Raw genomic sequence first — 70,310 nt, forward strand, 5'->3', positions numbered from 1 at the left:
CACAATCACTGCTCCTCCTAGAATACTCCAGAAGCTGCCCCTTACCTCCAGAGGAAGACCCAATCTTTCCACTGCAAGTCTGGTCCTACTCCACACCCGCCCCCAATATCTCTCAGTTTTCCTACCTCTCCCCGCCTTGCTGACACTGATGCGGCCGCCCTGGGGTGGGCTGGCTGGTCCCCCTGTGGCTAGGACTCTTCCCCAGATGGCCCCCTCCCTCACTGCCTTCAAGTTGTGAAAGAGGAAAACAGGCCTTGTCCTCTAGGAGCTGGCCTGGCACTCACCGCTGGGCCTTGGTGTTCTCTTATGGAACAGTTTCACAGCACATCGACATCAGAAAAAGCCCCGCTCTGTCGATGATGAACACAAACAGGACCACTCTGTAACCAGGTCTGAACACAGACAAAACATGAACATAGCCCAGACCACAAAAAGGACCACCATCTTTATGATGGGTTGACTTGTGGTCCCAAAAGGTGTGTCCACCCAGAACCTCAGAATGTGACCTTCTTCAGAAAAAGAGTCTTTGCCATGTAATTAAAGATGAGGTAGGGATCTTGAAATGAGATCACCTGGATTAGAATGGGCATTGAATCCAATGACAAATGTCCTTCTAAGGAACAGAAGGGAGGAGAGACACACAGAGGGGGAGGCACGCAAGGATGGTACAGAGATTGGTATGACGTGTCTACAAGCAAGGAATACCAGGGATTGCCAGCAGCCCCAGAAGCCAGGCGCGAGGCATGGGACAGGTTTTCCCCCAGAGCCTCCAGAAGAAACCAACCCTGCCAATACCTTGATATGCCCTTCCAGCCTCCGGTCTCCAGGCCTGGGAACGGCCACATTAGTGCCACCATAAGCCATCCAGCGTGTGTGATTTGTTACAGCAAACCCTGGAAAGGAATGCACTCTCCTATGCCGGCTCCTAGGAGAGGGTGTTGCTTCTTACCAAAGACAGCTGTGGCCTTGGCCGGGTTTCCCGTCCTTCTAGATAGAGTTTATTAGGATCCCCAGGAGTGGAATTGGCCTGGTTTCCTGAAAGCATCCAATCTAGAGTCAAGCCCTGCTTCCATCAGCGCCCCCAAATCCCCTACCCCAAGCTCAAATCCTACAGCAATGCCTTCCTAACCCTCCCTCACCGAGTCACCTGTAATCCCTGTGGAACCTGCAGTCCCTTGCTCCCGAGTCATAAATCCAACTTGCTAACTGTCCTGTGTTCCCAGCCTTCTGTGGCTGGAGGGCACTGACAAAGTCTTCACCCAAATGCCGGCCCACCTCCCTCTCTCCTACCCCCTCCCCTTCTCCGTTTCCCCCTGCCTCTCCCCACCTTGTCCCACACTAGGTCACCTTAGTGACTTTCTCTGTGCTGTTTGTGGTCTGTCTCCCCCAACTCGCCAACTGAATGTGAACTCCACCACGGGGCAGGGATTGTTTGTCCGTTTTGTTCCTGGACCTATTCAAAATGGCGAGAACCCAGCCCTCCCCGGGCTCTCGGGGTAAGACTTGTTGAGTGAGGGAATGGGAGCCGGGCCAGGAGCAAGCCCAGGGAGCTGCTAACCAGTCTGGCCATCGAGAAAGCTTCCCTGGAAAGGCCCGGAGGGGCTGGGACTGGATGAGTAAACAGACATGATCCAGGCACGAGAGTGGGCTTTATGAGAATGTTCTGGCACGTGTGAGAAGCCTGGGGAGGCGAGGGGTTACTTCAAGATTGGAGGAGAATGAGCACTTCAAGGTGGCTGAAGAGGAGATTCTGGAAAAATCAAGCTAAGAGACGAGGCTGAGAGCTGTCAGGGGCCGGGATGTGAGAGGCCAGGTCATGGGGCAGCGGACTGTGCTGGGAGCAAGTGAGCTTGGGAAGGCCAAGGGCGTGCCTGCTGGAGGGTGAAATGCCCTTAGCTAGGTCACTGGCAGCTGGAGAGAAGCGGCAGGGTCTGGGGAGAAGGGAGAAAGCCCAGGGTGAATCCTGGGTGTCTGGTTTGGGCATCTGGGGGTACGGAGGTCCCATTCACCACAGAGGAGAACACACGTCTGGAGTTCAAGGTTGGACTGGAGACCAGGCTTGGCAGATGACAATGGAGGCACAGAGGGGGATTCCGAAGACTTCTACCAGAGAAGCCATAGCGGGAAGGGCTTCTGGGAAGGGCGGAGGGAGGCCTACTTCTCTCCTCCTTTCTGTCTGGGGCTTGGGGTCACTTGCTGGGACAGAGGGCTCCTGTCTCTGCTAATGAGTAATTTGCTGCTTCAAGCTTCTTTCTGCTTCTTTCAAAAGTGGGGGTGGAGTGGGGGGATGGGAGGGGGATAGTAGGGGTGGGAGTTTCTGCGATGCACCAGCCCAGACAGAGGCAGCAGTGGCCACTCTGGAACCAAAGCCCCACCTGGAGGTGGAGAGAGTGCTCTGGCCCTGGGACTCGGGCCCTGTTGTTCTGGGAAAGCACATTATCGGGGCTGAAGTGGGCAGTCACCAGAGGAAGTCCAGCCACCATCGGCAGTCCACAGGCAGCAGGGCTGGGGGCGAGCCTGGCACAGGCTGGCATGGTCCCTCCTCGTCCCGATGGCCCCAGCCCCCAGCTCCCCCGCAACCCCCACCTGAGCTGGAGGCAGCCCTACCCAGGTGGGAAAGGGCGGGTGCGCTAACCCAGAGCCCATGGGCTCCATCTCCCGCCACCATGCTGCCTCCTAAACGCCTTTCTGGTCTGCCTCCTGCCCCCTCGCCTGCCAGGCCTGGTGGGTCCTTCCCCCCGCCCTCTGAGCCCAGCAACAGCCTCCTCAGAGCTGTCCCTGCTTTCCACGCCCTCTTGCTCACCTCCACCAGAATCTTGCTAAAGTGCAATTCACCTCATTCAGTGAATCAGAGACTCATTCCCAAAACCTTTGGGTTAAAGGCCAAACTCCTTTCTGGAGCTTTGCAGGGCCTGTTCCTACCAAAAACTTCTTTTCAGTTCCTCAGTGTGTATCCTTCCTGCTGCCCTCCCCCTTGATCTCTCACTCAGTCTCCACCTCCCATCACTTCCTCTGGGCAGCCTTCTCTGGTCCCAGGGTGCGGAAGGGTCTGCTTGTGTAACCCACACCAGCTGGGTTTTCCCCCACCTGGGAGCCCAGAGGACAGAGACTAGAAGCCCTGTTCACCACGATTTCCCAGCAAACTCACAGGGGGCCAGAAATAGAGATGGTTATGGAGCTCTTCCAACCCCCTTTCTTTCCTGGATCCTTGGATCCTGCCCCACCGGGAAAGTAGGTTCTTCCCAGCTAGAAGAAACAGGCTGAGTTGTGATGCTGTGTCCTTTCGCTTGTGACCCCAGAAGGCATCAGCCCTGAGTCCAGTGGACCTCCCACTGGTGCTGGGAGGAGAGAGACATCACCAATCTGAAGTCACATTTCCGCAAGACTCCCAAACTCTTGAGGAAGTAAGGTTGATGAGGGAGCAGGAGGCTTGCTGAAAACAAAGCAAAAGCTGGCGCCTTGCACCCCCTCTCCACCCGCTCCCCGGTAATATGTGTCACATTCCTCAGGCACCCCTGACTGCCATAAATGAGAAACAAATAGTTAACTTGCAGAGATCACAATCTGCAAGACAGAGTCTCCCTTGGTTTACAAATGTCCTTGAGATTTACAACAAAGAAGTTACCTTATCAATAGCTCAATTTCCAGAGGCACATAACTCAGTTCCTCAGCCCTAATGTCACCCTCCCCTCCATAAAAACTGAAGGAGGCTGAGGTAGAAGGAGAAGTAAATAAAGTTAAATTTCTTTTAAACCTAAATCTCACTAACAAGGACGCTTGATAGCAGGAATGTAACATTCCACCAGGAGACTCCCAATTGTCTTTATGTTAGTGCCTCATTAGAGGGAAAGCCGCCTTGGCTTGATAGTAACCAGGCCTTCAATATCCTGACAGTCTTCTTTACCCCAATAGCCCTTCTGAACACCCCTTTGCCTTCACCTACCCAACTCCTGTGTATATAACCAGCCACTCCTCACATGCCCGGCGCAGCATCTCCGTCTGCCCACGGGTCCTGTCCCCGTGCTCTAATAAACCACCTTTTTGCACCAAAGATGTCTTAAGAATTCTTTCTTAGCCGTTGGCTCCGAACCTCACCCCACTGAACCTCACCTAGGTTCAAGAACTTCATCAAGGGGATAAGGAGGCAGGGCACAGGTTCCTGTGGAGACGCACAAGAGAGGATGAGGAAGGGACGTTTCCCTTCTCCGAGCCGCACAGAGGGGTGGTTTGAACCTGGGATCCTGGCTCAGTCCCTTCCTGCCTGCAGGACTTGGGACATACCGCTTTATCTTTCTAGGTGGCAGTTTTCCCATCTGTAAAATGGAAAGAAGATCATTTACCCCTCGGGCTATTTGCAGGCTTCATGAAACAATGCACAGAAAGCCACTGGCACAGTGCCTGGGCTTGGTGAGCCAAGTTCCCCTTCCTGGGCCTTCTCAAGGCCTCATGTATATGCAAATTCAAGTTTGTGCATTGCCTGGCAGGGGATGGATGGGGCAGACCCAGTGGAGCAGGAAGAGGACCACAAGGCAGAGTGCTGGGGGCCATCTCTGTGCTGTGCGACAGGTTCCTAGGGCTGAGGAAGACGGAGAAATCCTAATGAGAGGGAGAGGGGTCTCTGACCTTCTTCAGTCCCCTTTCCTTACAGCTGGGGAAACTGAGGCTAAGAGTGAGCAGCAGCTGTTGTTGCCCGAGTATCACTCAGAGCCAGGTTTGGTACCGCAGCTTTCCTGAACTTACTGCAATGAATGCAAGTTTTGCCCCTCTCTGGAAGCCAGGCCAAGAGAATCATGGTGGTGAGGCCACACGCTTTAGACTCAGGCAATTCCTTGGCTCAAGGTCACAAGGAAGAGGCTGTTGTGTGACAAGCCAAGAATCCAGGGCTCCAGACTCCCTGGAACCCTTTCTTCTGCCCCAGAAAGTGTCATCCTCCCAGGATCTGGAGGAAGGCATGGGGGCTGGGGGAATGAGGGCTGATCCCATCCCAGAATCCTCCCATTATCTGTTCAAGGAATGCTGGGAAATAGGCAAAGAAGAGACACGCCCAGCTCTCATGGAGAAAATCTGCCAGAACAGAATGTGTCTCTGTGGCAAGAGGATTAGTTTAGGCTGATTTTTATGTTTTTTTTTCTTTTTTTTTTTTTGATTTTTTTTTTTTTTTTTTCAGATTTTATTTATTTTTTTGACAGAGAGAGAGAGAGAGAGAGATCACAAGCAGGCAGAGAGAGAGGGGGAAGCAAGCTCCCCGCTGAGCAGAGAGCCGGTGCAGGGCTTGATACCAGGACCCTGAGATCATGACCTGAGCCAAAGGTAGAAGCTTAACCCACTAAGCCACCCAGGTGCCCCTAGGCTAATTATTTTTATGAAACAGAAAACTCAAGAAGTTTTTCTTCTTGCCTCTCCCCCAACTCTTTAAAAGGATTTTGATGGAAGACCTGTTCCAGGAAGGGAGCTATCACCAAGGATAACTACAATATAATATAAACCTGGTGTGGTAGACAGGGAGGAGCCTAGGAAAGTCTGCTTGTGAAAATTCCTCTCTAGGCCCCATTGTTTCTGTAGGCACCCCCACCCCCAAACCTTTGTTTACCAAACATTTACTCTTTCTCACCTTCCTGTGAATTGTCTTCCTTCTCTTTGAAGTTCCAGACTACTAAACCCTTCTTTTTAGCTCCTGATGGCCCATAGACCTTAACTGCCTGACTGGGTCTCATATTCTTATGGCGTTGCCATAGATAACAAGATTACATTTGATTTTCTGTTGATCTGTCTCCTGTCAATTTAATTCTTAGACTATCCAGAAAATCTTGAATGGTAGAGGAGAATTTTTTCCTTCCCAGCACAGCCTGCCAGGGAAAAGATGCTAAGAAAAGAAATCACAAGTAAAGGTCACATTGTAACCATGAGGAGGGCTGTGGAGAAGGGGTTCCTGGTACTGTACTGGGTGATCTAAGGGACCATGCCATGTCTGTGGGAGGGTCAGGAAGCCTTCTTGAAGATGTGATGCTTAGGCTGAGACCCAGGATGGAAAGGTTACTAGGAAATCTGTATCTTGGTCTCTATATCCTGTCCCTGACAGAGGGCTCTTAAGCCCTTATAAATTCCTAAGTGGAAGCACCTGGCTGGCTCAGTCAGTGGATCATGAGACTCTTGATCTCAGGGTTGTGTGTTCAAGCCCCAGGCTGGGCCTAGAGATTACTTTAAAAAATTCCTTAGTGAGAAGAGCACTAGGAGCATCTTTGTTCTATGGAGGGGAATCTGGGTGGGCTCCTGGATGACTCCTGGAGGGTGGCTGGTCACCAGAGGGGCCAAACCATGACTAGAAGCTTAGAATTTTCAGCTTCTGTGGCCCCCCACCTTTCCAAGGAAAGGAGAGGGGCTGGAAACAGACTTACTACCCGATCAGGCCTATGGGAAGCCTCCATAAAATCCCAATAGTACAGGAAGGTGTGAACACATCCACACCAGGAAAGTGTTATACCCCAACTCTTTAGGGATAGAAGTTCCTGCACTTGGGACCTTCCCACACCTTGTCCTTTATATCTCTTCAACTGAGTGTTCATCTGGATCCATTATCACATCCTTTAATAAACTAATAAGTGTAAGCAAGTGTTTCCCTGAGTTCTGTGAGCCACTCTAACAGATTAATCAAACCTAAGGAGAGGGTCGTTTTCCAATCCATGGCCAGTTGGTCAGAAGCACAAGTGATGACCTGGGCTTGCAACTGACATATGAAGTGAAGGAGGGGGTCAGTTCCGTGGGACTGAACCCTTACCCTGAAGCTCTCTCTGGGTAGATAGTGTTAGAATTGAGTTGAATGGTAGGATACCCATCTGGTGTCACAGGGAATTAGTTGAGTTGGAGGAAATGTCCTGGGAAGATTTTCCTTACACAGTTACCTTACACAGTTACCCAGGCAAGAAGGTCATGTATATCCTAGGCAGAGGGAATGTCATATGCAAAGGTCCTGTGGTGGGAAGAAGTACAATACAATCTAGCAAAATGCTCCAGGTTTACCTTTTCAAGAATGCGAAGTAGAGACATCTTATTTCCCTTTTCTTTTCCAAAATCACTCCCTACCCATATACACACACTTACAGGATGAGAAGAACAAGAAACAGAAACTACCTTCTAGGAAGATACTTCTAGGAAGTTACCTCAAACTATATTATTGTAGAAAAGCATCAAATGCTCTGTATTCCAGTATTGTTGAATAATGGAATTATTAAATAATTGTGTTTTTTTTTTCTAGTTCTAAGACTTGGCCTCCTTAGGTCAATGAAATTCCAATGTCTGGCTGTAAGAATGAAAATCTTCCTAATGAACAAGAACTGTGAAAACAAGCCTCAGAAAGATGAGAAGGTACCTGTCCTTTGTGTCCTGAAGCTGTAGAAACAGAAATATTTATTATACTCCATCATAAAAATGAGCTTAAGGATCAGATACGATAGGGGTCAAAACAAGAACTTTCATAAAAGTATCCATCTTAAAAAAAAAAGTATTCATCTTGTTTTCATGTCCAATACAGGAATTTGATTTTGTTCATTAAAAACGTGTTAGTTTGGGGCGCCTGGGTGGCTCAGTGGGTTAAGCCGCTGCCTTCGGCTCGGGTCCTGGTCTCAGGGTCCTGGGATCGAGCCCCGCATCGGGCTCTCTGCTCAGCGGGGAGCCTGCTTCCTCCTCTCTCTCTGCCTGCCTCTCTGCCTGCTTGTGATCTCTCTCTGTCAAATAAATAAATAAAAATCTTTAAAAAAAAAAAAGTGTTAGTTTTATTAATATAAATTTGTCCTTGCACAAGAGAGTCTTTTTTTTTTTTTTTAATTTACTTATTTATTTATGAAGAAAGAAGAGAGAGCACAAGCAGTGGGGAGAGGCAAACAGGAGGCACAGCACCCAACTGGGGGTGGGTAGGAACTCGATCCCAGGCCTTGGAGATCATGACCCGAGCTGAAATCAAGAGTCAGCTGCTTGGGGCACCTGAGTGGCTCAGTCAGTTGGGCATCTGCCTTTGGCTAGGGTAGTGGCCCCGCAGGGGACTTCCTGCTCAGTAGGCCGTCTGCCTCTCTGCCCCTCCCCCCACTCATGCATGTGCACTCTCTCTCTCTGAAATAAATAAATAAAATCTTAAAAAAAAAAAAAGTGTTGGCTGCTTACCTGACTGAGCCACCCAAGTGCCGCTGCACAAGAGAATCTTGAAAGATGACCATTTCACATTGTACAACACTCTGTGGATGTAACTTTATAACTTTTTTTTTTTTAAGATGTTATTTATTTATTTGAGAGAGAGACAGTGAGAGAGAGCATGAGCAAGGAGAAGGTCAGAGGGAGAAGCAGACTCCCCTTGGAGCTGGGAGCCCGATGTGGGACTCGATCCCGGAACTCCAGGATCATGACCTGAGCCGAAGGCAGTCGTCCAACCAACTGAGCCACCCAGGCGTCCCTGTGGATGTAACTTTAAATCCAAAAATAAGCCTGAAGCTTTGCACAGTGGCAGGATCATGGGCGATGAGGTTTATTAGAGGCGTGATTACTGCTAATTGAAAACAAAAATAAGGGCGGCTGGGTGGCTCAGTCAGTTAAGTGGCTGCCTTTGGCTCAGGTCATGATCTCAGAGTCCTGGAATCGGGCCCCACACCAGGCTCTCTGCTCAGCAGGGAGCCTGCTTCCCCCTCTCCCTCTGCCTGCTGCTCTGCCTACTTATGATCTCTCTCTCTCTCTCTTTGTGTCCAATAAATAAAACCTTAAAAAAATTTAAAACAAAAAAAGAAAACAAAAGTAAGCCTGTGATGGTAACTGGCTATCTTCATTGATAACTTGGTCTATGATAATTATGTTACAAATGTTATCTCTTAGTTACTTCTAAGCCTTTTTCTTTGGAGGGGTGGGTCAAAGCAGAAGACAATCCTTGGCAACTCCCTCTTTCTCACATGATATGTAATACTCATGAAGACCAGAATGAATAAAAAATGCAATTTTTTTTTTTTTTAGATTTTATTTTTATGTAATCTCTATACACCCAATGTGGGGCTTAAACTCACAACCCTGAGTTCCAGACTTATACCCTCCACTGACCAAGTCAGCCAGGCACCCCTCAAAAATACAATTTTAAAGAAGTTCTTGTAAATTAAAAATATAAAAGCAGAAACTATTAGAAGTAGAAGAATGTTTAGAAGATGAAGTCTGAAATTTCCTAAAAATTTCCTAGAATATAGAACAAGAGGGCAGGAGATAAAGAAGTGGCCCAGAAGATACAACATAAATTTAAAGGAGCTCCTGAAAGAAAAAACAAAAAACCAGAAAACAAACAAACAGAAAAGCAAGGAAGTTTCTAGAACTGAGGGGTGTGAGTTACCAGATTAAAAATATCCATAGGTGCCCAGAAGCAAGAACGGAAGACCCACAGATGGCTGAATGTGTGAAATGAGCCTCAGGGACTGAGAGAAGACTCCCAGCCTTCATACTCAAGGGATCTAGGATAAGAATGACCTTGGAATTCCCAACAGCAAACATGTTACTACAAGACCATGGAGCCATGCTTCCACATTTGGGGGGAACAGTGCTTACAACCTGTACCTCAATACCAGCCAGATCACTGTTGAAGAATAAATGATGCTAGGGGTGCCTGGGTGGCTCAGTGGGTTAAAGCCTCTGCCTTTGGCTCAGGTCATGATTCCAGGCTCTTGGGATTGAGCTCAGCAGGAAGCCTGCTTCTCTTACTCTCTCTCTGCCTGCCTCTCTGCCTAATTAGGATCTCTGTCTTTCAAATAAATAAATACAATCTTTAAAAAAAAGACTTATTTTTTAAAAAAAGACTTATAAGAATAAACGATGCTATCCATTGGATTTAGGTTTAGAAACAGAGATGATTTTTTTTAAGATTGTGATAAAATGCACATAACATAAAATTCGCCATCTTAACCATCTAAGAAATTTTATCTATCTATCTGTCTATCTATATTCATTTAGAGCATGTGTGTGTGGTGGGAAGGGACAGAGGGAGAAGGAGAAGGGGGAATCTTAAGCAGGCTCCACTGTGGAGCCCGATGCCAGGCTCCATCTCATGACCCTGAGATCATGACCTGAGCCGAAATCAAGAGTCAGATGCTTAAGCTACTGGGCCACCCAGGCATCCCTAAAAAAATTTTTTTTAAGTAATCTCTACACCCAACATAGGGCTTGAACTCACAGCCCCAAGATCAAGCGACATATGCTCTTCCAACTGAGCCAGCCACATACTGCCCATCTCAACCATTTTTCTTCCTGAAGATTTTATTTATTTGTTTACTTGAGAGAGAGCAGGAGAGGAGCTGAGGGAGAGGGACAAGCTGCCTCTGCACTGAGCGTGGAGCCCCACGTGGGGCTCAGTCTCAGGACCCAGAGATTAGGACCTGAGCCAAAAATCAAGAATCTGACGCTGAACCTCCCCCCTCCCCCACCCCCGCCCCCACCAGTCATTTTTAAGTACGGACTTAGTGATGTTAAGTACGTTCACACTGTGATACAACTAATCTCCAGAACTTTTTCATCTTGCAAAACTGAAACTCAATCTCGTTAAACAACAACTCCTTATTTTCCCTCCCTGTAGCTCCCTGCAGCCCCATTTTACCTTCTTTATGAAGTTGGCTGCTCTAGGTATCTCCTAGACTGGCTTATTTCACCGAGCATAATATCCTCAAGGTTCATGCTTGTTGAAGCACGTGTCAGGATTTCATCCTTTTTTATGGCTGAAGAATATTCCACTATACGTGTGTCCATTCATCTGTGGATGGACACTTGGATTTCTTCCACCTCCTGGTTATTATGAATAACGCCACCATGAGCATCGTTGTGCGAATAGCTATTTGAGTCCCTGTTTTCAATTCTTTTGGGCATATACACACCAGAAGTGGGGTTGCTGGATCATACAGTAACTCTATTTTTAATATTTTGATAAAGATACCACTTTTCATTTAACTTCTGCTGAAAGGAGACAGCAGACCCAGGCTTCTCTCCTCTAGCCCAGAAAGCCTGATCCCTGCCCCAGAAGGGAGCCCCGGTCCTTCCCTCTGCTCACCAGCGAAGCAGGTGCTGTGGTCCCTTTGCAGAGAGGAGCAGGTGGTCTGGCCTCCATCAGGTCCCAGTTAGGAAGTACAGGGCCAGAAAGCTCTCTGGGCTCAAACCCACTTCCCCAGGCTGGAGGTTGATGGTTTCACTTTTGGTCTGTTCCTTCCTGGGCTCTCCCCCAATTTGAGACCTAGTCAGTTCCCTGGCCCGAGGAGCTCCTGCCCAACCGTCCCCAGCAGCTGCTTTCCCTCCCTTCTTCCCCTCTTCCTCTCTCCTCCAGTCTCCTCCCCTCCCCATCCTCCCCCTCTCTACCTCTCAATCCTCTGTCTCCTCCCTTCTCCCTTCCCCTCTCATATTTCCTCCCCTCCCCTCTCCTTTCTCTCTTCCCCTCACCTTCTCTGTCCCCTTCTTTCTCTCCTCTCCTTCCCCCTCCTTTTTTCTCTGCTCCTCATCCTTCTTCCCTCTCTCATGCCCTGCCCCTCCTCCTCTTTCCCCCCAACACTGGGGGCTGTGAAAACTCCTTCCCCTACCCCTGCTTCACAAGGTCTAGAAGGTAAGGTTTGAAGGACTTTCTCATCACACAGAGCCTGACAGCCCTTCAAAGCTTCACAACCAGTCATGTGAAGTCTTCACTGAGGACATATGGAGGGTGAGCATTTCTTTCCAGAAGTCAGTACCCCCATCCTTGTGGAAATCTGCAATGGCGGCGACGATTGGGGCAGGGTGGGGGGGCTCCCTCCAGGATGGCCTGTGCCATGGTCTCAGGGAATCCTTGCCAAGGAGCTGCTTATATTACCCTTACAAACCATGTTCTAGAAAATCTAGAAAACAGGGAAAAGACAACAGATGGCTCTTCAAGTCCCCGGGGCTCCCAGGGCGGTGAGCAGTCCTGGTTTCATCCGTGAGTTCTGGGAACTTGTCTCTGCTGACCTGGACGGTGACAGGCCCTGGGGCTGAACCTATGAGCATGTGTGTAATTGTGCGGGCAGGCATCCCCGAACCCCACAAGAGCCTTGGAACTTGGGAAGGGGCCACCTCTGGGCAGCCAGCGGGGCCTGTGCCAAGAGGCAGAAGCCCACAGCACCAGAAGCCTCCTGACTGCTACAGTGTTTTCTGCCGGCCCCCCTGGCTAGCGGGCCACACTGGTGGACATAAGGGGACAACAGGTTGCTGTTAACAAACCCCCGACAGATGCTGCATTGCCCTCCTGGAGAGGACCCTGCCCTTGGAAGGGCCAAGTACCAAGTGCAAGAGTGTTTGGTGCCAACAAATCAGGCAGGGACCCAACCCCTACCCCCCCACCCCCAGTCACCCTGAATCACCCTACTACTGTGACCACAGGAAGCCTGGAGCCACTCATCCTCCCATGCTGAAAACTGTGAGACTTAAAGAAATGAGGAACTCCAGTTCTGGGCTGTGGCAGGCCTCTCCTCAGGCTGCCTTCCCCACTTCCCCCTGCCTGCCCGCCCCTCCTCCCCCCACTTCTCCCCCAGGCCCCCTGCCCCGACCTCTCCACACCCCACTCAACTCCTGAGGAGCTCCCAGGCTGGGAAAAGTGCCAAGGTCTGGGGCCAAGGCTACCGCAGGCCAGGCCCGGCTTCCAATCCCATTTCCTCCATTTGCATGCTGTGTAACAGCAAGGAGGAGAGTTTTCCACTCGGAATCTCATTTTCCTAAACTAGAAGGCAGGGAATTAAGAGAAGTAAATGAGATGAGGTTCCTGAGAAAATTCAGAGGCACAGGAGGCCCTCCGAAAACAATCATAAGAACAGATATTGAGCACTGGGCACATGCCCTAGGCCCATCACACTACCATTTCCACCAAGCCCCTGCTCCCACCAGTGCCCACTGGACAGAGGGGACCGAGGCTCAGAGAGGTTAAGGAACTTGCCCAAGATCACACAGCTAAGAAGTGGTGGAGCCAGGCTTTGAGCCCATCTCTATTTTCAAAGCTCGTCTTTTTATTCTTCATCCTCTGCTGCAATTCTAGGCCAACCCAAACCGAGCAGAAATCTGTCAGACTTCCTTGGTCCACTGAAACCTCTGGGGAAGAGATGAGTAATTGTCACTGTTTCCTCCAGCCTGCCTCAGAAGCCCTCGGCTCCTCGGGGCACCTGGCCGGCTTGGTGGTAGAGCACATAGCTCTTGGTCTTGGGGTTGTGAGTTTGAGCACCACACTGGGTATAGAGATCACTTAAATGAATAAATAAAAACTTAAAAAGAAAGTTCCTAGCTTCCTCCACTTTCTTGTCACATGATCTCAGGCAATACTTTTCTGAGCCTCTTCTGAGCCTCAGTTTTCTCACCTGTGAAATGGGAATGATAATGTCTGTCTGTCTTGCTTGTGGGGAGGCATAAGTGAACATATGTTTGTACTGAGTCTGTTCAGAGGAGGTGCCCACAGAATCACACCTGCCAGTGTTTCTGGAAACATAGAAATGGCCCCTCTGCTTCACATATCCTCCTCCCTGGCCTGTGGCCCCATGGTCCCTGGCATACCTGTGTACCTCTCCTCTCAGCTCTTGCAAGAGTCCTTCCTTTTCTTATTGGGTCCATTGGAGGCTCAACAACCTTTCAACATGACAAATATGCCCACAGAAGTTACAAACACCAGCATACCATTTGACCCAGAAATTCCACTTTGGGGATCTATCTCAAGGAAACATTTTCCACGCATTCATTCAGTGAGTCATTAACAACAGTAATTTATTGAGCATCTACTGTTTGCCAGGCCCTGTGATATGCTGGGACTATACTGGGGAGCAAAGCAGACTGCTACTCCAACCTCTGACCACCAGAAGACAATGGTCTTTTCTTTTAAGTTCTGGATTAAAAAAAAAAATTTTTTTTCTATTTTATTTTAAGTAGGCCCCACACCCAATGTGGGGCTCGAACTCGTGACTCTGATTAACAGTCGCATGCTGTACCCACTGAGCCATCCAGGCTCCTCCAGAGGCTAACTGACTAATTGTTGAGGAGACATTAAATAAACAATTACACATATAAATATAAGACTGCAAAATTGTAATGGCAAGGAAATGTTTCAATGTGTTGTATTGTAGCAGGCTTTTGCCTGCTAATCTGGTAGGTCCACTTCTGTGCCCAGGAATCTGGGAAAAGATAAAGGCAAAGGAAAGGGAGGATTTTTTTTTTTTAATTTAATTTAATTTTTTTTTTAAAGATTTTATTTATTTATTTGACAGACAGATCACAAGTGGACAGAGAGGCGGGCAGAGAGAGAGAGGGAAGCAGGCTCCCTGCTGAGCAGAGAGCCCGATGCGGGACTCGATCCCAGGACCCCGAGATCATGACCTGAGCCGAAGGCAGCGGCTTAACCCACTGAGCCACCCAGGTGCCCGGATTTTTTTTTTTTTTTAAGATTTTATTCATTTAGGGGCACCTGGGTGGGCTCAGTGGGTTAAAGCCTCTGCCTTTGGCTCAGGTCATGATCCCAGGGTCCTGGGATCGAGCCCCATATCGGGCTCTCTGCTCAGCGGGGAGCCTGCTTCCCCCTCTCTCTCTGCCTGCCTCTCTGCCTACTTGTGATCTGTGTCTGTCAATTAAATAAATAAAATCTTTAAAAAAATTTTAAAAAAGATTTTATTCATTTATTTGACAGAGAGATCACAAGGAAGCAGAGAGGCAGGCAGAGAGAGAGAGAGAAGAAGCAGGCTCCCTCGATCGCAGGACCCCAAGACCATGACCTGAACTGAAGGCAGAGGTTTAACCCACTGAGCCACCCAGGTGCCCCAGGAAAGGGAGGATTTTAAAGTTTTCTGTTGAGTGTTATCACTCAGGAACCTCTCTTTGAAGGTCAAGGCGGGACCTGATGTCAGCTGGGTCATGGGGTGGGCAGCGCGTCTGTAATGTTTATGCAAAGAAAGAAAAAGACAAAACTAAGAGGCAACCCCGTGGCATGGTGTACTCTGCGACAGATTGTGGGTTCCAAATGCCATTCTCCAATAAAAGGAACCAGGCTTCTGGGAGAAATGGTTGCATGCAGGGCTGGGGCAGAAAGAAGACCAGATGAGCCTGAAGCATCTTGTGGCATCAGACAGTAAGGAAGGGCTGAGAATGCAGAACGAGGAGGGCATGGCCAAGTGACCCAGGTGCCAACCCAAAGGAACTCCCCAGGCTGGAACGATTTGAGCAACAACAGCAATAAGTCAAGGTGTAAAGTAAATACCCATGACTCCATACTGATGTAAATAAATAACAGAATAAATAGATAAATGGGGGAGAAGAGACACATCTTTCTTACAGAGGACTCCCAATAATTTATTTGGATGTTACTCACTCTGGGAAGTGGGGCTTAGCTTTCCCTAACGGTGGGCTGCACTTAGCGACTTCTTTCCAAAGACTGGAGTATGAATGGTGGAAATAGCAAGTTTCCAGTGGAGAAACCCGGAAACACCGCCTTAACTAAGCCATCACGGTTAACGTCACAGTGAAAAGTCCTGTGCCCATGTCATGTGCCCCCTAGGAGAGGCAGTGATGAGAAGGGCATATCACCTTGGTAGTATCCCCCCGGAAAAACCAAAGCCCCAGTCTAATCATGAGGACGGCATCAGAAAAAATCCCATTTGAGGGGCATTCTGCAAAATGCCTGACCTGTTCTCCTCAAGACTGTCAAGCTTAGAAGAAGAACTGGGAAAGGTTGAGAACGGGTCACACATAGGAGACATGAAGATTAAATGCAATACGGACTCCTGGGTGAGATTCTGGAACAGAAAAAGTACATCAGAGAAAAAGCAGATAAAATCCGAATAAAGTCTATAATTTAGTTAACATTAATGTAGCAATGTTGGTTTCTTAGTTTTGACAAATGTGCCCAGGTAATGTGAGATGATAGCATTAGGGGAATTTAAAACTAGCTGAGGGATGTATGGGAAATCTATTTTTGCAACTCTAGTGTAAATTTTAAAAAGTTTAAAATCTGCACACAAACAGAATAAAGGGTTGAAAGAAACACAGCCAAGTGTTTGTAGTAAGTATATTTGGATAGTGGTAAGGAATGTCCTCTTTTTTCAGTGTCTTTTTTTTTTTTGTCATTTTTTTTGTCAGTGTCTTTAATTAGGGTTAATTAGGGTTTATTCCTTTTTTGGTCAGTGTCTTTAATTAGGGTTAATTAGGGTTTATTCCTTTTATTTTAAACATTTATTATTACTTTAAAAAAAAAGATTTAGGGGCGCCTGGGTGGCTCAGTGGGTTAAGCCGCTGCCTTCGGCTCAGGTCATGATCTCGGAGTCCTGGGATCGAGCCCCGCATCGGGCTCTCTGCTCTCTAGGGGAGCCTGCTTCCTCCTCTCTCTCTCTGCCTGCCTCTCTGCCTGCTTGTGATCTCTCTGTCAAATAAGTAAAATAAAATCTTTAAAAAAAAAAAAAAAAAAAAAAAGATTTATTTTAGAGTGAGAGAGAGAGCAGGGGGGAGAAGCTGAGGGAGAGAGAGCATCTCAGGTAAGCCTCTCCCCCTCTCTTCCGGCTGGGCTCAGATCTCTCTTCACCGGGAGATCATGACTTCAGCCCAAACCAAGAACTGGAGGCTCAATCGACTGCGCCACTGGGGCGCCCCAAACCTTTTATTATTTCTGATTAGAAGTCTATTACTTTTCTGGTAACAGAAAGTGAAATAATTTTGCGCAATACCTAAATGATCTCATTTAATCCTCACAACCAGCTAGGAAAATATTCTTTGCCCTATTTTACAGATGAGGAAACTGAAACTGAGAAGTCGGTGATTTGTTTAAAGTTAGATACCAAGCAAGAGGGCTCTCGCCTAAGCAGATTTCTTTCTAGCCCAAGGAAGAAATTTTAACTACAAATGTCCAGCAGGTATGAGCATCCTGGAAAGGGGGTGAGCTCCCCGTCCGTAGAGGACTGCGAGTGTCCGGGAGAGGGAATCAGGAGACCTGACACTGCATCTTTCTCCGCGGATGCAGAGTGCAGGGCACAGGTCTTCTGTGAGACCCAGAACTACAGCAGGCCGGCCGCGTTTCCTCCTTCTAACTGGGAAGACGACAGGGGCAGGTGGGGAGCAGCTGGGACTTCTTCATCTCCATCAGCGCCCCCTCCTCCACCACGGGATACATCACAGACCATTGGGGACGAGGGGACATTTAGTCAGAGCCTCTGGGCGTCAGGCCCTGATCTAGACTTTTGACGTCGCGCCGCCAAGGTGAGAGGTAGGCACTGCTTCCCATTTTAGGGTTGAGGAAACCGATGCGGTCAGATGGCACCCGCAAGGTCCCCTCGCCCGGAGATGGAGAGGCCCCGCCCATTTCGGCGGGGCGGGGCGGGGCGGGGCTGCGGGCTCCGAGCGCGGGCAGCGGCCACTCAGTCTAAGTCCAACGAACCGCGAGGACCATGGAGCCGGTGTCGTTGCACGACTTCGTTTGCGCCTTGGACCTCGCCTCCCTCCCGCGTGTGCTGCGGGTCTGCTCGGGGGTCTACTTCCAGGGTGAGTGAGGGGTCGCGACCCCCCGCCCCCGCCGCGGCCTGGCTCTCGCTGGGTGGTGGGGCAGGGGCGCTGCCCAGGCGACGGAAACCGGGGAAACCCAGCTACGCTGCCACTGCCCAAGCCCAGGTGTGACTTGGGGCCACACTCAACCTCTCTGGGCCTCGGCTTTTGCTTTCGTGGAATGGGAGAGCGCTGATTGCCCGTAGGGTAGTGGTAAGTCAATGAGCTTAGACACTCAGGTGGGTGGAACCGAGCCAAGCGGGGGTGAAACCGCGGTGCGCACCCCGGGAGGTCTGACCGTGGGAAAGCGGAACATAGGGGCTCGTGCCAGGTCAGCCCCCTCCTCCGCCTGCCGTCCCACTCCGCCCCCTTGACGCCTGTCTACGCGCCTTCATTCAGTCCTTCCAGCCCACCTTCGCCCTCAGCTTTGCGACCTGATCTCTCAGCTCGGTTCTCAGCGTGCGCCTCTGTTCCCCGCAGCAGCTTTCCCCGCTCTCTGCTCCTTGCGCACCTGCACATCTGCCTCCTGGTTCTCAGGAATGGGTGCAGAGCAGGGGCTCAACGGCTCCTGCTGCCTGAAGGGCGAGACGGACAGGCGGTGGAGGGGTGGGGAAGCCGCTCAGAGGGTGATGTGAGGGAGTGGGGACGTCGGAGGTAGAGGGAACTTGGGAGACTGGGTGGAGGGGGAGAGGCTCCTTCCTGAGAAAGCGAACTAGGGCAGGGGTACCCTTGCACATCTGTTCCCTCTTTCTCTTCCCTTGCTTTGCCACAGCAGGCTCCAGGGGAAGTGTTCTGAGGCTCCAAGGGGGGGAGCCCAGACCAATGGGGCGACATATGGAAAGCCACACAGGGGACAGGACCTGCCACCGCACACTGGGTTTGGCCAGGAACTCTTGGGAATCTGGCAGATGTGGGTTCAAAGGCTGACTTTCCTTTGGGGGCTCCCTGCAGGCGCTTCTCGTGTTTGTGCTCCTGCTGACATCATCCCCTGACCACCGAGTGTCACAATGGCTGCTTCCTCATTCTGCCTGACCTGGGGTGTGGGAAGTGGTGGATGTTTGGTGAGAGAAGAACCTGGGAGGAGGCCAGGTGGTGGGAGTCCTGGGGCAGAGGAAGGGGCCCCACTCTCCGAAGCAGTTAGCTGCGTCATGAGGGCTTCCAGCTGTAGAGACAAGCGCCCGGGGCTGGAGCACCTATTCTGCTCCCTTGGACCACCCAGCCTCACCCAGGCGCAGCTCATTATTTTTAGGGTGGGGAGCAGGTCCTCCCTCAGAGGATAGTCATAGGTCTTCAATGCAAAGCATATCGGCAGTCCAGTGCCCAATGCCCAGTGCCCCAGCTGCTGTTCACACCAGCCCTGCGGGGCCGCCCCATGAAACTGCAGATTATGAGCCCATGTGCATTTTTCCAGTATGCAGGTGGGATTATCATCAGCTTCTGAAAGCCCTGATGGGGATACCTTGGAAGGGCTGGGGTCAGCTGGCCTCAAGGCTGACCTCTGTGCGCTGTTGGGTCCCAAGTCCACAGACGGAGTCTGTCCAGCCCGTGGGTGGGGGGAGAGGGGAGATCTTTATCGAGCACCTTTTATGTTCCGGACACTGCTTTAGACACTTTAGAATCATTAAGTGGGACTACTGGCTTGATGGTGGCAGCCCAGACACCTGCCTCCTGTGCCCACCCTGTCGGTGGCCCTCCGCTTCCTCCCGTGCTTCCTTTAAACACAGCTCACGTGAAAAGGAAAGCACTGGTGCTGGTGTCAGTCTGTGTGTGTGACCTCCAGGCTGTCTCTGCCCTTCTCTGGGCCCGAGGCCCTAGCTGTACGGAGGCAGCTGGGACTTTAGGCGTTGCTTACTTGCCAAGACTTCAGCCCAGGCTTGGCGGCGAGGCCTGGGTCAGGGCCGGTGATGCTGGGGTGGACCAGCCCTGCCCTGCCTGTGAGCTCTGTTCAGGAGGCATGGGGTTGTGGAGAAGGCCAGAGAAGTGTCTCACAGAGGGTCCATCCAGCGCTGAAGGAAGACATAGGCAGGGTTCCTGTGGCCTGAGTGTGGCTGAGCCAAAGGCCATTGGGTAGGGAAGGACAGGGGAGGCCGCTCCAGGCTGCAGGAACCAGTGCAGAGCAGAGGCAGAGCGCAGCCTGTCGGGGAACAGGGCGCGGGCCGGCTAGCACTTGGCTCCTCTGACACACAGAAACCGAATCTGTCTCTTGGCAGGCTCCATCTACGAGATCTCTGGGAATGAGTGCTGCCTCTCCACAGGGGACCTGATCAAGGTCACCCAGGTTCGCCTCCAGAAGGTGGTCTGCGAGAACCCAGGAACAGGCCAGACCATAGAAATCCCCCCCAACTTCTGTGGTAAGGCAGACAGCTCTGTGTCCTGTCCACCAACAACCCCCCCACCCCCACCCCGCCAACCCCGAGTGCACCGGCCCCCTCCAGCCCCAGCATGCACTACCAACCCTCAAGTTTGGCCCCTGTGCTCTCACATCCCCCACTGCTGTGCCCCAAGGCCCCGATGTCCTCTGAGGGGTCTGACGATGCCCTTAACCTGGAGTGGCCGCACCCTCTCCATATTCATCTCTCTGGTCACATCTGCCTCTTGGCTGGGACTCTCTTTGTTCCGGATCTTTGTCCATGTGCCTGTCTCTGTGTTTGCTCACACATTTCCCCGCCACACATTTACTGACACCTGTTGTGTGCTCGGAGCTGGGGGTGTGGAGCTCAGGATGACCTGGGGGGGTGACAGCGAGAGGAGGGCAAGAGTCGACACAGAGTTTAGAGAGGGTTCCTGGCAGGAGGAGAACACCTCAGGGGTCTGGGCAGGCTTCCTGGAGGGGGTGGCACCTGAGCAGGAAGGAGGACTTCCAGAGGGAGTAACACAGGGAGTAGCATGGGCATATCTGGTGCTCCAGAAATGACGGAGCTCGGTTCCTGCAGGACACGTGTCGTGAGCTGGGCGGGCGGGGGTGGGGGGTGGCTGGGACGCTGAAGCCTGGTTGGGAAGCCCCACTCTGCCGGCTGTGTGCCATGGCCTAGAGTCTAGACTAGTACCTTTGCAGAAAGTCCTTGTCACACAGACAGGAGGGGGCCTTGAGGTAACTTGGGGTAACTTGGGATAACTTGCAGAGGGGACCAGAAGCAATGTCTGGATGTGGGCTATTTTAGGCCAGTACAGTGGCGGGAGAAGCATGACTGGGGACAGGGGAAGAAGTTGGATGGGGGAAGAACAGTCGGGCCACCAGAACTGGCAGACAGGATGTGGGGTGAAGGGTGGTGGTCACAGGTCATTTGGCTAGGAGCTCCTGGGTGTCTAGTTTGTGAGAGAGGGGGACAGTGGCGCTGCCCCAGCATGGGGTGATCGGTGTTGGGTATATGGGATTGGAGTGGTGGTGAGGAACCTGGAAGCAAAGTTGGCAGAATTGGAGGTAGTTACGGTTCAGGAGGTAGGCACAGGTGGCCGTTGTCAGTGTCTTTGGGAAAACACATCCCTGTTCTGTCTCTGATGACAGTCCCTCTAAGTTCTTGCTTCTCTGCGTAAGGAGGAACTGTCCCCATTTCTACTTGTCACTGTCCCTTTACACATGATCACTGGCTGCTGCTTGTCCCTCAACCCTGCGGCCTGGATGTCCATATGCTTGGGACTTGTCTTCGGGGGATTCTGACTGGGTTCTCTGTGGCCCACCAGGGCCTGGTATGTGTGTCCCTGGACCCACAAGGGCCCGTCCCACCTTGACACCCTCTGCTGTGCCCCACAGGCCACTTCAGCCCCCTCACCGGCCCTCAGAGCTATGAAACCCTGGAGGAGCTGCTCTCTGCTGCAACCCAGCACTCCAGGAAGCTGCCCATTGGCTTCATGTCGACACACAAAATCACCACAAAGGCCAGGGTGGTGCCCAGGGACCAGCCCCTCCTGCTCAAGGATGTGGAGGAGTATCATAGGACCTACCATGCCCGCTGTGTGCTGGACACCAAAACCCAGCACTTCACTCTGTACCTGCCCCTGTCCCAGAGGGGCCCCTTCTGGGAATGGGAGCCTGGTGCCCCTCGGCCCCTCCTCCAGGCCCTGAAGGATCCAGCCCTGAGCGACCGCCTCTTCACCTGCCCCACACTCCCTTGGGAGTCCCTGCTCCTGAGGCCCCAGTATGAGATCCAAGCCATCATGCACAGTGAGTTGCTGGGGCGGATTGTGGGGGGGAGGGTTGACGGGGTGAGAGAGGGGCTCCTGGGAAGCTGCTCAGTTGGAAGGTACCCCAAGTACCAGGTCGCTTACCCAGTACATACAATATAACAGAATGAAGAGTCCCAGATAGTGGGGCATTACTAAAAGGAGACAGGAAAATGAGGGAACTTAAGAGTGAGGTCCCACTCTTTATAAAATTAGGCAAAAGTTGGATTATGAGCTCGCTAGCAACTAGGACAAAGCAACAGCTACACAGTAAAACCTTGACTGTTTGCTCAGGAGAAACAGATTTTCCTGCCTCTGGGGAGGAAGAGATTGTTCCTCAAGGGCCCCCGCGTCTGTGTGACAAGGACACTGGGTGAATCCCTAGCTGTCTCTTCGGCTGTCTGAGGGCAGGCTGGGGGCAGCGTGCTGAGCAGGGCTGGTGAAACAGGTAGAAGCCGGCCACTATGGCCGCTGGGAGGCCGAGCTGGAGCAGAGGCGGAATGGGTGCCCTGGGGCCTCTTCCCTGGAGGACAGAGTTTGAGGACCTCCTGGACCCCGTCACCCGACATCACAGTTACAGGACCTATCTGTCCTGTTTCGTCTCTCCCCACCCTGCCTGATTATTTCAAAACAAACCCCACGTATCCCATCATTTCTCATATAAATACTTCAGTGTGTCTTTAAAAACAATGATTTATTAAAGATTTTATTTATTTATTTGATATAGAGAGAGAGATCACAAGTAGGCAGAGAGGCAGGCAGAGAGAAAGGGGGAAGCAGGCCTCCTGGCTGAGCAGAGAGCCCAATGCGGGGCTCGATCCCAGGACCCTGAGATCATGATCTGAGCCGAAGGCAGAGGCTTAACCCACTGAGCCACCCATGTGCTCCTAAAAATAATTTTTTTAAACAGGCACACAATACCCTCATCACACCAAAAAAATTAACAATAACTCCTTATACCACTATTTGGTGTTTGTACTTCCTCTCCTGTCTCCTAAATTGTCCTACAGTATGTTCACAGCAGGATCCAGACAAGACCCACAAGATTGCTGTTGATTTCAGGCCTTTTAAATCTGTTACTCTACAGGGTCACCTTTCTTATTTTTCTTATAATTTATCTGTTGAAGGGACTCGGCTCTTTGTCCTGCAGGCTGTCTCGCATTTGGATTTTGGTGACAGCATCCTTGCGATGGAGCCAGTGGGCGTCTGTCCCCTGTACTGGCCTCATGGGACTTGACATCTGGTTGTACTCGCAGCCGTGATTTATTGCAGCAAAAGGACACAAGAGTTGCCTCCTGGTGCAGTCACACAGGACACACGGAGTCCCTCTAGCACTGAACTGTGGCAACACGTGTGAGCTGTTATTTGTCAGGGAACCTCATAGACTCAGTGCCCGAGGTCTTTACTGGGGGCTGGTCACGTAGGTCCCCTCTGCTTAGCACGCACCCCAATTCTAGACCTCAGTCAGAGAGCACGTGTTCGGCATCCCTGACTGTACAGGCTAAGGACGGGAACCACCCCCGGCAGTGAGAGGATGGTGGGAACACATGCTAAACCACGTCCCCAGACACCAGCGGAGGACCAGCCTTGTAGGCAGGCTTTTCTAGGGATAAAAGCCTCAGGCCAGCTGTTGGCTCTTTGCCACACATCTGTAGAGGTTTGACCAGACCCAGGAGGCGGTTCTCATGGCTGCAGGAGGTGTGGGGCAAAGAGTCCACCCCCCCACCCCCACCCTGTGTCTGTCCCCAGCCTAACATGCAGCACCAGCCTTGGTGTCGATCAGATGCAAAGCCCTGGGCCGGCTTCTGTGATGTGAGTGGCTGTTGCAATAGTGATTTGAGTCCTAGGGCTCCTTCTTCATCTGGTAGTCAGGAACTGACTATAAAAAGCAACTCCCTGCCCCCACCACTCCAGCATGAGGAAAGCGGGACATTGTGTTTATGTAAGTCAGGGTCCCCGGATACCATTCTCCCTCTGCTCTGGCGGACCTGGCCAGGTTCTGCCTGGCTCTCGAGCCCTGCTCTGCTCGCTGCCTCCAGCCTATAGGGAGGAACGTCCTAAGAGATGTATACTTTGTTTACTAGTTTGTTTTGGTTTTGTTTTGTTTTTTAAAGATTTATTTGAGAGAGAGTGTGCTTGTTGGGGAGGGGTGGAAGGGGAGGGAGAAACTCTCAAGCAGGCTCCTTGCTGAGTGCAGAGCCTCGCAGAGCCTTACTCGGGGCTCAATCTCACATCCCTGGGATCATGGCCTGGGCTGAAACCGAAAATTGGATGCTAAACTGACAGAGCCACCCAGGGGCCCGTTTCCTAGTTGTTGTTGTTGTTGTTTTTAAGATTTTATTTATTTATTTGACAGACAGAGATCACAAGTAGGCAGAGAGAGAGGGGGAAGCAGGTTCCCCACTGAGCAGAGAGCCTGACTCGGGGCTCGATCCCAGGACCCTGGGATCATGACCTGAGCCGAAGGCAGAGGCTTTAACCCACTGAGCCACCCAGGAGCACCCCCCACCCCCACCGTTTCCTAGTTTTTTAAAATGAGTTGTCTCCCTAGCATTCTTCAAGGATGATTATTTAGGGTGGTTTGTTTTTTTTTAAATCATCATTATGAACTCACAGATTTTCAGTGTTTTCAATATTCAGTGAACTCGATATTTTCAGTGTTCTAATCCACTGGCATCATTATTGGTGCTCACCTTATCTCAGCCTTGGCCTCAGGGGAGCCTTTTGACACACCTGCAATGGTCTTGAATACATTTTTCTTGCTTTCTGGTTTAAGTGGTTCCAGACTGTGGCACGTTTCTGCTCCAGGAAGTTATCTCTTTCCCAGGGAGCCCTGGCGTCTTGTGGGAAATAGCACTCAGAGAGCACGGCCTGGGGGACCAGGGCTTTGAATGGTGGGTCCGGCGTCTGCCCTGGGTGATGAGGCAGTTCTGGGAATTCATAAAGTCCTTTGAAGAAGAAAACCAGAACCGTAGAATGAACCCCCTGTGGCTACCTCCCAGCTTCAACCAGACGTTGGCTCGCCCTGCACAGAGCAAAAATCCCAGCACTGTGGCCTGAGGGTTGTCCCCACCCGGGCCTCAGTTTCTCCGTGAGGGGGGAGGTTGCTCCTCGCTTGTCTCCCATATGGCTCACACATAAGGGACATTCGCTTACAGAGCCGCCCCTCGCATTTATAAACCTGGTACTCGCTGATGTCCAGAGAGGAAACAAGTTGCCAAGGTCATTAGCCAGTGTTTTTTATTTTTATTTTTATTCAAGATTCAGGGGCACCTGGGTGGCTCAGTGTATTGAGCATCTGCCTTTGGCTCAGGTCATGATCTCAGGGTCCTGGGATCGAGCCCCACATTGGGCTCTCTGCTCGGAAGGGAGCCTGCTTCCCCCTCTCTCTCTCCCTGCCTCTCTGCCTACTTGTGATCTCTCTCTGTCAAATAAATAAATAAAATATTTAAAAAAATAAAATAAAGATTCATTCACTTATTTTAGAGAGAGAGAGAGAGCCCGCACAAGTGGGAGGGGCAGAGGGAGAGAGAATCCCAAGCAGACTCGCCTCTGAGTGAGGAGCCAGACTTGGGGCTTGATCACATGACCCTGAGATCACCACCTGAGTGGAAACCAAGAGTCGGAAGCTCAGCCAAATGAGCCACCCAGGAGCCCCAACCAGTGTTTTTCTTAATTTTAATTTTAAATTTTTTTTTTTTTTTTTTTTAGGGAGAGAGAGAGTGTGCATGAGTGGGGTGGGGCATTGGAGGTGGGTAGAGAATCTTAAGCAGGCGCCACACACCGCCCGGAGCTGGACTCGGGGCATAATCTCATAACCCTGAGATCATGACCTGAGCCGAAATCAACAGTTGGACATTTAACTGACTGAGCCACCCAGGCGCCCCTCTTAATGTGGTTTTTTCTCTTTATTTAAAATGTAGAAAGGAGGAACTCCTGGGTGGCTCAGTTGGTTAAATGTCTGCCTTCAGCTCAGGTTGTGATCCCAGTGTCCTGGGATCAAGTGCTGCACAAGGAGCCTCCTTCTGCCTGCTACTCCCCCTGCTTTTGTGTGCATTTGCGCGTGCTCTCTCTCTCTCTCTCTCTCTCTGACAAATAAATAAATAAATAAATAAAACCTTAAAACACACACACACACACACACACAAACGCAGGAAGGATTTGGCAAGGTAGCTTATAAAATTACATTCAAGGGGCGCCTGGGTGGCTCAGTGGGTTAAAGCCTCTGCCTTCGGCTCAGGTCATGATCCCAGGGTCCTGGGATCGAGCCCCGCATCAGGCTCTCTGCTCAGCAGGGAGCCTGCTTCTTCCTCTCTCTCTGCCTACTTGTGATCTCTGTCTGTCAAATAAATAAATTTTAAAAATAAAATAAAAATTACATTCAAAATTCAATTAAAGTTTAAAAAGTGGTTGGACAAATTAGTTAGTGTTATTGATGAATTATCAAATAATTATTATCTAGATGTAGTAATGGCATTATGGTTATGTTTTTAACTTCATCTCTTCTCTGAGAGATACACGCTGAAAGGTCAAGATGACACGTGATTATTTTGATTCAAAATGACCCCGTGGAGGGGAACAGACAGGATATGAATGAAAGAGGGTGGGCCGTGAATTAAATATTGAAGCTAGCTGATAGGGGGTTCACTATACTCTTGTACTTTTGTAAATGTTTAAAAATTCCTATAATAGGGTCACCTGGGTGGCTCAGTGGATTGGGCCTCTGCCTTCGGCTCATGGCCTTGATCCCAAGGTCCTGGGATCGAGCCCCGCATCGGGCTCTCTGCTCAGCGGGGAGCCTGCTTCTTCCTCTCTCCCTGCTTGTTGGTCCGCCTGCTTGTGATCTCTCTCTCTGTCAAATAAATAAATAAAATAAAATAAAAATTCCTATAATAGCTCTCGAAAAGAGGTTAAGGAAAAGAGTGAACAAGGAATCTGATGCCATAGGGAAAGGTTGGCAGCACAGACAGGGAGGAGGTCAGCTGGGACCTCTTTGCTGCGAGTACAGGGACACCCCTGGGCTGGTGTGCGGGGCGCCCCCTGAGCTGACCTCCCCTCCCCACAGTGCGCAGGACCGTCGTCAAGATCCCCTCCACCCTGGAGGTCGACGTGGAAGACGTCACCGCCTCTTCTCAGCACATCCACTTTATCCAGCCTCTGCTGCTGAGTGAGGCCCTGGCCCGGGGAGGCCCCTTCCCTCTGTCCGCGGAGATCCTGGAGGTTCCGGAGGGGCCCCCCATCTTCCTCAGCCCGTGGGCAGGCTCCTTGCAAAAGGGCCAGCGGCTCTGCATCCATGGCCTGGCCTCACCGCCCTGGCGGATCCTGGTCTCGACCAAGGGCCGGAAGGTGCCCAGACACTTCATGGTCTCCGGGGCTTATCAGGGCAAGCTGCGGCGGCGGCCGAGAGAGTTCCTCACGGCCTGTGACCTCCTGGGTGCCCTCCAGCCAGGCCAACCGCTCCGGGTTGTGGCCACAAAGGACTGTGAGGTCGAAGGGTTAGAGACCCTTAGGCTCACGTCCCTGGCTGTGGGTGACAGGCTGGAGGTGCTGAGGCCCGGCCAGGCCCACGGGGCTGGAGGCCAGGACATAGATGTCTTGGTATGTCAGCGGCTGAGTGACCAGGCCGAGGAGGACGAAGAGGAGGAGGAAGATTATGAAGAGATAGAAAGTGAAAACCAGATCCTGCTGCCCCTCTACATCTCCAGTAGTTTCGTGGAGGAGATGAGTGATAATCGGCGCTACAGCCTGGGAGCACTGACTGCCCAGTTTTCGCTGCCCTGTGAAGTCAAGGTGGTGGCCAAGGACGGCAGCCAGCCTGCTGATCCTCTGCCCTCCTTCCCAGGTCTGCGGCTGGAGGAGAAGATCGTGGAACCCTTCTTGGTGGTCAGCTTCGACTCTAAACCTGACATGTGCTTTGAGCTCCCTCCCCGGTGGCTGGACCTGACTGTCGTGGAGACCGAGCAGCAGCCGGGCCAGCCGGCTGGGCCTCCCCCGGTCGCCACTGTGGAGGAGCTGACGGAAGCCTTCTACTATACGCTCCGGCAGTTACCGGCCTTCAAGAATCAGCCCCCCCCACCGCGGCCCCCCAAAGGTCAAGGCCTCAGTGGGCAGAAGAAACAAAGCGGCAAGAACAAAAGTGGCCAGGTACCAACATACCAAAGCGGGTAGGGAGGGGAACCCGCTGGGGTCACTGCGGGTCCTACCGGTTCCTTGTCCTGAGTCACAGCTCTGTTGTACAGAGCTTACAGTTTCTACGCTCACACACTGTGCGCCCACCATTCTTACTCGGTGCTGACCATCTGCTGCTGGTACGAGGATTCATATTTTATGGGTGACACCATGAGGACTCGGAGACCCTGAGACTTGCCCAGAGTCCCAGTTCAGACGTGGGGGGCCTGAGCGGGAGCGTGAGGCTTCTCCGTGCTCTACCTGCTGTCATCCCCTCATTCCGGTTCATCAGCTGTCACCTAAACTGTGTCAGCAGCCTCCAACCCCCCTTCCCACACCAACCGCTGTCAGAATGGCCTCCCAAGCCCTTCCCTGGTCACCGATGGGCCTCGGCCCTGTCCTCTGAGCCTTCTGAACCTTCAGTGGCTCCCCACGGCCAGGGTGTAATGTTGACCCCTTAGCATGCCATCTGGGGAGGGTCGTTTATAAGCTGACTTCAATCTCCCCACGCCAGACCCCTCTTCCACCACCCACTCTGGTCCGCACTCAGCCGCTGAGAAGCTCCCACAGCTACTCAGTGTGCCGTGATCCCTGCCTCAGCACTTTAACACGTGCTGGGCCTTTTGCCAGAATGTGCTTCCTCCTTTCAGTGGGGAAGGCTCTGCTCAGGCTTCCTGTGTGGAGGTGACAGCCCTCCCCCTTCTGTGTTCACCCTGCCCTGTGGTACGTGGCCTGGTGCGGGTAGGGGTGGTGCGGGCGGGACAACACCTAGTTTCCAGTGTGCCGTGAGGGGTCTGAGGACAGGGACCCCACCTGCTCGCAGTGGGCAGACAGCATTGGTGAGGGCTGAACTGACCCAAACCGAGTCCCAGGGATGGAGAAAGAAGCAGGGAAAGAAGCAGAAAGACCTGCTTATGGCCCAGTTCACTCGCTCTGTGGCCTCTGCTCTCCCATTTTCTCGCAGTGACCCCGGGGATAAGGTCAGTGCTGGCTTCTTAGCCGCGGCCTGCTGGGTGTCTTCTCCGTGGCGGACACTGCCCGCGCCTCACCCCGCACGGCTCTCCTGATGTCCCTGCAAGGTGGGCTCTTTCTACAGTGAGCAAACAAGAGGCACAGAGAGGGAGATGAGCCGCCCTGAGATCACACAGCTAGCAAATGGGCGACCTGGGGTTTGACGCTGGGTCCGACCACCCAGCCCGGGCACCTCACCACATCCAAAGCACGTTGTAAAGTGTAGCAAGGAAATTGCTGTGGGGGGCTTTGGGGAAACTTGCATTTTGTACTGCAAGGGGAGGCAAGAGGGGCTTGCATCCGTGGAGGTGGGAGGGCAGTTAGTTGCTGACAGAGAACACAGGCCTGACAGTACGGGAGAGAACGAACACAGCACAGAAAATTGAGACCTCGGGCCTCGCCTTTGCTCCTGTTGGAAGTGACTTGGGGCCCAGTGCCTGCTCACTGCCCTTGATCCTGCAACTTTTCTTCTCTGGGCATCCGTATTCCCCCCCGCTGAGCAGGGGCGCTCTCCGAAGCATAGTGTGCTAGAAAAAGCGTGAACTTTTGAGGTCACAGACGTGGTTCTGCATCTGAACCTCGGCCCAGCTTGCGGTCCTGTGAGGTATGACATGGCACGCTCTCTCTGAGCCTGTTTCCTCATGGGTACACTGGGAGCTCAAACAGCCCCTCAGAGGGTCCCCTGAGGAGAAACGAACAGGTGTGCTTGTGGCCTGAGTGGGAGTTCAACAAAAGTCTTCCTCCTTCTGGGACCCCTCTCAGCTCGGGCACTCTGTCTTGAGATTTTGTGACTGCTTGTCGCCCCTTTAGCAGCAGAGGTGAAGGACGCTGATTGAACCGCCCCCCCGTGGAGAAACTTGGGGCACCCCCGTCTCTAGCCCCCAGCCCTTCTGTCGCTCATCCTGGCCTGTCTCCCCGGCCGAAGACCATTTCATGCGCTAGAAACAAAAACACTTGGGGTCCCAGGAAGCCCTACCCTGGACAGGAAGTCAAGAGGGGAGCAGAGGAAGTGACCTTGGAAGGAAATTATATTTCATGGACTCTGCTGCCCCATTTCTTGGGACCCTGCTGACTTCTGCTTTTTCTCCCACTCAGTCTTATCAAGTCTCAGAATGGCAGCAAACTCCTCTGCTCCCCAAAGCCAAGATGAAGACACTGCCGCAGGGCGCCAAGGACAGCGCAAGAATGTACAGCAAGGTTGCTGCCCACAGGAAGGGCCTCAGGCACACTAAACCCATCACGGATCCAGGTGGGACCCTTTTAACCCCCGCTTACCCTTGTCCTTGCTTTTCCTCTCCTTGCTCTGTTCCTGCTCGTGCCTCTGGCAGTGCTGGCCATCCCTTGGCAAGGCCCTGCCCTTGAGCAGAACCTTCTGCAGTCCTAGTTGGACAGAGAGGCTTTTAAGTTAAAGGATGGGCTTAGGGGTGCCTGGGTGGCTCAGTCGGTTAAGAGTCTGCCTTCAGCTCAGGTTATGTTTCCAGGGTGCTGGGATGGAGCCCCGTGTCAGGCTCCCTGCTCAGCAGGGAGTTTACTTCTCCCTCTCCCTCCACCCCTCCACCCACTTGTGCTCCCTTCCTCCCTCTCCCTCTCTCAGATAAATAAATCTTTAAAAAAAGAGAGAGAGAAGGGGTCCCCATTGTTCCTTCCCCAGGGGCTCTGGAGTCCTGGCAAGGAACATGAGTTCATCTCCAACATACTACCCGCCCCCCCGAGGCAGGCAAGGGGAGTATTTATACAGTGTTCAGACAGAAAATTTGTAGTTATGGTCAGCAAGGACCTCAGGAGCCTGCTTAAGGCCAAAGATCATCATTGACTTGAACTCTTTTGTAGATGATGACGAACATGATTATGAAGAGATAGTTGAGAAATTTCAGAATACTCTTTAGATACTGGAGCAGCCCTGCTTCTTACCTGCTGTGTCTCAGGGAATCAGAGGCCGTCAACTATTACAAGCCTTTACAAGACCTCACACAAGAGCTCACTGAACTCAGACTGTGGACAGGAAATGGCTTCATGGAGACCAACGTGAAAAGGGGTGGACATTGTTCCAGTGTTTTCCTCATGTTCCAGGTTCCTGCCGCCGAGGGCTGGCTTGTTTGGGGCCAGCACCTCGCCCTCGCCTCTCTCAGCTCAGAGCTTTGGTGTCTAGAGGAGGCAGCTGGGTTCGGTTCAGTTCTGAGTCCCCAACGCTCGTGTCTCATGAGTTGGTACAGAAAGGAATCTGAGATCACCAACCTTGATGGTGGTGGCACCGTGTCTCCTGCCTCTCGGAAAAGGGGACTCAACCCGGAACACCCCGCACTGAGAGCCTTTTCTTCTGTTTGCCACCCCCTCGCCCTCTTCCTCCGCCACTGAACCCTAAGCCCCTGAGAGAGCAGGACTAGGTTGCCTATGAAGGAACATGATAGTTGCACGTGACGATCCAAGATTTTTTTGCTCAAAAACCATAGAATAAAAATGACACGTGGGTGTCTGGAAAAATGGGAACAGATATCATGTAGTAAGGTCTGTGCCAGACCCTTTTTAAACATTATCTAAATCCTCAACTCTCTGGATAGACAACGCACTGATTTTAAAGGTCAGAAAACTAGCCTGAGTGGTCGGGTACTTCAGGAAGGCTGACTAGTTGTGGGCCTGGGTTAGCATCTGGCCTCACCACCATCTGGGCTGTGGCTGTGAGCAAGTTCTTTTAACCTAATCTTCAGTTCCTTCATTTGTAAAATACAACTAACGGTTATCTACCTCACAGAATCGTTCTAAGGATCAAATGCGATAATCTAGGTGTAATATCTAGTGCAGTGCCTGGCACATAATAAACACTCAATAAAAATGTTAGCATCGTTCCCATTGACCCAGATAGCGCAGCTCTGTGTCTGAGGCCTATGTTCTTTCCCCACCTCCACACTGTCTCCCAATCACGGAATCCTTCTGTGTCTGGAATATACTGAGCTCGTAGACTGTGGAGACATGTGTGGACTGGTTGGAAGGCCTCCCCACCCAGCGTGACGGAGATAAACCTGGGTCTATGCAGACACTAACCCAGCTTCCAAGGTCAGTCCAGGCCTGTTCCTTGCGGTGAGACCACAGGCCTCACTTCCTAGAAGTGGCAGGGTTTTGGTTCCTAGATGGAGGCAGTCACAGAACCAAGCACACCGCACACTATCTCTTGTCCTCAGCAGAGGACAAGAAATAGATAAAAAGGGAACCAGAGTTTCTGGCTGACGTGGGAATGGAAAGACTGTCTGGAGCTCCCGGATTTGAGGGAGTGCACCTGAGTGTGTCCTTCCTAGGCCTCCTGCTCCCACACCCCAGCACTCCAGGTGAGCCCCAAGCAGCTAGTTCAAGCTGCGGGCCAGTCCCCAGGCCTGCCTCCAGAGACCAGCTCAGCTGCACGGGGGCACCCTGAGGAAGAGCGTGTTCTGGGACAAGCAGTAAGTATGGAAAAAAGTTCCTCCTGGGCACAGGACCCCAAGCGCCAAGCTCACGTGCAGAATGCCAACAGTTCTCACCTCCACATCTGCATTTAATTATGGCACCAAATTGAGCAAGATCTCAAAAGGGGGCCAGAGAGGGGTGTTTCTGAGTGTCCCGATGCTGCAAGAGAAGCAAGCAATTTCACAGCTGGGAAAACCGGGCTGAAAAGGAAAACATGCTTGAAAACCACAACTGTGAGTGGCTTATCATAGCGACTTGGGGGTCGGGGGGGGCGGCAGCAGGGACCACAGGCAGACAATGCCCGTGGGGCACTTTTGTCTTAACTCTGGACTAAGCCACTGGGCAGTGGGGAGGGTGTTAGAGTGGGGCCAGTGGTTCCCCCGGGTGATGGTCTCCAAGGCGAGCACACACTCCTGGGAACATACGAGATGTACACTGGGAAACAGAAGAGATTAGTCCATCCCTTCATATTTATTTTTCCTATCTTTTCTCATTTCTATTTTTGAATGTTTTGTGATGTAGAGAACACGCTCACACTGTACCAGGCGTCAACAACTGCTGAATAAATGAATGTGCACTGGAGGTGCTGACTCAAAAATGGATCGAGTTCTGAATCTCCCTCAAATGAATTTTCAAGTTATTTTTTTTTTAAGTAATCTCTACACCCAACGTGGGGCCCAAACTCACGACCCCAAGATTAAGAGTCTCATGGTCCACTGACTTAGCCAGCCAGACACCCCTAGCTCAACGGCGTTTTTAAAAAAAAAACAAAAACAAACAAAAAAAAACATCTATTCAGGGGCGCCTAGGTGGTTCAGTTGGTTAAGCATCTGACTCCTGATGTTGGCTCAGGTGCTGATCTCGAGGTCCTGGGATCAAGCCCTGTATGGGGCTCTGCGCTCAGTGGGGAATCTGCTTGAGGATTTCTCTCCCTCTGCCCCTCCCCCTGCTCACACACATGCATGCACACTCCCCAAAATAAATAAATCCATCTTTCTCTTTTAAGGGTTTTATTTATTTGACAGACCAGCGAGAGAGGGAACACAAGCAGGGAGTGGGAGAGGGAGAAGCAGGCTTCCCACCAAGCAGGGAGCCTGATTTGGGGCTCAATCCCAGAACCCTGGGATTATGACCTGAGCCAAAGGCAGAGGCTTTAACCCACCGAGCCACCCAGGAGCCACTAAATAAATCTTAGAAACAAGACAAAAACCCCTATTTATTCTTCCACATCAGATGCTAATTCTTAGTGGCTCTTCTCTAGTTAAAGCTGATTAAGTACTACTGGTAACCAAGGAGCCTAATTTCCCACCAGGATACTGTCCCTCAGAATAACATACTGTTCAAAATAACTTTAACTAATGAGTTGTGCTGGTCACACAAGCATGCTTAAAGATGACCTTGAGAAAAGACACGTACCAGCCACAGGCCTCTGGGGAAGAGGATGAAAAAGGTCCTTGAAGCAGAGCAGCTGGGAAGGCTGCCTGCTTCCTTTTTTCGTGGTCTCCCCAGAAAGCCTGCTGTTAAGCTAATCCCTTCCAGCACGCTTGCTTGCTCGACTGCTTGCTTGCTCAACTGCAAATCCGTGCTGCTGGACCCACTGAGTCACTGTGACCCACTAAGGACACACCTTACTCTTCTCGTTTACCTTGTTGACCTCTAAGACTTGCGACCAACATGACTCACATTCCTTCTTGTTGACCTGCTAGAACAACGGCTACTGTATAACCTTCTTTTCTTCTCCTTTGTTGCTATTTTGTATCTAATAAATACGGGACTGAGGAGGCGACCTTCCTCCTCAGGGCACCTTCCGGCTGTGGTCCCCTGCTCCCTCTCGCTTACAGCTGACGTGTTTGTGCCTCAGTCTTCTCCCTGCGCGGTTAGGAAAGCGGCAGGATACCTAGAGATTCTCCCCAGAACAAGCTGGATTCATCGCTTGGCTGTGCTCCTGGGGGGTTTCTGAGAACACGGGCTGTTCCTGCGGTCTTAATAAAGGCGCAAAGAAAATACTGTGTACTTGACATCCCGGTGGGCACGGTCACCTAGAAGGCTGGTGTTTCGTTCTAATGAGGAGGCCTGCCTGTGCTCAGAAGCCACATGGCTGTGGGGCCGTAAAGGCCAGGACGGCAGGGAATTCCGCACGGCTGAGCACCACTCTGTGCTACGGGCAACGCGGGACCAACACCGCCAGTGACGTTACCTCCTGTTTTGCTCTGTATTCCTAGTGCGTGACCAGTGGGCCGCCACAGTAGGATTCAACACATACCTGTTGAATTATTGAGTAGTTTGTAATTGCTGAATCATCGGCTTCAAGATCAAAAGGAAAAAAGGCTTCTACCCAGAATCACTGCTATTGCCTTGCCCGTTTGCGAGTGCTAGTCGGATAACTAGAGATGTCAACTATGCATGAACATATCCTATTGTGCATTCCAAATTCAAATCATGCTGTTTTTTAAAAATTTTATTTGACAGAGAGACGCAGCGAGAGAGAGAGAACACAAGCAGGAAAAGTGGGACAGGGAGAAGCAGGCTTCCCACTGAGCAAGGAGCCCAATGTGGGGCTCGATCCCAGCACCCCGGGATCACAACCTGAGCCAAAGGCAGATTCTTAACAACTGAGCCACCCAGGGATGGCTGGGCAAGGAAGCCTGGGCTTCCTGAAAACCAAATGTGTGGTTTTTGTAAAGAGATTTATTTATTTTGAGAGAGAGCACAAGCAAGCACGCCAGGCGGGGAGGGGGAGGGAGGACAGAACCCCAAGCCAACTCTGCAGAGCAGAGCCCAATGCGGGGCTCAATCCCACAACCCTGAGATCATGACCTGAGCCAAAACCACACTAGACACTTTACCAACTGTGCCGAGGCACCCCTCAAATATATGATTTTTTAACCTGTTTTTAGCCAGTGCCCTTTCTCTCAGAAAATAATCAAGAGTGGACAGACTTGCAGATAAACGTCCTGGTTGACTGACTTTTAAGCAACCATCTAGCTCCCTAGATAGGAACTATTCTGTACGTACAGAAACAAAAACCAGACTTGTTCACTTTTAGAAACCAGAGGGTGGGGCATTTTCCACATGGCTGCTGGTAGGTTTCATTCTGAAACACAGTTAAAGTGGTTATAGAATTTTTATTTGCATGTTACACCTCATTAACTTACCTCACAATCAGTTCTTTTATTCAAAACGTAGCTTACGTTCTAGAGTTGTCAAAAACATCTTTGAGGTAGTTTGCTCTCCCGTAAGAAACAGAACTGATTAAGCTGGCCAAAGCCTGTAGGCCTTTAAATGGTCTCATCTTTTATTTTTTGAATAAAGATTTTATTTATTTGAGAGAGAGAATGCACACATGAGCACAGGGAGGGGCGGAGGGAGAAAGGAGAGGGAGAGGCAGGCTCCCCGCTGAGCAGGACACCCAACTTGGGGCTTGATCCCAGGACCCTGGGGTCATAACCTGAATAGAAGCCAGGTGCTTAACCACCTGAGCCACACAGACGCCCTTAGTCTCATTTTGAGGTCAAATGGTTTATTACCAATTCAGTTACGTGACCACATATTGCTAGAGTAAGGTTAAGGTCCACTTTATAACCTCTACCAATGGCAATGCTAGATGCTTTGCAAACATTATTTTACTCAATTTTCCCAACACATTATTTTACTCAATTTTCCCAACTATGAGGAAATGATACAGCTGTCTTCGTAAATAAGGAAATGGGAGGCCCTCAGAACTGACGGAGCCTGCGCAAGATCCTAACTAAAAGGGGAAAGCCAGGATTTCAAACCCAAATCAAGCTATGCTACACACGTTAGATAAAGTAGTAATTATACCATCCTAGGAAGAAAAATAACATCTTCACAAATTCTACAACAGAGCTTTTATTATTAAACATACTGATGTACTTATTTGGTACAAAATCGAGCAAACGTCTTTCTCCCCTCTACCCTCATGAGGCCACCACAGAACTTCGTGTTCATAAAAACACACTTTTGGAAGCAGTCATGACAGGTAAAGGAAAGTGCAATTCTGAAAATAACACCATATAACCAACCAAAGGGTGGGAACAAAACCAGGCAGAGGTTAGTGGGTTTCTTGGCTAGCTCCCTGCTGAAGGCCCTAGGCCTGCTCATCTTCTCTCCACAGGGAACATTACAGGAGCAGAAACTCCTGCGTATCCTGTAAGTAGTACCACCCAACTCCCTTGGTAGCATGTTTCTTCCACTTCCATCTGTGCTGATGTTGTAAACAGCTGATCTATAACTTCTTTCGTTTTTAAAATATTTTATCTACTTATCTCAAAGGGAGAGAGAGCATAAGCAGGCGTAGGGACAGAGGGAGAAGCAGACCCCTGCCTGACTTGGGGCTTGATCCCAGGACCCTGGGATCATGACCCGAGCTGAAGGCAGATGCTTAACAGACTGAGCCACCCAGGCGCCCCGATCTGTAACTTCTTTAAGAAAGTCCACCCAGGTTTACATTCTTATCAACTGTCCAAAATTGAGCTTCAAGAAACAAAAATAACCACAAACTAAAAGCCAGAAGAGTAGCAAGTTTCAAAAGGATGCTAAGTGAGACCCTTTCTAGATGAAACCTACTCCCTAGAAGCCAACTGGCCAAACATGCACAGTGGGAGAAAATATACTATGAGAACAGGTCCAGCTGGAAAATGCCCCGGGAACTCAATTAGATCCAGTTAGTCTGCATCTGTGGATTTAAAATGATCATCGTCCACAGTGGAATAGATGTGTCCCTCGTTGCTGAGAAAATCCACAGCTTGCCTAGAAAGAAACAAAGGGGGAAAAAGGCTCATTTTCAAACTGACAAAGAAGAAAGGGAACTGACTTCTGGATATGGGCAACCACAGATTTTGCTCACTTCCCGCTTTCTACCTTAGCTAAGAAGTTACAGCCATTTTGCTCAGAGGACTCTTCCAGGAAGAGGCAGTAAAACTGCAAAAGTGAGATCATGCGCGGAGACACTGATTATTAGAGCTGCCTTGGACCCTCCTCCCAGACTGTGTAAAGGCAAGAAAATAGAGCCAAACTCAAATGCCAGGCTAAGCAAATGAAAACGATAATCTAAAAATGCAGTCCTGGGCGCCTGGGTGGTTCAATGAGTTAAGCCTCTGCCTTCGGCTCAGGTCATGATCTCAGGGTCCTGGGATCGAGTCCCACATCAGGCTCTCTGCTTGGCTGGGAGCCTGCTTCCCCCTCTCTCTCTGCCAGCCTCTCTGCCTACTTCTGATCTCTCTCTGTCAAATAAATAAATAAAATCTTAAAAAAAAAAAAATTAAAAAAATTAAAATGCAGCCAGCTTGCACATGAAACTCGTAACATAAACAGCTATTTTTCAAAGTTCCTTCTCCCTACCCACCCACCAACCCTCTGGGAAGCAAAGTTGCAGGACATTAAGAAAGATCTTTTCCAGAAATGGGAGGATGCCTTCAAACCCTTCGAGACCCTCAAGATCAGTGTAACATATTTAATAATGTTTGCTAACAGTAACTGTTTTCTAACTACTACTAAAATGTTTACTAACAGTAATAGAGCAACTACTATGTGACAGTGTTTCTTTTTTAAGATTTTATTTATTTGACACAGATGAAGAAAGATCACAAGTAGGCAGAGAGACAGGCAGAGAGAAAGGAGGAAGCAGGCTCCCCGCCGAGCAGAGAGCCCGACTTGGGGCTCAATCCCAGGACCCTGGGATCATGATCTGAGCTGAAGGCAGAGGCTTTAACCCACTGAGCCACCCAGGCGCCCCTTTGTGACAGTGTTTCTGTACCTCTTCATCACTGGAACTCTGAGATAGGAATTAACTTTTTCATTTTATAAAACAGGAAATGAAATTACACCTAAGCCTTTCTTTTCTATATAAACCTAGAATATCAACAGATTTACAGTAACAAGTAACTATCAAAGGCACCAAAATACTCAGCTTGTTTGATTGGTTCATCGGAATCAGGAAGCAGCTTGTCTAACATGGAATCAGAAGGATGCTTGAAGGGGCGCCTGGGTGGCTCAATGGGTTAAGCCGCTGCCTTCGGCTCGGGTCATGATCTCAGGGTCCTGGGATCGAGTACCGCATTGGGCTCTCTGCTCAGCAGGGAGCCTGCTTCTCTCTCTCTCTCTCTCTCTGCCTGCCTCTCTACTTGTGATCTCTCTCCGTCAAATAAATAAATAAAATCTTTAAAAAAAAAAAAAAAAAAAAAAAAGGATGCTTGAAGGACCGATAGTTTCAGGTCCAGAGGGCCAAATGCACATCTCCACAGTGGAAACAGTAACACCAATGGGCCCATACGTCTGAGGACCAGGAGCTAAGGCTCTTACTCCTCCAAATGGAATTCCACAAGAGGTCAAATTTTATCCGGTCAATTTTGCTCAAAATTATATCCCCTGCACATAATGGGAATCACTATTTGTTAAATAACAAGTGAATCGGTGATGTGATGGGTAGCGTCACCTTTGTGAGTCCTTTTTCTATCTTTCCATGATGGAACAACTCCCCTTATGTCAAAAAGATGGCAGCTGACAGTTTTATTTTTATGTGTAATAACTTCTCATTACGAGGAAACCCTGGTGAGGTAAAATGGGTACAATTCTGGAGCCCCAGCTGATGGGAACCAAATACTCACTTTATTGAGGCTACAGTCATGTGTTGGAGCTGGTTCTTGAGATCCTGAAAGTTCAGTCCTTCAGGTCTTGGACAAGCCTTAATCAAATTCAGCACCTGAAGATTCAAAGGGGAAAGATTTTAGCAACTACTCTAAATCAACTCCCTTATGTAAACCCGAGTCCTTTGATAAGAAAGAAATGAGTCAGGTCCTTAGACAGACTTAGACTCATCAAGGATGAGTCTAACATCCTTAGTAACAAATTTAAGACGGTCTGTGTCTTGGGATTTCTGGAGACACTCAGTGTTTACCTGGTTTTGGGCCACAGTGAGGCCATTTGCTGGTATGGCGCTATTCCCACCGAAGATCCCTGTTTCACCCATTCCTGGATTGCTGATAGGTGCTCTTCCTGCTGGGGGCTGCATTAAGAAAGAAATTCACAGCATTAGAAAATTTACCAATTTAAATACGGTCCTTGTATTGTGTTATAGCATGTTAGTAAGCAGCTCACAAAAATAATTTAAGTGGTTTTCCCAAAAACAATTGCTTACACTGGAAGGAACAACTATCATCATTAAAGAGTCTTTCCAAGGAAGATAAAGTGATTCTCTGAAGCACATAATATCATCCAGAAAGGTACCGCCTAGCTCCTTCTTGTTTTTGTGCTGTTGAGGGGAACCAGAGGACAAATAGCACCGAGAAGAAAATTACCTGGAGATCTACTATAATGGTATATATCCTTGGTGCTTTATTATTCAAACATACACTTGGCTCACTCATTTATTTATTTGGGGAAATTCCTACCGTGCTCCTGATTTTATTATTATTAAAAAAATTTTATTATTGAAGTATAATTGACACACGGTGTTATATATGTTAGTTTCAGGTGTACAACATAGTGATTTGACAATTCTATAAATTACCAGATGCTCACCATGGTAAGGGTTCACCCATTTCACTCACCCCCCCCCCCAATTCAAGCATTTACTGTCACCTAGGCATGAAGCATGACAAGAGGAAAAAAAAAAACCAGTTCCCATCACTCTCTGTTCTTTTTAATAACAGATTATAATCCCTGTTTCCATTTTCTTTCTTCTTAGTCACTCCCTAGCCCACTGTATTTGCACTCTTACTGAATATACCTTGGAAACTGTTCTCACCGAAGTTACCAATGACTTTTCAACCAATATACCCAACAGTCCCTTTCAGTCCTAACACTACCTCTCAGAAAGACACGCTGACCACACTCCTCTTGAAATGTACCCACCTCTCCCTAGGTTTCTTGATGGCAAGTTCTTCTGTTTCTCACTTACTTCTCAAACTATCTTCTTAGCATCCCTCACCAGCCTTTCTCTCTACCTATCCCCCAAAAGGCTGATAGATCCCCCAGGATTCCACCCCAGACCTTCTCCTGGGCCACAAATTCTTGTTCCCAGCCATGGACTGGATACACCCACCTCGTGCTCTCACACACTCCAAAGTAAGATTATGACCCTCCCTAAACCTGCTTGCCCTGCTCTATCCCACCTCAGTGAGTAAAGCTAACCCAATCCTGTAGACTTCAGTCCTGAGTCCATTCACTCACTTCCCAGTCTGTCACCACAGCCTATCACACAAGTTCAGTGTAGCTCAAGTCCATCCTCGTCACCCTGGCCTCCCGATGGCATCTCAGCCACTAGTCTCTCCTACTCTAGTCAACTCCTGTTTTTGCGTCAGATAACAACTTCAGGTAACAGTAACAGCTTCAGATCATGTCCCTCCTGTGTCGGAAAGCTTTCAGGTGGCTCCCCCTGCCTGTGAAAATAATATACACCTAGACAGTCAAGACCCATCACAGATGTCAAGATCTCTACTTTATTCTTGACTGTTCCTTCCCGATACACTTTACTCCCCAGCTGCACCTGGACTTCTTGCCAGCTACAAACATGCCTCTGCCCCAAACATGTTGTTCCCTGTCTGGAATGCTCCTCCCCTCACCTGCCTGGTAAACACTGACTTCCCATCTGGCAAAGCCCAACTTAATCGCTACTGCCTTTGCAAAGCTTTCCAACATGCCCCAAGCCAAGTCAGCCAAGTTCTTCCTCCTCAGCTCTCAAACATTTGGCCCATTCCCTCTCACAGCAGCCAGCACACTGTTCGCCTGGCACTTTCTGCCACAAGCCCCTCCATTTTTACAGTGCCTGGTGCAACCTGTGCTCAATGTTTTATCCACTGAACTGAATAAATAAGGATGATAGAACGTCAAATGTAACTACCCAAAACATATATAAAAGCACTGCAGAAACTTGTTAGGAGAAATCCCACCAAGTGAGGAGACGCATTCATTCAATAAATGCTCATTAAATGCCTATTGCTTTGAGGTAATAAATAAAAACCAGTCATGGTCTCTTGTTTTCAAGCTAGATACCTTCACGCTGCCTGCTGGTAAAACAGAAGTCTTACATCTTATGATCCAGTAATACTGAACTGAAGGCTAGTTCTTACCCAAATACTCTGCTGAAAGGGCCTCGGGTCCTGCTTCAGGTAACCCCACACCTCACGTATCTTTCAGGACTTGGTTTAGGCATCACCTCCTCCAAGGGGTCTTTCTTGATGTCCAGGTCAGGATGAGAAACCCTTTGCTGAGGTTCCACGGTACCCTGTGCTTGCCACTTATCCTGTCTTCACTGCCGAGGCGATCTGAATCCCCACTGCTCAAATACGAACTCTTTGCAGGAAAGAGTGTTTTATTTACTCCTCAATGTAACTGTCTTTGTGCCTGGTTTCCACTTCCTCATCATCCATTCTCACTTTATAAATCACTTTTATGAAATATGTGATCCATACACGTATATGTCATTAAGTATGGCAATAAAATAAACACTCTAAACTTTCTACCTAGTTCTGTTCTTTTTCTTTGCTTTTTTAAAGATTATTTATTTACTTATTTGACAGAGAGAGAGTGTCACAGTGAGAGAGGGAACGCAAGCTGGAGGAGTGGGAGAGGGAGAAGCAGGCTTCCCACTAAGCAGAGAGCCCGACGTGGGGCTCTATCCCAGGACCCCAGGATCATGACCTGAGCCAAAGGCGGACGCTTAACAACTGAGCCACCCAGGCACCCCAAATTCTGTTCTTTTTAACCCACTTCCCACATCCTCTACCGAAGCCTCCCTTGTGAAGATCCAGGTTTCCAAATCCAGTGGCAGACGTCTTTCATCACCTGCCTTGACTTCAAGGCCGCATTCTACAGTTGATCATCACCCCCTCCTTCCTAAAATAGTCTTTTTTTTTTTTAAAGATTTTATTTATTTATTTGACAGAGAGAGATCACAAGTAGGCAGAGAAGCAGGCAGAGAGAGAGAGAGAGAGAGAAGCAGGCTCTCCGCAGAGCAGAGAGCCCGATGTGGGACTCGATCCCAGGACCCCGAGATCATGACCCGAGCCGAAGGCAGCGGCTTAACCCACTGAGCCACCCAGGCGCCCCCTAAAATAGTCTTTTCAGAATATTCTACAGAATGACATTTCCTGGTTTCCTCCTGCCTAACTGGCAATTTTCTTTTTACTTCCACTGGCTTCTGTTCTACTCTAGACTTCTAAAGGTTAGTGTGTCCCAGAGCTCAGGTCTCTGACCTCTTAACTCCCAGTTATCTCATCTCATCCGAGGCTTTAAATATCATCTACACAATGACTCCCGAATTTCCACCTTTAGCCCCGACCTCTCCCTTGGATCCCCCTCTACATATTCAACCATCCATTCTGTTCTCCACTTGGGTATCTACCTGGTACCTCACACTTGGCAAGTCCCAACAGAACTCTGGATTTTACCTTCCAAATGTGTTAGCTTCACTTAGTTGCTCAAGCCCCAAAGTCATTTTTGAATCCTTCCTCTTTATATCCTATATGTAACCCACCGAAAAGTCCTGTCGGCTCTACCTTCAAATTACATCTGCCAACCACTCCTTACCCCCGCTGCTGCTACCATTCCCAGATTAATTCTGCGGTTATTCCTGGCGCCTCATCATTTACGCTCCATACAGCAGCCCAGCCCAAGTGAATTTTTTAAAAGACATATCAGACCATGTCACTCCCTTGTTGAAACCTTCTAAGAGCCTAGAATAATGATTGGTACACATCAGGCTCAATAAATATTTCTCAAAGGAATGAATAAATGAATGGATTTCTCTGTATCCCCAGTGCTTACCAAAATGGCACAGAACAGGATGCAATAGCATCCTTAGCGGCTCATGGGTTTTCTACACTTTCCTACTCTGTAACCAATAATCCTTCACCTGGGCACCAGAATCATCTAAGGACTTTTTTTTGCCTTTTTTAAAAAGTGGGCTCCACATCCAACATGGGGCTTGAATTCACACTCCGGAGATCAAGAGTGACATGCTCTACCATATCAACTGAGCCAGCCAGGCACCCCAATCTAAGGACATTCTAACATAAGAATAAACCCTCTGCGTGGCCTTAGAGGGACTGGTCAAAAGGAATTTACACGGTAGAAAATAATGTTGAAAATTTTCAATATGAAGCAGGAAAGATAACTTCAGGGACAAAATAATGGTGCATAATTTTTCCTATTTAGCCAACAGGTTAGAAGAAAAGCAGTAAAATGCTGTCCATGTTGGGATATTTCTCTGAATACAATCCTGGAGCCAAGCACTCAGCCTACAGTTAGTTACGTGTCTACACGTGAAGGCTGTCTTAGGCTTCGGCCTTCCAAGTCAGTGGGGTTAGAGGAACTTGGAATTCTGAGAGAAAAAGGAGTGCTTCCTTTGGAATAAAATAACATGGCAAAGCTCATGAAGAAAATGCTCTGAGGACTGAGTGAGGCCTTTCTTCTGGCTCAACCTTCAAAACATCAAGAAAATCGAAGCCAGAGCACAGAAGCTGTCTATGTTTTTCCAGAGAAGAGAAAAAATTCTGAGAGTAAAGTTGCTCACCTGGCTGTTAGCTTTGCTTAGGATCATGTGTGCATTGACAACTTCCAGAATGTGGGTGGTGAACTCATTCATATCCTCCAGAGGCATGATCTTAAAGGCTACAAGGCTTTTTTTGTTCTAGTAAAATAAAGGGGAAAACGTGAATAAAGGACAAGCACATTCAAATCAACCTTAGGTCAAAACACTGTGGCACTTGTCTTGGTTATGATATTCTGCCAATATGGAAAAAAATGTGTTATATACTTAAAATTTTTAACTTAAGGTTAATCCTAATATAGTCATTAATGGGAGGAAAAAACAAAACCAGCTCAGAGTTGTTCAAAAACTTGCCCCAGGTTACACAACCAAGCAGAGTAGTCTCCTGACTCCAAATCCGGTGTCCTCCCTTTTATCCCTTAGTGGATGCTGTGGATGGCAATTATAGGCAGGGATCCTGTTCTTTCTCTACCATTCTATTAGTTGTGTGTGTGTGTGTTTAAAGATTTTATTTTTAAGTGATTTTTCCACTGAACGTGGGGCTTGAACTCAACATGGAAATCAAGAGTTGCATGCTCTTCTGACTGAGTCAGAACAGAACTAATTCTGTTAGTTTTATATTAAGCTAAAACACCTGTTATTTCTCTTTGAAGAGACTAATGAAGTAATTTCAATCTAATTCCCATTTAACAGAAAGACTTGGTTCAATCTTAAGTATCCTAAACTCAGGCATGAGTCCAGAAACTGCTTCATGCAAATATAACTTAACTATCATTTTTTCTTACTTCACCTGAAAAGATCTCAGATGTCCAGCCACTTTCACATATGTCTCTGGAGGAACCACTGTGTTTTCACTGCTGGCATCCTGAAAGAAAAAAACATATCACATGAAGGTTTTAGGGATGTTGGTAAGACTTTAAAACTGCTAAAAAAACAAAATAACCTCCTAAATTATGTACAGAAAGAGAGCATTATAAAGTAAGAGTGCTAACGGATCCTCACGTGGCACTAACTAGTTTGTCTACCTTTTAGAATTTACCTTTTTAGAAAATCAGGCATTAGAATAAAAAGACCTCTAATAATAATTGCCAGTTCCAAAGCTCTATGTCACATACAGCATCAAAAAAGCAAAAAAGTGGGCGCATGGGTGGCTCAGACAGTTAAGCATCTACCTTTGGCTTGGGTCATGATCCCAGGGTTCTGGGATCGAGTCCCATATCTGGCTCCCTGCTTGGCGGGAGTCTGGTTCTCCCTGTCCCTCTGCCTGCTGCTCCCCCTTGCTTGTGCGTTCTCTCCCTCTGACAAATAAATAACCCCCCCGCCAAAAAAAGCAAACAAGTATGCACTCTTATTCACTGCTGTTGGGCACAAAATTTTCCAGTGGATCTACTTATCAGCATAGCAATTCAACATTTAGGATTTTAAGGAAATAATTAAGAACCTGCATTAGGATTTAGATGTATTTATTTATTTATTTTTAAAGATTTTATTTGTTAGAGGGAGCGCACACACCGAAGCAAGGGGAGGGGCAGAGGGCAAAGCAGGCTCCCCGCTGCACAGGGATCCCAATGCAGGGCTCAATCCTAGGACCCTGAGATCATGACCTGCCTCCGGGAAGATGCTTAACCGACTGAGCCACCAGGGTGCCCCAAGATTTACCTTTATTTTATTTTTTTTTAAGATTTTATTTATTTATTTGTCAGAGAGAGAGAGAGAGAGGGAGAGAGAGCAAGCACAGGCAGACAGAATGGCAGGCAGAGGCAGAGGGAGAAGCAGGCTCCTTGCTGAGCAAGGAGCCCGATGTGGGACGCTGGGATCATGACCTGAGCCGAAGGCAGCTGCTTAACCAACTGAGCCACCCAGGCGTCCCCCAAGATTTACCTTTAAATGCAGCTCTTGATCTGACGGTCTTGAGTTTGAGCCCCACAGTGGGTGTAGAGATTACTTAATAAAATTTTTAAAAAATTTTAGCCTTATAAATATTCATATGGCATAGTCTAAAATACTAAAAAACTGAAAATAACCTAAATAACCAACAAGTCATGCATTCATACAATGGGATACTTCACACCATTGCAATTCATAATGTAGATTTCTATTTATTGTCAGAGAAGAACAGTTGTGGTGGCACGTGGGAAAAAAAGCTGATTTCCCTTGTGGAGGAAAAGACACACCAGAATGTTAACAATGGTTAACTAGGATGATTATCGTTAATTTTAACATGTCTTTTTGAGTTTTCTAAAATATGTACATATGACTTATAACAAATATGTATTAACTAAGTCTTAAAGTTCTTTTCTGATCATAAAATGTTTAAGTATAGGGGCGCCTGGGTGACTCAGTTGTTAAGCATCTGCCTTCAGCTCAGGTCATGATCTTGTGGTCCTGGGATTGAGCCCCGGGTTGGGCTCCCTGCTTAGCGGGGAGTCTGCCTCTCCCTTTGTCCCTCCCCTGCCATGCTCTCTTTCTCTCAAATAAATAAATAAATAAAATCTTAAAAAAAAAAAAAAAAAAGTTTAAGTATAAGGGTGCCTGGATGGCTCAGTCGGTGGAGCATGCTGCTCTTGATCTCGGGGTTGTAAATTCAAGCCCCATGTTGGGTGTAGAGATTACTTAAAAATAAAATCTTAAAGAAAAAAATATATGTTCATATATATATAAAATTATATATCATCTTATCCTTTATGTAAGACTGCATACATCTCTACGTACAGATATACAGACAGAAATATATGAAAATATATTTACCAAAACCTGTTAGATCAATTAATTGTCCTCTCTGGAATGTGGGATTTCAGGTGACTTTTAAATGTTTTATAAGTAAGCATGGTACATTTTGTTTGCTCATATAGTATTAGGCATTATAGTATCTACCTCCCCACTTGATGTCAAGGATTGGGTCTTTCTCATTCTTTGTATACAAGGGACCAAGCACAGTCTGGTTCAAAATTGGTACTCCAGTAATAATTATTGAATGAATTATTCCATATTTTTCCAAGAAGCAAAAATTAAAGAATGCAGAACTACCTAGTTATTTCTCCATAGTCAACTTGTGCTTTTTAAGTGAAAATAGTATACAAAGTATTTATGATCTAAATTTTCTATAATGAATGTATTTTTAAAATATAAAAAACCAGGGTGCCTGGGTGGCACAGTGGGTTAAGCCTGCCTTTGGCTCAGGTCATGATCTCAGAGTCCTGGGATCGAACCCCGCAACTGGCTCTCTGCTCAGTGGGGAGCCTTCTTCCCTCTCTCTCTCTCTCTCTGCCTGCCTCTCTGCCTACTTGTGATCTCTGTCTGTCAAATATATAAAATATTAAAAAATATATATAAAAAACCAAGAGGTCTTTTACCCAATTAAAAATAAAAAGCATAAAAAGTATAGATTTCCTTTTAGTTTATCTCCATGTTTACAGATACTCACATACATGTTGCTTTACAAAAATGGGGTCATACCACCTATACCATCTTGTAATATGCTCTTTTGCTCTCAAGTTTACGGTAAACACTTCATGACAGTTACACATTTCTGTATCACCTATTATATATCATAAATATACCACGGTTTAGTAGGGCCCTATTGCTTGCATTTTGAAATTGTTTTTTAAAAATAATTATTGTTGGGGCGCCTGCGTGGCTCAGTGGGTTAAAGCCTCTGCCTTCGGCTCAGGTCATGATCCCAGGGTCCTGGGATCGAGCCCCACATTGGGCTCTCTGCTCGGCAGGGAGCTTGCTTCCTCCTCTCTCTCTCTCTCTCTCTCTCTCTCTCCCTGCCTCTCTGCCTACTTGTGATCTCTGTCTGTCAAATAAATAAATAAAATCTTTAAAAAAAATAAAAATAAAAAAATAAAAATAATAATTGTTTTTAAAAGATTTATTTGAGAGTTTGAGAGAGAGAGAAAGAACATAAACCAGGTGAGGGGCACAGGGAGAAGCACACTCCCCACAGGGAGCCTGATATGGGGCTTGATCTCGGCACTGCAGGACTATGACCTAAGCCAAAGGCAGACAATTAACCAACTGAGCCACCTGGGCGCCCCTGAAATTGTTTTTTTTAGGTTTTTTTTTTTTAAGATTTTAGTTATTTATTTGACAGACAGAGATCACAAGTAGGCAGAGAGGCAGGCAGAGAGGAGGAAGCAGGCTCCCTGCTGAGCAGAGAGCCTGATGCAGGCCTTGATCCCAGGATGCTGGGATCATGACCTGAGCCGAAGGCAGAGGCTTTAACCCACTGAGCCACCCAGGCATCCTTTTTTTTTTTTTTTAAGGATTCATTTGAGAGAGAAAGTGCACTCAAGTGGGGGAAGGGCAAATGGAGAGGGTGAGGGAAGCAGACTCCCTGCTAAGTGCAGAGCACAACTCAGTGCTCAAACTCACAACCCTGAGATCAAGACCTAAGACTAAACCAAGAGTCTAACACTTAACCAACTGAGCCACCCAGGCACCCCTGAAACTGTTCTTAATTTTTCATTATTATAAACAATGCTATGATCAACACTCTTACAACTGAATCTTTGCACACGTCTTTTATTATTATTATTTTTTAAAGATTGTATTTATTTGCCAGAGAGCACAAGCAGGGGCAGCAGCAGGCAGAGGGAGAAGCAGGCTTCCCGCTGAGCAAGCAGCCCGATGTGGAACTCGATCCCAGGACCCTAAGATCATGACCGGAGCTGAAGGCAGATCCTTAACCAACTGAGACACTTAGGTGTCCCTTTGCGCACATCTTTAATTATTTCCTTAACGTAACCTCTGGCAGAGAAGAGCTAGATCAACATTCTTATGACGGATGATTTTGATCATTAGCTGATTTTTGAGGTAGCTTAATCAATTTATACTCAAACCATCAAGGTAGGATGGCATCCAATTCCCTTGACAAACATGACAAATCATTCAACAAATACTTAGTTAAGTCCCTGCTAAGTGCTAGAGGCACTGTGGTAGCTACTTTTTTTTTTTTTTTTAAGAATATATATATATATTTTTAGATTCTATTTATTAACTTGACAGAGAGATAGAGAGCTCAAGTAGGCAGAGCGGCAGGCAGAGGGAAAGGGAGAAGCAGGCTCTCGGCTGAGCAGGGAGCCCAATGTGGGGCTCGATCCCAGGACCCTAGGATCATGACCTGAGCCGAAGGCAGACACTCAACCTACCAAGCTACCCAGGCGCCCCTGATAGCTACTACTCTTATCAGAAGTGGACACTGCCATTTTTTTTTCCTATGCTAATTTAATAAATTAAAAATGGCAGGATGCCTGGGTGGCTCAATCGGTTAAGTGTCTCACTCTTAATTTAGGCTCGGGTCGTGATCGCAGGGTCGTGAGAGTGAGCCCTGCGTGGAGCCTGCTTAAGATTCTCGCTCTCCTTCTGCCTCTGTCCCACCACCCCTTCCTTCTCTAAACAAACAAAAACAAAACAAAACAAAACCCTGTTTTCAGAGTTTACATTCTAGTGTGTCCTGTCACTTGCCTTTTAACTTTGCTTATATACAGTGAAGTTTGGAACATTTTAAAATTTTTATGAATTCAAATGTGTTAATCTTTCATTTTAGGGTTTCTGCCTTTGACGTCTTGCTTATAAATTATTCTTATACTAAGAAATTAAAAAGAGTAAAAAAGTCCAACATCTTGAGTCCCAAAGTGGCCCCACCCTAAATTCAAAAATAACTGCTTACGTCTGTGTCAACCCACTGGCGAACATCCATGGGCGCCGCTGTCATGTCATCTATTTTGTACACAATGTTGGTTGGGGCCTTCTCTGCATGTCTGATTATACCCACAATAGTGACCTAGATCAGAAGGAAAGAAAAGTTGGGTTTTCCTGGAAACTAAAACAACATTCATGTACTTTTTAAATGAGTAACTTTTATTTCATTCTTCACATGTGGAAGGGGCTCTTCCACAAACTGTTTTACTTACCTGTGAAATCTCAACATTCCCAATTTTGAACATTTCATCAACCAGAGTGGCAGAGAGCAGCTGAGATATGGTACAGGGTACAATGTGCTGGGCTCGGGCTCTCTGAAAAGAAGATGTATAAATTCAGTTAAGAAAATACCACCCACTTGGGGCACCTGGGTGGCTCAGTGGGTTAAAGCCTCTGCCTTCGGCTCAGGTCATGATCCCAGGGTCGTGGGATCGAGCCCCGTATCGGGCTCTCTGCTCAGTGGGGAGCCTGCTTCCTCCTCTCTCTCTCTGCCTGCCTCTCTGCCTACTTGTGATCTGTCTGTCAAATAAATAAATAAAATCTTAAAAAAAAAAAAAAAAAAGAAAATACCACCCACTGTCACCTTTCATGGGCCAAGCACTTGACATACATCATTAACATTGAATCCTCAGAATGAATCTCATCACTCTTGCTTCACAGAGATGGAAACCAAGATCATACAGCTAACAAATACCACACTTCAGAACTCAAACTGAGTGTCTGACTCCAAAGCTCCTGATCAATGGGTTAAGTTTGGTGGCACTATGGATTCACTAACATGAGCAGGCCAGAGTGGGGACAACATAAGGAAGGATGACCTGCTTCCGGGACAAAACTTATACTCCAGTTTTAGGACAAAGGCAAGCTGGAGCTGGCTGTTTAGTTCACAAATGACAGGAGATGGTATTTGGAAAGGGTGTGAGAAATGGCCAGAGACAGAACTTTGGAGTTGCCCTATGTCTCATGATAAAATATAACAAAAGTTCAAGGTAGAGTTTTCTTAAGGACAGATGCTCTGACAATCAGATGGCAGTCCTGGGGAAAATGGGATAAGGGACTGACCATGCTGGACGCCCTAAAGGGAAAGGACACGATGCGTTGGGTAGATGATGTCTACCCAAGGACACTGAAATCCCATTCAAAAGCAGCCTAACAACAGTGTAAACTCTTATTGTCACCTACTATTGGCCAGGGCTGGTCTCATGGCATAAAGATGAGAAAAATGGAATAGGATTTGCCCTCAAGACTCCTACCTAATGGAGGCACAAATGTAAATAACAAACCTGGTCTTGATACACTACAGAGTGAGACATACTACATAGGATCCCAGAAAAACGTATTGGCACTTTCAAAGGTAGCATTCAGGCTCTACCCTGAAGTGTGAAAACATCAACACTAAAAAAACAGTAAGGCACGGGCATTACAGGCTACGGGTAAATATGCACTCTCATAAACTCATTTAGGAAATAAGCACAAGGAAGAAAAGGCATGGTGGATTAAAGATTAGAGTTCTTGTCAAAAATCAACAACCAAACAGCTATTATTCATGTAAGACGGAACGTAACAGACTCTTGGCACTCATGGATTCAGCAGCCGCAGCTTTGCCCTGAAGGTCCACGATACTTGCAACATTTCCTTCTGCTGAAGTCCAATTCTGAATGGTGAGTGTTGCCAGGATGGTATAAAGTATGCCCATGCCAACGACCAGCGCACAGTCACAAAAGGCGGCAATTAAGCTGGAAGGTTTTTGTTTTTTTTTTTTTTTTCTTTAAAGATTTTATTTATTTATTTGAGTAGGCAGAGAAGCAGGCAGAGAGAGAGAGAGAGGAGGAAGCAGGCTCCCTGCGGAGCAGAAAGCCCAATTCGGGACTCGATCCCAGGACCCTGAGATCACGACCCTAGCCGAAGGCAGAGGCTTTAACCCACTGAGCCACCCACGCACCCCCAGGAAATCTTTTAGATAGCATATTTATCTAATTTACTATGGAAAAGGGACTAGATTTAAAAACAAAAAGATCTAGGTTGAGTCTCCAGCTTATAACCATCATCACTCTCTGAAATGCTGTCTTAATACAGTGCCCAAGTTAGGGATCCTGAGGAAAACTCTACTGACTGGCATGAAGAAAACAGTTAAGCTTAGAAAAGATGAAAACCAATGATCTAGCTTTTGTTTTCTTCTTCACAACCTCAGGAAAGACAAAGAGTACTAGAGTCCTCCCTGGTCTTCCTGGGAAAAAAGAAAAACTGCAATAGAGAAGCTGCTTACCAGAGTTTGGATTTGCTCAGCATCCTGTGTGCACTGTCTAGTTCCACTTACTTATTAGCTATAGAAGCTTAGGCAGTTCCTTCACCTCCCAGACCCTCTGTTGTACAACGGAATAGTTAATAAATACATTATGGAATTATACGAAATAATTTGTATGAAAAATATAAAGCAATGTCCAAATGTATGGGAATTATCAATCAATTCTTTCCCACTGACACACACCCTTGAATTAACAGTTTAGGTAAAAGGGGCGCCTGGGTGGCTCAGTGGGTTAAGCCTCTGCCTTCAGCTCAGGTCATGATTCCAGGGTCCTGGGAGTGAGCCCCGCACCAGGCTCTCTGCTCAGCAGGGAGCCTGCTTCCTTCCCTTCCTCTCTCTCTGCCTGCCTCTCTGCCTACTTGTGATCTCTGTCTGTCAAATAAATAAATAAAATCTTTAAAAAAACAAAAAAACAACCAGTTTAGGTAAAAGCTTATCAACCTGTACAAAAAATACAGAACCTGCTACTACTGAACCTTAACACTACATCTGAATGACACCTAACAAGTAGCCAAATCAACCTGTATTTAAAAGATGAAATCAATAGCAGTTAAATGCAAACTCACCTCTGTAAGAGTGAACAACATTACATTACATTACCTTATTTATCAATTCTCAGCACCACTGTGTGATATAAGTAGTACCAGTACCATTATCTGATGAGAAAAACTAAGGGCCACAAGGTTCAAGTCGCCGCACTAAAGATACTGCCACTTAAAAGCTGATTCCAGACACTATCTATCCTGGTTCCAACACTCATGTTCTTTTTAACAAAAATATCTGGGACCGGGGGTGTCTGGCTGGCTCAGTCAGAAGAGCATGTGACCTGATCTCAGGGTTCTGAGTCCAAGACCCACGTCCGGTGTAGAGATTACTTAAATAAATACAAACTTAAAAAAATAAAACCTGGGACCATTTATTGAAAGTGACTACAGGGCAGGCACTTTATATATACTATATATTAGAATATTCAGTCTCATAACAACTTTATAAGGTATGTATTAACAATCTCATTTGATTCCTGATGTTAAGAAATTTGTCCAAATTTGACACAAAATATGTGTCAGAGTAATGGTAGAACACAGATATACCTGACTTCCAAGACCATGCTCTTCCCACCGCTTTTTATCACCTCATTACATTTAATTAAAAAAAAAAAAAAAAAGAATTTCGAATACATGAAGAATGCAAAATAGGCTAGTAACAAAAGCCGTTTTTCCACAAGACTGATTCATTAGCTATATTGGCAAATTTCAGAATAAAGCCAATTCAACGTTGGAAGTGAAAGTAGGAGAAATGTCCTTTTTTTAAACTTACAGCACTTAATTCTAAGATTCGGTAAGGCAGTAACTGGTAATTATCCAATCAGTTCATGCTTGACATCTTTCGCCGCATAAATTTTTTCTCAGGGACGAGTTAGGAACTTCAGAACAGAATGAAATAAAACGGAATACTCTTTCAACCTACTGATTTCTTTTCAGCCTGCGAAGGTGTCGGCGATCCGAAGCCCCCGGGGGACTGCGTGTAGCCGCCCGCTCCGCCGAAGGAGGAGCTGCTGTAGCTTTCAGATGCATCTGGTTTTAAACAACAGTATCAATGCCGGTGCCGCTTTCCAAGCCTCAGAACACCCCACAGGCCCCCTCAGACTTCACCCCACCGCCAACCACTCCCAGCATAGCCCTAATCTCCCTCACCACCTTCACCCCGGCCCCCCGCCCCTTCACCACCCCGTCCCTCCCCCACTCGAACCGCCGCAAGCCTCTCCGACCCCTGCCCTCTTGCTAAATCCTCCTTGTGACTCCCATTCTTACTAAACCACATCTTGGTCCCGACTCCCTCAGGAAAGAAGTCCAGAAGACGCCTGTCTGGCGGGTTCGTCCAACTCCTCAGAACCCTGCAGCGGCCGCAGTGTTAAATCCACTTCCCGCTGGTGCCACAAACTCCTTCCCGCGAACAATGGAGCCAATCAGCGTCCAAAACGCTTCTAGCTTCAGCCAATCAATGCTCACGAACTTTATGCTTTTTCCTGTCTTCTCGGGCCATGCTTGTGAAAACGCGCACTCCGCTTCCGATGGGGCTGGAAGCCTCCGCGGCCATTTTTCCTAAGGGCAAAACAAGCGGCGCAAGCGGAAGCACGGAGCGGCGAAAGGCTGATAGGGCCGTGTCTCAAGAAAACAACCAATCAAAATGATAATTCCGAATCTCTGGTCGCATAATCCCACCCCCGTCAGTGAGCGACATCTTACATCACTTCCTTTGTTTGGCGCACCCCTGTTCCCGCCAAACTCTCGCCAATCAGAAGACGCCTTAATCTACACAGCTGCAGCAGAATTCTTCGGTGACTCGGCTTCGCCGTCAGGTGCGGCGTTTTCGCACCCGGGGTGTCACCGTGCTCTTTTCAGGGCAGGTCGTGGGTTTGCTAGTTCCTTTCCGAAAAAAGCCCTGTTCTGTTCGTGTATCGGCATTCCCTCGTCCTGATTTTCCCCAGTAAGGCTGTGGGGAAATACACCCTCCTCCCCAGAACGGCCTTTTAGAAGATCTGAGGATCGCATCCCGCCCCTGCCCCCTCCTCTGCCTGATTTAGTAGGGTTCCGCATGCCTGATTGTTTAAACTCTTCTTCGTGTAACATTGTTATGTCCCTCCCGTAGAGAGGAGAACACGTCTGTCAGCTCCTTCCTCCAAATATCGCCAGATTGTTAGCCCCCCCCCCCCGCACTTATTTTGATTAAAAAAGTTTTTATTGCTGCCTCTTTTGTTCCAAGTTCTGTGCTGGCCACTGGGATTCAACGGTAAAACAGACAGATATGGTCCCTAGGCTCCTGGGCCGTTTTATTTGTCTAAAACAGCAGGCATTGGGGCGCCTGGGTGGTTCAATGGGTTAAAGCCTTTGCCTTTGGCTCAGGTCATGATCTCAGGGTCGTGGGATCAAGCACCGCATCGGGCTCTCTGCTCGGCTGGGAGCCTGCTTCCTCCTCTCTCTCTGCCTGCCTCTCTGCCTACTTGTGATCTCTGTCAAATGAATAAATAAATAAAATCTTTAAAAAAAAATTTAAACCTTTAGCAACTCAGTCCTGTGAGGTCGGTGAATACTGTCCCTGCCCGGGTTTTACAAAGGAGGCAGCCAAAGCAAAGAGAGGCTAAGTGGTGGAGGTCTGCATTCAAGCCCAGGAAGTCTGATTTTATCCACTAGTGTAGATACTGTACTTTCTTGAACATCCCAGAACTGGGACACAAACTCAACTTGACAACTGGGGTCAGGTAGGAAAATTGCAAATGTAGTGGGCTGGATAATAAAGGGAAAATTTTTTTTAACTTTTTTTTTTTCTCCACAGTGAGAAAAACAACTACACAAACATAATGGTAAATAGCAACTGACAACAAATATGGGTCCAATGTTGTCACTGATACATGTTTAGCAGACCCCAGAAATTTTGATTATTGTGTAAAAATTTCTGAGTTTTAAATGTTTTTAAGTAAATTTTAAATTTTAAAAACACCATGTGGGCCAGAGAAAAGGTATCTGTGGGTCAGATGCTGCATGTCTGCCGCCTCTTACCTGTGTAAATTCTGTAAGCCTCCAAGTCATCACTGAGAAATAAACAAGATATAGCCAAGGACAGAAACCTGAGGCATGTCATGAGTACATTGTTAAATGAAGTGTAAGGTGACTGAAATTTACAGAATCTAACAAATAAGAGCATATTTATGATATATAGGATAAAGTATTTGACATTATGAGTATTCTGGGAAATTTAAGATGTGAATTCACTTGGGGTAATTGGGTTCATTTGGAGTTCAGTTAGATATAAATTCAGCTGAGAAAATCATACTCTTACAAATAAAGGAAATGGGGCGCCTGAGTGGCTCAGTAGGTTAAGCGCATTTGGCCCAGGTCATGATCTCAGGGTCCTGGGATTGAGGTCCTCCTGAGGAATCTCTGCTCAGCGGGGAGCCTACTTTTCCCTCTCCCTCTGCCTGCTGATTCGCCTGCTTATGCTTTCTCTCTCAGTAAATAAATTTAAAAAAACTTTAATAAGTAAATTAAATAAAGGAAACTATGGCATAGCAGGTATACAGGAACCTGTAGCCAACATTGACCTCTCTTTTCCATAGGGATTTGTATCACTATGCCTGCATCAGCTCCTAGGGTGATCTTTTACTTATGATCACAGCTTCAGAGTCAAAGCTTCCTCTGCTTCCTGCTAAAGATCTCCCTGGGAGTTGACAAGGATGTGTAACAAGTATTTTCTTATACAGGCATGCCAAGGCTGAAGCTACCTCGTATCCAGGATGGGAGTGCTGGTAGCCCTATGTATCTGTTTGTTTGAGGTTTCAATAATAATAAAGTATTTTCAAAGAGTAAAAGAGAAAAGAAATACAAAAGAATATAAATGAAATCAAAGTGTCTTGACTAAAATATTACACAATGCAAAACATCAAAATAAGATTTTTTTCCACGTCTTTTCAAGAGCTTGATGATCCAATATACTGAGCAGAGTTCTCAATCAGCACTAAAATAACAGGTATTTGCCTTTTGTGTGTGTGTGTGTGTGTTTGTTTTTCCGTAGCGCAGTGCTTATACTCTCTCTTTTTTAAAGTTCTGCAGATGAGTAGTGGTGAGGGTTGTACCACAAGGTGAATGTTGTTAATGCCACTGAACTGTACATTTTAAAATGGGTAAAATGGTAAATATTGTTATGTGTTTTTGACCACAAGTTAAAAAAAAAAAAAGCCCCGCCCTGGTGTTTATTTATTTGGGGGGTGGTTAATCAGCTTTTATTTATTTAAAATTTTTAAAATTTAAATGAAATTTAATTAACATATGGTGTATTATTGTTTTAGAGGTAGAATCTAGTGATTCATCAGTTGCATACAACACCCAGTTGCTCATTCTATTAAGTGCCCTCCTTAATGCTCATCACCCAGTGACCCTGTCTCTCCCATGCACCTCCCTTCCAGCAACCCTCTGTCTGTTTCCCATAGTTAAGAGTCTTTTGTGGTTTGTCTCCCTCTCTGTTTTTGTTTTATTTTATTTTTCCTTCCCTTCCTCTGTGTTCAAATTGTTCTCAAATTGCACATATGACTGAAATCATAGATATTTGTCCTTCTCTGACTGATTTATTTCATGCAGCATATCTTCTAATTCCATCTGCGTCATTGCAAATCGCAAGATTTTGTTCTTTTTGATGGCTGAGTAATATTCCATTGTATATAATACCACTTCCTTTTTTAAAAAAAGATTTTACTTATTTATTTGAGAAAGAGAGAGCACGAGAGGGGAGAAGGTCAGAGGGAGAAGTAAACTCCCCGTGGAGCTGGGAGCCCGTTGTAGGACTTGATCCTGGGACTCTGGGATCATGACCTGAGCCAAAGGCAGTCACTTAACCAACTGAGCCACCCAGATGCCCTATAATACCACTTCTTCTTTATCCATTCATCTGTCGATGAACATGTGGGCTCTTTCCATAGTTTGGCTACTGTGGACATTGCTGCTATAAACATTGGGGTACAGGTGCCCCTTCAAATCCTTGTGATTGTGTCCTTTGGATAAATACCTAATAGTGCAATTGCTGGGTAGTAGGGTAGCTCTATTTTCAACTTTATGAGGAACCTCCATACTGTTTTCCAGAGTGGCTGCACCAGCTTGCATTCCCCCCAATAGTGTAAGAGGGTTTTCCTTTCTCTGCATCATCACCAACATCTGTCATTTCCTAAGTTGTTAATTTTAGCCATTCTGACTGGTGTAAGGTGGTATCTCATTGTGGTTTTGATTTGTATCTCCTTGAAGCTGACCACTCTGGTGTTTACTGAGCATGTACCACATGCCACGTACATGTATTACCTCTGCTAAATGCTTAATATGCATTATCTTCTTGTTTTTTTTAATGAAGTTTTACTTATTTAGGTAAACTCTGCACTCCATGTGGGTTCAAACTCATGACCTTCAGATCAAGAGTCACATGCTCTTCCAGCTGAGCCAACCAGGTGTCTCTCTCTTGATGTTTTTGACTTTCTATTTCAACCTCTAACATCATTTTGCCTCCACTTTATAAGTGTACATATTTTAATCAGAACTGTCCCAACAATGATGAATTTTCATTTAGACTTAATTTCCTGTTCAGTTTTCTCTATGGTGAGATTTTTTTTTTTAAAGATTTTATTTATTTATTTGACAGACAGAGATCACGAGTAGGCAGAGAGCAGGCAGAGAGCAGGCAGAGAGAGAGGGGGAAGCAGGATCCCTGCTGAGCAGAGAGCCCGACGTGGGGCTGGATCCCAGGACCCTGGGATCATGACCTGAGCCGAAGGCAGAGGCTTTAACCCACTGAGCCACCCAGGCACCCCATCTATGGTGAGATTTACCCATTTCTAATTTTTTCCATTTCTAATTTTACTAAAATCATTTTTGTGTGAGTCAATTCTTTCCTGGACAGATTTTATAAGGAGTGTTTAATTCATCATTCAAATTTGATCTATACCAAATGTTACTAATTTTTCAGATCTGCTACTTTAGTTTATGAGTGCTCATTATTTCTATCAACTACAGTTTGATTCAGGGCACTTTTTGAAGTTTTCAATGTTATATACAACATGTGATTTTCTTTTGCTTTTCGTTTGTTTGGTTTTTTGGTCTAAGATAATTTTACTGGGTAGAGTAGCCATTTTCAGTTTTCTTTTTTTTTTTTTTTAAGATTTTATTTCTGCATTAGACAGAGTTCACAAGTTGGTGGAGAGGCAGGCAGAGAGGAGGAAGCACGCTCCCCACTGAGCAGAGAGCTTGATGCGGGGCTGGATCCCTGATCCCAGGACCTTGGGACCATGACCTGAGCCAAAGGCAGAGGCATTAACCCAGTGAGCCACCCAGGCATCCTTGTAAGACTGTTTTTATTCCTCTCTGGGCTTTCAAAAATGTCATCAGACTGAAAAAAAAAAAAAAAGAAATGTCATCTTAGTCCAGTGGAAGTGGAAGTTATTGGATCTGGGTCCTTCATCAGTCCATTCTGGTCAGGACTCAAGACTTGCTTGTGCGGTCCAAGGGGACTGTCAGCAGGCCACATACAAACTTCTTTTTGTTGTGTCTTTAAGACTTTGGATGGAAGTCATACTTTAAGAGAGGTTTGAGTGTTTTACAACCTGATGTTTTTCCTCAAAATCATCGGCTTTCAGCCTCACTTGGGCACCATTATACAACTCATTGTCCTGTTTGATAACACTGATGAGGACTTTCGGGTTTTTGGAAGTTCATATATTCCCATCAATACGTTATTTTGTTATATTCATAGGTCCACTTGAAGGTTTCACTTCCTAGAAGAGGAATGAATTGAGTTCTGTGGGGTTAGCAGGACGAGAGGATGGTTGGCTAATTGGTTCTTTCAGTCCTCACCAACTTAGTGATTTTGCCCAAGGTTCCCTTTGTCTGAATGATTTGACTCCTCACTGTCCTGTGAATTGCTTCCTTATCCATGTGGGAACAAGTACACATGTATACTTTATAAATAGGCATCTAGCTAATAAAGAAGTAAACTATCCATATGGGTTAACATTACTTGTTTAGATTAAAAAGTTATGGGGTGCCTGGCTGGCTCAGGTGGTAGGTAGAGCATGTGGCCCTTGATCTCAGGGTTTTGAGTTCAGGCCTCAGGTTTGGTGTTGAGCTTACTTAAAAGAGGGGAAAAAAAAGTAAAAAGTTAAACATATCCTATAATAGTCACCATTCTTGTGCATTTCAACCAGTTTTTGTGCTCTTTTTCTTTTTTTTTAAGATTTTATTTATTTATTTGACAGATAGAGATCACAAGTAGGCAGAAAGGCAGGCAGAGATAGAGAGAGGAGGAAGCAGGCTCCCTGCTGAGCAGAGAGCCCAATGTGGGGCTTGATCCCAGGACTCAGAGGCTTTAACCTACTGAGCCACACAGGCACGCCTTGTGCTCTTTTTCTATCTGGAACTTTCCTGTTGGGGTTGTCATCATGAACTTATGGCCTTTCACAGATTCAACTTGTCCAGTAACTTTGACAGCAACAGTAATAAAATAATCATCATGTTGCTATGGATGCTGCAGCTGTCACATCTTGGCCAGTGAAAGGCTGGTCCCTCTGTCCTGCCAGGGCTGCTAATGTTATTTATAGCCTTCTGGCTTTCTGGCAACAGGAGAGCATGTTCTAATGCTATGCAGCCTGATTCTTTTTCTTTCTCCAAGCTATGGACCTAGCTTGGAGAAAGGACCCACCCTCCTCTGGGTGGAGAATAGCACCCCTGAGGCTTTTGAGTGTTGTCTGTGGGTAGGGGCGGGGCACCCGGGCTACTGTTCCTGGAGCCCTCTTAGTAATCACTCAGCAATGACAGTAGTTATCTTTTTAAAAGATTTTATTTATTTATTTGACAGAGAGAGAGATCACAAGTAAGCAGAGAGGCAGGCAGAGAGAGAGGGAAACAGGCTCCCTGCTGAGTAGAAAGCCCGATGCAGGGCTCAATCCCAGGACCCTGAGATCATGGCCTGAGCTGAAGGAAGTAGCTTAACCCACTAAGCCACCCAGGCGCCCCTTTTTAAAAGATTTTTATTTAAACATCTGAGAGAGAGAAATAGAGAGCATGAGTGGTGGGGAAAGGCAAATGGAGAGGGAGAAGCAGGATCCCGCTGAGCAGGGAGCCTGATGCAGGGCTCTATCCCAGGACCCCAGGATCATGACCTGAACTGAAGGCAGATGTTTAACCAACTGAGCCACTCAGGTGCCCCGACAATGGTTACTTTTTAAGGTTAGGAATTTGCATTTATTTTTCCAATTTAACATAGAGTGCTACTGTACCCTATATTTATTACACTGGCAGATAATTTGTGGATGGTTTTGTTTGTAGTATTCTTGGGGTGAGGGGCATCAGATTGGCAAAGACATAGAATCTGGGTGTGCCTCTGGGTCAAAAAGGCAGGATCAAAAGATCCTGCTTTATTCACCTAATCTTCACAACAGCCAAATGATGTAACCACTTTTGGCATGTTCATTTTACAAACGAGGAAACCGAGCCTCCAGCCTTTCCCATACCACAGGCACATGTACAAACTTATGCTTGGATGGCACCCTGGATTGAATATACGAGGCTGGCAAGGGCTAAAGGTACAGAGTGATCCCTAGTCCCAGTTTTCCCAGGACTTCCCCAGTTCTAAAACCAAAAGTACCGTGTCCTGGGACACCTTCTAGTCCCAGGCAAACCAAGATGGTTAGTCATCCTTGCAGAGGAGCCTGGCCGGGGGTCTCTAGCTGCCCCACGTCCAGTCTGCCTGGCTGGCCTATGGATGAATTCGACCTTGCTCTTGTAAACTTCTAGTGGTTCACTGCTGTGCCTGCCCGTTTCAGGTGAGACGGAACCATCAGCCTGAGGTCACAGAGCTAGTAAAGAGAGGAACCAGGAATGAATCCAGCCACACGTGACTTCCAAGCCCAACTCTTAACCATAACACTTGTCCTTCTGTGTCTCCTTTGTGCCCATCCCCCAAGCCTAGTCAGTACTTAGTGCTTCATCCTCAAATACTCAATACTTTGAAACCAAAAGAAGTAAAAGGGGCTTCTATTCGCTTTTCTCAAAAATATTTGCAACTCTGAACAGTGCCTCAGGAAGAGGAAATGTGCCCAAGAAGACAGATGGTAAGAGAGGTACCAACAAAGGGGTCCACAGTGCCCCATCTGGATGTCCTGCTAAGAACCTGACTTTTCCCCCTTGGCCTTGGGGAGCCACTGAAGGTTTTGGAGCAGAGGACTTACATGACCACTTCTAGGTTTTGAGATGATCTCACTGGCAGACTGGAGGCAGGGTGATCTGCTAGGAGGCTGGGAAAACTGCCAAGATAGCAATGCTGTGGGCCTGCACCAGGGCAGGGAGTGAGAAAGACAGGCAGAGTCAAGGCAGAAACCGTAGGAAAGGAAAGGGGGTAAGAGGCCTGCCATTTATTAGTTTGTTCTTCATTCATTCTTAATTACTCCACCATTCATTTACTCAACACGTGTTTTTTTTTTTTATTTCTTTTTATTTGTTTATTTGACAGAGAGCTAGAGAGAGAGCACAAGTAAGCAGAACGGCAGGGAGAGGGGGAGAGAGAGAAGCAGGCTCTCCGCTGAGCAGGGAGCCCAATGCAGGGCTCGATCCCAGGACCCTGGAATCATGACCCGAGCCGAAGGCAGCCGCTTAACCAACTGAGCCACTCGGGCGCCCCCAACACGTGTTTTTTTAGTGCCTATTGAGTGCCAAGAGCTATGCTAGCTTTGTACTGATGCTAGTTTTGAATCTGGGTGACAAGGAGAAACAGGCAGGAATTCAGGAGCAGAAGCAAGCCTCTTCAGTGAAGATTTGGTCATGCTGAGTTTGTCAGGTCCGGCCAACTTCAGAATTTCTCTCTGGGATCTTTAAGAATCCACCATCACAAAAAGCTCAGCTTAGAGCAGACACAAATTATATGGCATACTTGGAGGCATCTCAGGGTTTGTCGTGAGATATTCATTCTTTTGGGTCAGGCACTGCTGCTGCAAAGGGAAAATGGAAGGAGTTACTCTATGATCTTTTCATGTCCTTGCTCCAAACCTTCAGTGACCCCCCCCCATGACCTACAGAAACAGTTTGAGGTCCTTTAGAATGGCACCCAACCTGGGCACCACCAGAGTTATAATTCCTCAGAAATCTGCATGAATTTTACTAAAGCCCATTTCTCTCAGTAAACTGTAAACTATTTTTTAAAAGATTTTTATTTATTTATTTGAGAGAGAGCACAAGGGAGGGGGAGGGAAGGGGCAGAGGGAGAGAGACAAGCAGACTCCCTGCTGAGCAGGGAGCCCGATGCAGGGCTTGCTCCCAGGACCCTGGGATCATGACCTGAGCCAAAGGCAGATGCTTAACTGACTGAGCCACCCAGGCGCCCCAAACTGTAAACTATTTTTATCCATCATTGTATCACCAGCACTTGGCGCTCAATGAGTAGATGAAGGAATGTGTTTGCTCCAGAGTAACTGGACTGTCAGAATTCATAGGTTCTATCATGGCCTCACTCTTTTTTTTTCTTAATTTTAAAAGAAATATCATTTTATTACCTTACAGAAATACAGTAATAGTAATTCTTAATTCTAACAATGCATCTTTGATTTAATGAATAAAGAAGTTCATTTTTATTTATTATAATATATATATATTTTATTTAAATTCAATTAATTAACCTATAATGTATTGTTAGTTTCAGAGGTAAAGGTCAGTGATTGATCAGTGGCATATAACACCCAGTGCTCATTACATCATGTCCCCTCCTCAATGTCGATCACCCAGTGACCCTATCCCCCTTCCCCCCTCCCCTCCAGCAACCCTCAGTTTGTTTCCTATGATTAAGAGTTTCTTATGGTTTGTCTCCCTCTCGGATTTTGTCTTTTTTTTTTTCTCTCTTCCCCTATGATCCTCTGCTTTGTGTCTTAAATTCCACATATGAATGAGACCAAATGATAATTGTCTTTGTCTGATTGACTTACTTCGCCTAGCATAATACTCTCTAATTCCATCCACATCGTTGTAAATGGCAAGATTTCATTCTTTTTGATGACTGAGTAATATTCCATTGTACATATATACCATATCTTCTTCATCCATTCATCTGTCAGTGGACATCTGGGCTCTTTCCATAGATTGGCTATGTGGACATTGCTGCTAGAAACATGGGGTGCAGGTGCCCCTTCAGTTCACTAGATTTGTATCTTTGGGGTAAATCCCTAATAATGCAATTGCTGGGTCGTAGGGTAGCTCTATTTTCAACTGTTTCCAAGCCAGCTTGCATTCCCCCCAACAGTGTAAGAGGGTTCCCCTTTCTCCGCATCCTTGCCAACATCTGTCATTTCCTGAGTGGTTAATTTTAGCCATTCTGACTGGTGTAAGGTGGTATCTCATTGTGGTTTTGATTTGTATTTTCCTCATGTCGAGTGATGTTAGCACTTTTTCATGTATCTGTTATCATGACCTTACTCTTGACCTTCTTGAACTCTGTGGACTTGAACCCCAAGACAACCACAGCTACAGCCTGGCTTCCCAGAAACTCTGAGGCCTGGACAAAGGGCATCAGTCACCTGAGGGCTGCCCCTACACCCCCAAGGGATTTGCTCCCAGGCTGTTTGCCTTATAGGCACTACTGAGATGAAATTTTTTTTTTAATATACAGTGGATAAAGATTTTATTTATTTATTCCACAGACAGAGATCACAAGTGAGACAGAGATCACAAGCAGGCAGAGAGGCAGGCAGAGAGAGAGGGGGAAGCAGACTCCCTGCCAAGCAGAGAGCCTGATGTGGGGCTCGATCCCAGGACTCTGGGATCATGACCTGAGCCGAAGGCAGAGGCTTTAACCCACTGAGCCACCCAGGTGCCCCCTGAGGTGAGATTTTACACAGTAGCGTGTAAAAACTATTTCTCTAAGAGCTATGGGGATTTTCTGGAGATCACAGTTGTCAAGAATTAAAAAAAAAAAAAAAAGCTTTGGCCAATATGAAGAGGAGCTGGTTTGTACTTAAGAAGGCAAAATCCTAACCCTTTAGATTTCTCTGCCTCACTTAACCTCTTCCAGCAAACCCAGGTCCAGCAGAGGCTGAGGGGGGCTGAAATCCACACTCCCACCAGCTCCACTCCGAGCCCTGGCTGTGTCTGTCCGGGAGGGAGGCATCTTTTTCTAATTCACACGAAGGCCTGGAGGGGTGCCCCTTTCTACTTATAGACACCTTACAGGTTAGTAGGGGGTGACAGTGATGAGGGCCTTCTGGGGACACTGACCAAAACGAAACCTCTGTTGGGGCACCTAGGTGGCTCAGTTGGTTACGCAACTGACTTGGGCTCAGGTCATGATCTCGAGGTCCTCCCATGGGAGGGAGGCAGGGAATCCTGCATGGGGCTCCCTGCTCAGTGGGGAGCCTGCTTCTCCCTCTCCCTTTGCCCCTCCCCCTACGTATGCTTGTGCGCACATGCTCTCTTTCTCTCTCTCTCAAATAAAATAATAGGCATCTTTAAAATAAACAAACCAATAAATAAATAAAAATAAAAGAAGCCTCTGCCTCCAGCAAAAAGATGAGTGGGACTCCAGCAGCCCCTGAGATGGGTTTATAAGGAGCTCCCAGGCCCCCTCAGACCTCTCCTCCTTGTTCCAGTTTCAAGCCTAGTCATTACCAGCTCCCTGCTCAGCCCAGGGAGAGCCACCTACCCTAACCCCTTGCCTGCCCTCCTTCCCCACCAGTCCTGTAGGTTACCTTCCAAGCATGCCTCCATGTGACCTGGACACCGCCCAGCGGTTTTGAATCAGGCTATAGGCTCAGGAGCAAGAAGCCACATCGCCTTATTTTTGTTAAGTCAACGCACTTAGTCTCTGAGCCCTCTTCCTCCTGCCCTGGCGGGAAATTCACTCTTGACGGTTATTATGATCCCCTCCTCCTCCTTGGGGTGACCCTGGGCCCTGAACACAGGCTGGACTTTACTCTTCAGTTATTTGTGGCCCCTTTAAAAAGATTCAACCCAGTAAATTTGAAGGACTGATTGGTTTCATTAAGTGACTCATGAATCTGGCAGCATCCCGTCCACCAAGGAGTTCAGAGCAGGTGTGCAAAATGGAAGTTTTTTTATAGGAAAGAGGGTAGGGCAAGGAAGTTATTAGCCGAGGAAAAGAAAGGATTATTTCAGGCAAGGTCATTTTCCCTTAGCGGGAACAGCAGGAGCTCTGATCACGCGGATTACCTCATCTTCCTTTGTGGGGAGGGATAGAGAGGGCCCATGTGACAGATGACCTCATTGGTGCTAACCAGAAAATTCCTGACTGACCACTTAAGACTACTTGAGGGGAGTTAAAATTGCAGTTAGTTTGGGGATTGAGTCCCAGTGTAATGACTTGGCTCCATTTTGGGCCTGTGGGTTTCTTAATTCTTTCTTAAAAAGATTTAATTTATTTATTTAGAGAGAGAAATCTTGAGCGGGGTGAAGGGTAGGGGGAGAGGGAGAGAGAGAACTCTCTAGCAGACCCCGAGCTGAGCCAGACATAGGGCTTGATCCCACCACCCTGAGATCATGACCTGAGCCGAAGTCGAGAGTCAGATGCTCAACCAACTGAGCCACCCAGGCACTCCCATGGTTTTCTTTTTGAAAATCTGCTGGCTGAGCTTGTACGGTTTCAAGGAGCCCGAGATTCTGCTGCAACTGTAGCCCCTGGGGCTTTGCCAGGTCGGGAGCCCCATTGACTCATTTATGTACCGTCCTTCCTGCTGCTGAATGTGAGCTCTATGGGAGCACACAGGCTTTGTTTTGTTCACCACTGTGTCCCTGGTACCCAGAGGCCAATAGACATCCAATATTGACTAAACCCAAGTACATGTCCAAGGACCTCCTATCTGATGATCTGCTCCTCCACTAGAAACAGCCTGGACACATTTGGCAGCCAGCAGCCTGTGTCTGCTGTCCTGGTTGGGCCGCTGTCCCATCTCTGAGAAGCACTTCTCCTCCCTTCTAGGAGGGCAGAGGACAAAAGCCCGGAGGGGGCTGTCTTCAAGAACCTTTGTCCGGAGGGGGCTGTCTTCAAGAACCTGTAGCCTGGGGCGCCTGGGTGGCTCAGTGGATTAAGTCACTGCCTTAGGTTCAGGTCGCGATCTCGGGGTCCTGGGATCGAGTCCTGCATCTGGCTTTCTGCTCAGCAGGGAGCCTGCTTCCCTCTCTCTCTCTGCCTGACTCTCTGCCTACTTGTGATCTCTCTCTGTCAAATAAATGGATTAAAAAAAAAAAAAGAACCTGTGGCCTTCCCCCCTGGCCACATGCTCCCCCAAGGGAAGGGATCTTTGCTACCTGCTGGGAACATGACTTAAAAAAACTCAGGGAGAATACAAATTCACACCCCAACCGAGGTCCCGCCCATGGTCTGTTTCATTCTTCCCTACTGCTACTTACTAATTCCCCAGTGTAGACCCTCACTGCTTTTCACCAGGACTTCTCTGCTTCGGCCTCCTTGCTGGTCTCCCCCCAAAGCACCTTCCACAGAGCCAGTGCAGTCTTTCTAAGATGTTAATTGGGCTGGGTCTCTCCTCTAGTTAAGACTCTCCCATGGCTCCCCACAACTCTCAGCTTGGCAACTGAGCATGACCTGGCTCCTCCCTGCTTCCCAGGCTCAGGACCCCAAACTCCCCGATCGCCCAACACAGCTCCCTAGAATGTTTCAGCCTCTCTGTCTTAGCAGGTGTTGTTCCTTGGGCCTGGGACAACTTCTGCCCTGTTTCCTCCTTCTCCTGGCCACCTGCTGCTTATATGTCAGGATCAACAATACAGTGTATATGCCTTGGGATGCGGTGTAACAGGAGTGACACAAGACTACCCGAGACGTCTTCTTGCCGACAAAGCAAACCAGAAGTTCACTGAACCTCTAGGTCTAGCCACCAGTCAACAGGGGATATTTGGGAGAGAGGAACACCTGAAATGACCACCAGCAAGAAGTAACCAGCCAGATCCTCCCGAACGTGGGAGATGTAATAGGACAAATAACCAGGTTCCTTTGATAAGAACAAGGGGAAAGCGGGGAGGGACGGGGGGGAGGATACAGAGTAAGAGAAACTTAACAGATCCATCAGCCAACTGGAATGTGTGGACCTGAAGTAGGAAAGCTGCAAGGACTCTGTTTTAGAAAGACTATGTGTCTGCTGTTTTTCTGTTGGACCCCATTTACTCATGATCCGTAATTTTCCTCTGAACAAGCCAAAGAAGTGATGTTCCCACTTCAAAGGGGAAGCAAGAAAGTTAATCATTCTCTGAGTTTTTTTTTTTAAAGATTTTATTTATTTATTTGACAGAAATCACGAGTAGGCAGAGAGGCAGGCAGAGAGAGAGGGGGAGGCAGGCTCCCCACTGAGCAGAGAGTCCGATGCGGGGCTCGATTCCAGGATCCTGGGATCATGACCTGAGCGGAAGGCAGAGGCTTTAACCCACTGAGGCACCCAGACACCTCATCCCCCTAGACCCCTCTCTAATAACAACCTCTAGCCCCAAGCAACGACGAGACTCCATCTCCATTCCTTTCCGAGTTTCCCACTCTGTCTGCTCTTCTCTACCTGTCACTTCACGATTCAATAAACTCTGTTTTCACTTTCTCTGGCTTGCATTTGATTTCTACCCTGCAAGAAGCCAAGGACCTTTGGCTGGTCTGGTGGGGACCCTCCCCTGGGTACTCAGACTCAGCCCGCCTGCCTCAGATCCGGTTTGGAACCTGATCTGAATGAATCAACTGTAAAAAAAACAAAAACAAAAACAAAACAATATCATGAGACAATAGGGACTTTAAATATTAAACAAATTAAGCATTTAAACATTGACCAAGTCAGTATCTACCCAGTGATAGTAAGGAATTACTATTTTATCATCTTGTTAGAAAAAAAAAAAGTCCTTATCTTCTAGAGTATTTGTGGGCAAAACAATATGATCTCTGGAATTTGCCTTAGAATAACCCAGTCCATTTGGGGTGGGGTACAAATGAGTAGCTTGGCCCTAAATTCCCAGTTGCTGTAACTGGAGGATGTGGGCGCTGAGGGTTCATAATCTTATTCTGTCTACTTCTGTTTCTGTTTGGCAATTTCAATAATAAAAGAAGAGATTAGGCCCTTTACCTCCCTGTCCTCAAAGGTTAGATTCCTCCTCTGGGCTTGTCAAACTTTCTAACATGCCAAAGGGCAGTCCCTTGGTTTCCCTGTCCCTCCTGAAGGCAGGGGCTGCCCCGGGTCCCTCCATCTCCTGGGCACATGGCTCCTGGCATAAATGCATGTGTGACCTAGTCTTGGCTTGTGGAGAGCGTCTAGAGCACCAACTAGTAGTGAGTCCTTCCGTTTCATCCAGGCTGATAGGTTCTGTGGGGGTGGGTGGGGCTACGTAAAAGCTCAAGGAAGGTAGATGATACTTGCCACTCAGTCACAGGGGCTGGGCGAGGTTCCTGGAGAATCCAGCTGCTGGCTGGACGGACGTGCTTTGCGGAACAGGCAGGACAAGTGCTGCTTTCCACCTCAGAGTTCAAAGGCCTGGCTGATGCCCCTCCTTGGGCCAGCCCAGCTCACGCCCTGCTAGGCAAAGGAAAAGCCAGAGGAGGCAGTGCCTCGGATCACTGGGCACACAGGGCAACAGGCTGGAACTTCTGCTCAAGCCCATGGCCAAGAGCATCCAGATAGGAAACCTGCAGTGTTGGCCCTAGCAACTGGAGAAGCCCGGGGCTCCCAGGAAGTGAGCTCCAAAGATGAGGCTGCTCAAACTGCTCCTTTTCCTGGCCCCCTGGGGAGTCGCCAGAGCTGAACAAGGTAGGCCTCGCAAATGCTTTGGTTTTGTACTGTGAACCTGGAGTTGGTGGCTCCCGGAAGTGGTTCACAGGGAGCTGAAATGCTGCTAAAAACAGCAAGGTGGGGGCGCCTGGGTGGCTCAGTGGGTTGAGGCCTCTGCCTTCGGCTCAGGTCATGATCTCAGGGTCCTGGGATCGAGCCCCGCATCGGGCTCTCTGCTCAGCGGGGAGACTGCTCCCCCCCCCCGCCTGCCTCTCTGCCTACTTATGATTTCTGTCAATTGAATAAATAAAAATATTAAAAAAAAAAACAAAACAGCAAGGTGGGAAGCTGGGGCAGGGAGGCCCCGGGGAGAGAGAGTGGGTGAGTGGTGGGGGTACTCTTTGAGCCTGAAGATCTTAAGTGGAGGCCAGAGCTGGCCAGAGGAGGGACACCGACTTCGCAAAGACGTGCGGGTACATAAGAGCCAGCTATCTGGTAGAGGTGGAAGGTGGCAGGCAGATTCACGACTTCATTCAACCAACACGGGTTAAAGGCCTTCTGCATACCACACCCTATTTCCACGAACAAAGAATGTGTCAGAAAAGAAAGGAAACAAAGCTCCAGTCCTAGGGAAGCATTCCTTCAACTAGGGAGAAGCAGACCAAAAGACACTTGAACAAATAAATGCATGATATTCCAGGAGTAGTAAGTGTTATGGAGACTAATAAAGCAGAAGAAAGGGGTGGGAGTGGGGGGTTGGGGGGGGGCTTAAGATGAGTGAATGGCTTTGAGTAGAGACCTGAGGCAGTGAGGGAGGGAGCATCCCTCCCTCTGGGGACATCCAGGGGACTTTCCAGTAAGAGAACATAGAAGGCACACAGGCCCTACACCTGACACTCAGGGGATGCATGTGAAGACGAGCCCAGGGCCAGAGTGGCTGGAGCAAAGTAGGCAAGGTGAATGGGAGAGATGAAGTTGAGGGTCATGGGGGTGGGGGGTGGTGCTGGCGTGAGCTCGCATATAAACATGTAGATGATGTAAGGCCTCGGGGTTGAGTGCAACATCATTAGAGAGTTTTTAGGCAGAGCCGTGGGGTAATCTGATTCAAATAAGCTTGAAAAGGCCCCCTGGGCTATGCACTGAGAAGAGACCATAATGAGGTAAAAGTCAGGGTGACCAACATGTCTCAGTGCACCCAAGACTTATCTAATCTTAGCACTTGAAGTTCCGTGACCTGGGTA

General features: G+C 47.8%; 3 protein-coding genes across 5 annotated transcripts in view; 2 read left to right on the top strand and 1 right to left on the bottom strand.

Moving 5' to 3' along the window:
* Nucleotides 1-17,405: 17,405 nt before the first annotated feature.
* LOC111143322 (thymocyte selection associated family member 2) lies at nt 17,406-32,859 on the top strand. 3 transcript variants are annotated; one of them, XM_022496984.1, is made up of 7 exons: nt 17,406-17,499; nt 19,710-19,850; nt 21,251-21,661; nt 26,726-26,880; nt 27,268-27,804; nt 29,935-30,088; nt 30,670-32,859. In XM_022496984.1, the coding sequence occupies exons 1-7, from the start codon at nt 17,406-17,408 to the stop codon at nt 30,723-30,725; spliced, it is 1,548 nt and encodes a 515-aa protein (XP_022352692.1). In that variant the 3' UTR covers nt 30,726-32,859. The 3 variants fall into 3 exon arrangements, with proteins under 3 accessions (XP_022352692.1, XP_022352691.1, XP_022352693.1); XM_022496983.1 differs by having other exon boundaries at nt 26,726-27,804; XM_022496985.1 differs by lacking the exon at nt 26,726-26,880 and having other exon boundaries at nt 21,251-21,570; nt 27,223-27,804.
* A 2,907-nt stretch (nt 32,860-35,766) lies between these two features.
* On the bottom strand, nt 35,767-53,894 carry LOC111143324 (replication protein A2). The gene is made up of 9 exons (XM_022496986.1): nt 53,606-53,894; nt 53,262-53,368; nt 49,702-49,803; nt 49,458-49,571; nt 44,574-44,648; nt 43,808-43,924; nt 39,191-39,298; nt 38,901-38,995; nt 35,767-37,044 (listed from the first exon to the last, which is right to left on the bottom strand). Exons 1-9 carry the CDS (start codon nt 53,613-53,615, stop codon nt 36,960-36,962), a joined length of 813 nt encoding a protein of 270 aa, XP_022352694.1. The 5' UTR covers nt 53,616-53,894; the 3' UTR covers nt 35,767-36,959.
* A 14,861-nt stretch (nt 53,895-68,755) lies between these two features.
* The window catches only part of LOC111143428 (sphingomyelin phosphodiesterase acid like 3B), a 23,172-nt gene continuing 21,617 nt past the window's right edge, over nt 68,756-70,310 (top strand). The window contains exon 1 of the mRNA XM_022497166.1: nt 68,756-69,108. Within this exon, the coding sequence (XP_022352874.1) occupies nt 69,048-69,108 (61 nt within the window). The 5' untranslated portion in view covers nt 68,756-69,047. The remainder of the gene's footprint in view (nt 69,109-70,310) is intronic.

The sequence above is a fragment of the Enhydra lutris genome, unplaced genomic scaffold (genome assembly GCF_002288905.1).
Source record: "Enhydra lutris kenyoni isolate GAN:26980312 unplaced genomic scaffold, ASM228890v2 scaffoldscaffold9, whole genome shotgun sequence".
In the NCBI taxonomy this organism is placed as follows: domain Eukaryota; kingdom Metazoa; phylum Chordata; class Mammalia; order Carnivora; family Mustelidae; genus Enhydra; species Enhydra lutris.

Bases quoted from the DNA above. Each gene is read 5' to 3' on its own strand.
- LOC111143322 (XM_022496983.1), top strand. From the start codon at position 17,406: ATGGAGCCGGTGTCGTTGCACGACTTCGTTTGCGCCTTGGACCTCGCC. The intron at 17,500-19,709 runs GTGAGTGAGGGG...GTCTCTTGGCAG, and splicing joins CTCGGGGGTCTACTTCCAGG to GCTCCATCTACGAGATCTCT. The intron at 21,662-26,725 runs GTGAGTTGCTGG...CCCTCCCCACAG, and splicing joins GATCCAAGCCATCATGCACA to TGCGCAGGACCGTCGTCAAG.
- LOC111143324 (XM_022496986.1), bottom strand. The intron at 43,925-44,573 runs GTGAAGTAAGAA...TTATTTTACTAG, and splicing joins GACATCTGAGATCTTTTCAG to AACAAAAAAAGCCTTGTAGC. The intron at 38,996-39,190 runs GTAAACACTGAG...TTGAATCTTCAG, and splicing joins TCACTGTGGCCCAAAACCAG to GTGCTGAATTTGATTAAGGC.